At 63.6% G+C, this 64,005-nt stretch overlaps 6 protein-coding genes, 1 long non-coding RNA gene and 1 other non-coding gene across 17 annotated transcripts in view; 3 read left to right on the top strand and 5 right to left on the bottom strand.

Moving 5' to 3' along the window:
• Positions 1-5,502: 5,502 nt before the first annotated feature.
• On the top strand, positions 5,503-10,722 carry PRSS57 (serine protease 57). Its single transcript, XM_019433937.2, is given in 6 exon segments — positions 5,503-6,397; positions 6,633-6,786; positions 7,208-7,352; positions 9,048-9,311; positions 10,356-10,505; positions 10,507-10,722. Coding segments are annotated over 6 exon segments (879 nt in total). The 5' UTR covers positions 5,503-6,318; the 3' UTR covers positions 10,594-10,722.
• Positions 10,723-11,612: 890 nt separating this feature from the next.
• On the bottom strand, positions 11,613-17,581 carry FSTL3 (follistatin like 3). 4 transcript variants are annotated; one of them, XM_019433932.2, is made up of 6 exons: positions 17,374-17,580; positions 15,855-16,040; positions 13,457-13,672; positions 12,868-13,095; positions 12,725-12,776; positions 11,613-12,402 (listed from the first exon to the last, which is right to left on the bottom strand). In XM_019433932.2, the coding sequence occupies exons 1-6, from the start codon at positions 17,474-17,476 to the stop codon at positions 12,351-12,353; spliced, it is 837 nt and encodes a 278-aa protein (XP_019289477.1). In that variant the 5' UTR covers positions 17,477-17,580; the 3' UTR covers positions 11,613-12,350. The 4 variants fall into 4 exon arrangements, with proteins under 4 accessions (XP_019289477.1, XP_019289474.2, XP_019289476.2 ...); XM_019433929.2 differs by having other exon boundaries at positions 12,725-13,095; positions 17,374-17,581; XM_019433934.2 differs by lacking the exon at positions 11,613-12,402 and having other exon boundaries at positions 12,610-12,776; positions 17,374-17,579.
• Positions 17,582-19,682: 2,101 nt separating this feature from the next.
• LOC128775709 (uncharacterized) lies at positions 19,683-21,559 on the bottom strand. 2 transcript variants are annotated; one of them, XR_008420685.1, is made up of 3 exons: positions 21,230-21,559; positions 19,916-20,091; positions 19,683-19,796 (listed from the first exon to the last, which is right to left on the bottom strand). It is a non-coding gene; the product is annotated as an uncharacterized LOC128775709 (long non-coding RNA). The 2 variants fall into 2 exon arrangements; XR_008420686.1 differs by having other exon boundaries at positions 19,683-19,800; positions 19,922-20,091.
• A 4,434-nt stretch (positions 21,560-25,993) lies between these two features.
• Positions 25,994-37,496, top strand: RNF126 (ring finger protein 126). Of its 6 annotated transcripts, none has more exons than XM_053898546.1 (9): positions 25,994-26,178; positions 33,696-33,754; positions 33,889-33,970; positions 34,340-34,551; positions 35,601-35,669; positions 35,744-35,813; positions 36,352-36,445; positions 36,526-36,641; positions 36,758-37,496. In XM_053898546.1, the coding sequence occupies exons 1-9, from the start codon at positions 26,104-26,106 to the stop codon at positions 36,905-36,907; spliced, it is 927 nt and encodes a 308-aa protein (XP_053754521.1). In that variant the 5' UTR covers positions 25,994-26,103; the 3' UTR covers positions 36,908-37,496. The 6 variants fall into 6 exon arrangements, with proteins under 6 accessions (XP_053754521.1, XP_053754518.1, XP_053754522.1 ...); XM_053898543.1 differs by having other exon boundaries at positions 25,995-26,178; positions 34,307-34,551; XM_053898547.1 differs by having other exon boundaries at positions 25,996-26,178; positions 33,907-33,970.
• Positions 37,497-37,610: 114 nt separating this feature from the next.
• Positions 37,611-41,801, bottom strand: FGF22 (fibroblast growth factor 22). Its single transcript, XM_053898551.1, has 3 exons — positions 41,530-41,801; positions 39,017-39,120; positions 37,611-38,844 (listed from the first exon to the last, which is right to left on the bottom strand). Exons 1-3 carry the CDS (start codon positions 41,741-41,743, stop codon positions 38,650-38,652), a joined length of 513 nt encoding a protein of 170 aa, XP_053754526.1. The 5' UTR covers positions 41,744-41,801; the 3' UTR covers positions 37,611-38,649.
• A 3,554-nt stretch (positions 41,802-45,355) lies between these two features.
• Positions 45,356-45,440, bottom strand: TRNAR-UCG (transfer RNA arginine (anticodon UCG)). Its single transcript has one exon. It is a non-coding gene; the product is annotated as a tRNA-Arg (tRNA).
• A 2,925-nt stretch (positions 45,441-48,365) lies between these two features.
• On the top strand, positions 48,366-63,690 carry POLRMT (RNA polymerase mitochondrial). Its single transcript, XM_053898536.1, is given in 27 exon segments — positions 48,366-48,498; positions 49,033-49,131; positions 51,590-52,026; positions 52,028-52,204; positions 55,590-55,720; positions 55,844-56,036; positions 57,302-57,451; positions 57,661-57,825; positions 57,910-58,077; positions 58,753-58,977; positions 59,160-59,451; positions 59,454-59,855; positions 59,858-59,946; positions 60,218-60,301; positions 60,304-60,342; positions 60,611-60,626; positions 60,629-60,688; positions 60,691-60,731; positions 60,980-61,159; positions 61,448-61,534; positions 61,623-61,736; positions 61,832-61,884; positions 61,969-62,067; positions 62,956-63,028; positions 63,239-63,330; positions 63,415-63,485; positions 63,586-63,690. Coding segments are annotated over 27 exon segments (3,675 nt in total). The 5' UTR covers positions 48,366-48,410; the 3' UTR covers positions 63,636-63,690.
• Positions 63,691-63,769: 79 nt separating this feature from the next.
• The window catches only part of HCN2 (hyperpolarization activated cyclic nucleotide gated potassium and sodium channel 2), a 20,719-nt gene continuing 20,483 nt past the window's right edge, over positions 63,770-64,005 (bottom strand). The window contains exon 6 of the mRNA XM_053897881.1: positions 63,770-64,005. This exon is cut by the window's right edge and continues 1,449 nt beyond it. The gene's annotated coding sequence lies outside the window, so the exon portion shown is untranslated.

The following is a 64,005-nucleotide window of genomic DNA, read 5'->3' as shown; positions in this document are numbered from 1 at the left end:
AGACAGGGTCGCCCCTGCCCAGAGCCGGGTCTGGAGGGCGGAGACGTGGATGGGGACACGCAACCCGAGAGAAGGAGGAGTGGGACCCGGGGAGGGGGTGTCCTGGAGGCTGCTACGAGGAGCTGACGTCTCTGCCGCAGCCCGAAGGGCCGCGAGAGGCCGGTTGTGGGACGTCTTAAACAAGAGCCGCCAGGTGTAGGGCACGTGAGAGCTGGCGCAAAGGCAGCCAGACCTGGCCGAGGAGGGTAACAGCTGCGCGCTTCCCCAGCGCTGGGCCTGGTCCTGCGGCTGGAGGACAGTCGTACGTTTAATCAGCCCCGCCCCGCCCCCCCTTAGCCACACTGCAGACCCAGGCGGCCAGAGTGAAGGAAGGGGCCGTTCAGAGGCCACACAGAATGCAGGCTTTGTCCTGGGGGCGCTGGGGAGCCATAGCAGAGTTTAGAGCAGGTGAGGATTCAGCCTGTTTTACTTATTTCTGTGAAGGCCTTTCCTGCTGCCAGGAGGGGATTGAGGACAGCAAAGAGAGGGGGCTTGGAGGCTGGACGGATTCTGAAAGGGGAGGCAACAAGATTGCCACCAGATGGGACGTGGGATGACAAGTACTGGGGCCCCCCTGTCTTCTGGGGACCCCCTGGAAGGACACGATGACACAGACAGGGTTGGAGAGATGACAAGGGTGACATCGGGTGGGGTTCAGTGTGAGGCCCGGCCTGGGCTAGTGGTGGGGAGGCCTGGACAGGAGGATGTGGGGAGCAGGTGCCGGTGGCCCAAAGAAGCAGCTAGATGCCCCGCTGTCTCCTTGGTCCCCCGTAGTTTGTCTTGAGTCCTTCATGATGCCAGTGTCACCAGGTGGGCCCCCCAGACTGGGAGTGAGGCAGGACCTGTGCCCACCAACGTGCAGACCACGGCCCCGACTTACCAGGCTCTCACGGGAACACTAGCCCCTGACCCTGAACACGTACTGGGGTCTGGAGTGGGGGGAAGTCGGTTCTTCCCTCCACTCAGCAGGGGCTCAATGAGGGGGTGGGTGTGTGCGTGTAGAAAGAAACAACCTTGAATGAGCTCTGAACGGGGAGGGACATCGATACCTTTCCTTTCGTGGGTCTTTGCCTGTCTCTCTTTACGACGGATGTACATTCGCTTAGCATTAAACCGGTGAGATGAAATAGCAAGCCTAGGGCAAACCAAACAGTCCCGAGAAGCATGGGAGCCCTGGGGTTGAGTGCCAGCTCAGCTCCGTGTATCCTGTGTGCCCTTGGGTCCGTTTCTTAACCTCTCTGGGCCTTATTTCCCCCGTCCTAGGACCGCTGGGAGGGTTGATGGAGCGAATATACACAATGCCTTGGAGCAGCGTCCGGCACATGCCCACTCAGGGCTTGGCACTTTTTCCGTGAAGGGCCAGGTAGTAAACACTTCTCAGCATTGCAGGCCGATCTGCGTCGCAAGGACTGGAGTCTGCCATCGCAGCGGGAGAGCGGCCAGAGGCAGCACACAGATGCACCCGTGGGGCTGTGTGCCACTAAAACTTTGTGTATGTAACAGGTGCTCGGCCGGTCTGACCCTGCGCTAGGGGCTCGGCGAAAGCGGGCCGTGCGTGCGTTCACCGCTACCCCTCTGCCTCTGTGTCCGTCACGCCCCCAAACATTTCTTGAGCCCCTGATGCTGTTAGGTGCCAGGCTTGCAGAAGCCTTGTCCTCGGAGAGGGGGCGCTTTTGTCTACTACGTAAATGATGCAAGCTTTGAGGTTTGCGTTTTGTTCAGGGACCGGAGGGAAAGGAGAGCGTACGGATGGAGAGGGGCAGGTGATAAGCCATTCCCGTCCCTCGCCAGCCCTAAACTTCCCAGGGTGCCCGCCTCCCTCAGATCGAAAGCAGAGTCCTCCCTGAGGCTCTCGGGGTCCCCAACAGAGACCCCGACATCCACAGACCGCTTCCAGGGGGCCAGCCCGGAGGTGGTGCCACAGGAGACAGGGAGATGAGGCAGAGACGGTGGGTGGGCATCCCCCCCGCCGGTGGCACATGTGGCAGGCGATGGCCGGGAGGTGGGCAGGGCGGGGTGTGCCGGGGGCCAGAGCTGCGTGTTCTCCCCAAGAGGCGGCCGCATCACCCACTCCCCTCCTCTCCGCTCGGCACCCTGCAGCCCCCATCCCAGTCCGGGGGCATGGTTACTGGACCCTCGGCCCACACCTCCCCCGGCCACTTGCACCCACCGTGTCCCTGATGACACTCCTTCCCCCTGCTTGTCCTGGGCGTGTCCCCCCCCCCCCACCAGGGCTCTGCCCAGCAGCCCCTGCCCTGAGCTCCTGCCTGTCCCCCGCCCCACCCCCACCCCCGGACGTCCCCTGAGGCCCTGGGACTTCAGGACTCTCTCATGCCGGGCTCTGTGCCGGCCCCCAGAGCCCACCCATCCCCTGTCACTGAGTCAGAGACGCCCTCACCTTCCCCAGCCCTGACCCTAGCTTGGGCCTTGTGTCCTGTCACCCCCCCGCCTCCCAGCCCCGGAGCCTCCCAGGTCTCTCTGCTTCCTCTGTGGACGCCACTGTCCCCATCAGACGCCTGCTGTGGCTCCCCGGGACCCGGCACCCTAATCCCGGGTCCGGCTGAGCCCTGCCAAGCCCGGGCCTCCCTTCACCTCCCCCACCCGCATCCCAACATCCGCGTTTGCACCCTCTGTGCCCACCTCCAGGAGGACCTTCCCCACTTGTCCACTGTTACTGGGTCTCCAGGCTTCCCTGTTTTAAAGCCCTACCCCCTTCCCCGTCCTTCTCTGGCCGCTGTCTTACCACCTAGTACTTCTGGCAGACGACGTCATCTGCTCGGTCCACCGGGCACACACTGGCCTGTCTTCCCTGCTGCCGTGTCCCCGGTGCTCAGTAAACAGCCGTGGGATGAGTGGCTTCCTGCCTCCCGCCGGGCACTGTGACCACCCCCCCGCCCCGTGGGGAGGATGGCAGGCACTACTGCAGCTGGCCGGTGGGCACCCAGCCCCTCGCTGACCCTTCGCTGGGCATCTCGAGATGCCCCAGGGTCACCTGTGCCCCAGGCTTGTGGGGGGGGTGGGGAGCGGCTCTGGCCAGGCTGCTTTCCCCAGTGCCCTCCCCGGATGGAAATCTGGAGCCATGAAGGCAGACGAGGCGGGCAGAGGTGGTGGGGCTTGGGCCCTCTAGCCTCAGTTTACCCACTGGAGGCACGGGCTCGCTCAAGGATCCCCCCACCCCGCACCCCTTCTCTGCCAGGCCTTTAGGCGCGGGGCCAGGGAGAGTCCGCGCGAGGCAGGCACGTGCGTCGCAGCCCCACGCTCGCCAGGGCCGAGTCCTGAGAGGCGCTGCGGGGACGCGGGGTGTCGTTGGGCCTGGCAGCGGGCGCACCACCCGTGTCGAGAGATAAGACGCGGCTTCCTTGGAATGCTCGTTCAATTGAGGGAGAGAAGGAAAAGCGTCGTCGAGGGACGCCTGCCGGCCTGGGCCCTTCTAAGTGCTGCTGCCGTCCCGCTGACCGCCGAGGCCCCGGCACAGGCGGGCCAGCTGGGGTCCCCGGGCCCCGACGCCGCGCCCGCCGTCTTCTGGGAAGATTGTGAGCTTTTCTCCAGTTTCCCGTGGCTCCAAACCCACCCCCACCCCCTCTCCTCGCCGCGAGAACCTCTCCTACCACCCTGCTGCCGCCCAAAGGGGCTGTGCGCCTCCTGAGCCGGGCGTCCACACCCTGGCCCGGGCTGAGGGGTGAACGGATGCGCGCGCCCTCAGGGCTGGGGCCGCCGGGACCTGGGTAGACTGGGCCTGCTCGTGGGACGGCCCTGGGAGCTCCAGCTTCCGAAGGTAAGGGAGACGGGAGCATTCGAGGTCTGACGGAGCCACCGGCTCTGGCCACGTGGGCCCTGGGGCCCCTCTGCACGTCATCAGAGTCCACACGCACCCCCGGGGAGGCTGGGTTCTTGGCACCCGATCCAAGCTCGCTCAGGAGAAGAAATCCATCTGACCGTGAGTTAATCTCCTCGACGTACAAAGAGCTCCAACAAATCCGTGACGAAAGTAAGCGTTCAGTAAAGGGAGCTGTCGTCATCACCGTCATTGTCACCATCGTCATGGCTGAGCCTGCTCTGACCAGGAAGGCCACCCAAATTTTCTGCGGGAAGACCCTTCAAGGACTGAAGTCCAGAGCTGTGGTGTCGGACCATGTGCTGGGCAGCCCAGACAAGTCAGGCTCCCCTCTCTGGGCCTCAGTTTGGGAAACGGAAACACTGACCCCTGACCCGCTCCTCGGGGCTTTGGGAAGCTTGCCTGTTTGACCAGGAAGGACGGTTATTTGTTTCATAATCTTTCACCGGATGGGAAGGAAACAGGCCTGGCTGTGGGCAGAATCAGCCGTCGGCAGAGGCAACAGGGGCCGGCCTGAGGCCGCAGCCCTGACCCCCTACTTCCCTCGCTGTGTGACCTTGGCCAAGGCACTCGCCCTCTCTGCGTATCGGTTTCTCCATCGGTCACGGGGGTACAAACGATGCCGACCACCTCAGGTTGTAGGACCGAACGGGACCCCTGCAGCTTTGGGCCATGCCCCCCCCCCCTCCCCCAGCGCCTCAGGAGGAGTGTGGCCAGGGGGACTGACTGAGGTCTGGGGCAGCCCCAGAGCAGACAGGGCCCCACGTGGCCCCTCACGGAAACGACCACCGCAGGGCTCTGGGTGGCCACATGGGGTCTGATGCTGGCAGAAACAACCGTGACGCTGACCTTGTGGTTTCTTCCCGCGGTTCTCCCGGCCGTGCTGGTTCCCGCCGGCTGGTCTGACGGGTCACCACGGACATGGTGGCTTAGCGAGACATTCACTTAGTACCTGATCAGTGGGCCTCACGGGGCTCAAACCCAGACGGGCCGGGGGCCTCCTCCAGGCCAGCTGGTTCCCCCTCACCCCGCTGCTTTCGCGGCTCTGGACCTTGTCTGTGAAATGGGGTGATGACACACATGGACCAGGGGGCGCTAAGTGCGGCCCCAAAGACGTCCCTGTCCTGGTCCCGGGACCAGGCACCTGTCATATCACCAGGCGGGGGTGACCTGGGGGCTCGGGGGGCCCAGTGTCCTCACGAGGTCCTCACGAGAGGGAGGCAGAGAGCCGGGCGGACCCCGTGCTGCTCTGGAAGCTGGAAGAGGGGGGAGACGGGGCTCCCTGGGGCCCTGGGGGGAGCAGTCCTGCCCACGCCTGGGTGTCAGGACTTCTGAGCCCAGAGCTGTCAGAATTGGCGTGTGGTGACGGGTCCCAACGGCCCCGGGAGGTCACACAGACATGCCGGGCAGGTTCGAGTCTGGGCAGCATCTGGGGGTGTGGTCACAGGCTCCCGACTCGCAGGGACCCTGAGAGGTGGTACCGTAGGGGGCGCAAGATGGTGCCCCGCTGAGACCTCTTCGTGGCGTCCCGGGAGCTGGGTGAGGACACTTCCCAGCCGTGCTGCTGCGGCCGCGCACCATGGGGAGGCTGGGTGAGCGGCCGGGGCCTAAGGGAGGGGTGGGGATGGGCTGCGGGTCTGGGGGCTCCAGCTTTAGCGCCCTGTCCCCACACCCCCGAAAACAGAAACCTCAGCCCCCTCGGCGTGGGCCCACAGCCCGAGACACCGGAACCTGCCCGCCGGCCTCCAGCATCACATGGCCTCACCCTACTGCCCTGTGATGGCCAGTCGGACGGCCACCACCCCGGCTCCGCGAGGTGGCCTGGCCGGCAGAGTGGGAGGGGCACCTGGGGCGGGGGCCTCGGTCACTGCCACACTCCTATCTCCAGCTCCTGCCAGAGGCTGTATACAGTAGGCACTCGGTAAGTGCAACAAAGGCAGCAACCATCTCAGGGCTTTCCGGGGAACTCGCAGCCCTGAGGTCGGTGCCCGAGTTGCAGAGGGGGAGCAGGTGGCAAAGGGGCCAGACCCCGTCCGGCTGGGGAGGCGGCCCCACACCCCCAGGAGGCAGCTGGGGGCACGATGCCTGTCGGCCGGGTCCTGGCCTCTGCAGGAAGCTCCCTGCACGTGCTCCGTGGGCAGATGTTGGATAAACCGAGGCACGGGGCGGTAAGTGGCCTCTGGGGTCACCTCCGGGCCCTGCAGAGCCAGGTTTCGCCCCAGGCGGGCAGTTCCTAGAGCCTCGCTCATCCCCTCGCCGCCCTGCGCCCTGGCCTCCTGGACGGCTGGGACCGTCAACGGCCCGAGGCCTCCCAGAGGCGCCAGCACCGAACTGGGCGTTGCTGGTGTGGCCTGGCCGACCTCCCACCACAGGCCACAGCCAGGTTCCCCCTTTCCGGGCCGTGTCCCGCAGAGCTCTGAGGGAGCCACCAGCCGGCGACAGCCATGGGGCCCCGGGCGAACGAGCTGGGCCGCCTGCTGCTGGCAGTGTCTGTGGCCCTCACGCTGCCTACGGGGCCCCCAGGTAAGAGCCCCCGACCCCGTGCAGCTACTCAGCCCTCTGGGTCGCTGCCCCTCTCGGCCTCAGCTGGGACTGGGGGCCGGGGCGGAGGCCCAGGCCCAGGGTTTTCTGGAGTCCAGGCTCCCTCCCGGCACGCTCGAGGACCTCGTCCGGGCGCCTCGCCCCCCCCCCGACCCCCCCCCCCCCCCGCAGGTGCCGGAGCCGCTCCCATCACCCCTCTGTCCCGCCCCTCCTGCAGGTTCCCGGGGAGCCCGGATCATCGGGGGCCACGAGGTGAAGCCCCACTCCCGGCCCTACATGGTGTCTGTGGCCTTCGAGGGCCAGCACCACTGCGGAGGCTTCCTGCTCCGCTCCCGCTGGGTGGTCTCCGCGGCCCATTGCTTCAGCCACAGGTGAGCCCACCCCGGGGGCCGCCCCCGCCGCTGCCACTCGGGCCCCAGGCCCCCGGCTCCGGACGGCAAGGGGGGGGCTCGGCGAGAAGAGTGTGTGAGAGCGACGTCGTGGCCACAGCCGGGGTTGCAGCCCTGTGTCCGCTCGGGGTTTCCTGTTGAATAACCACGGCGTTGCCACGGAAGATATTGGGGGTAACGTTGTAACTGGGGGGGGGGCTGTAAGAAACGTAGGAAGTGTCGCCCCTGTTCTAAGTACCTCGCGATAATATGTATTAACGTTAATAGCGCACCTATCTAGGTGAAGGCTGTAATTGAGGTGGGGACGGAAATAAACGTAATTATGGTCGTGGGGCCGCACCCCGTTCTGCAGACGGGGACGCCGAGACCCCAGGCTCGCTCTCAGTTGCCCCTCCCCCTGCAGGGACTCCCGAATGGGCCTGGTGGTGCTGGGGGCTCACGTCCTGCACAGCTCGGAGCCCACACGACAGGTGCTGGGCATCTCCACCGTCGTCAGGCACCCGGACTACCAGCCCACCACCCACGCCAACGACATCTGTCTACTGCAGGTGAGCCTTGGGTGGGGGGGCACCGGACGCGGGTCTGGCCCGTCCCTGGCCACCCCCACGCCGACCTCTCATGTTTTAAAAACAGCTGTAAGGTCCTGTGAGCACCCGAGTCGGATTGTGTCCCGCCTCTGCCCTCTGTGCCTCCCACATTGCCCCCTCGGTGCCCCCCGGGGGCAGACTGAGCCATCAGCGTGGCCCCCGTGCCCCCTACGCCCGGGCCTTTGCACTGGCTGCGTCCCCTCCAGGGCGCCGTTCCCCCAGACACCGCATGGCTTTGTCCCTCAACCCTTCCCAGTCTTCCCTCAAACGTCCCCTCCTCTGGGGCCTCCCTTGAGAAGCCCCTGTCACCCGCCCTCCCCCGGCCCCCCCATCTCCCCATCCCGTCCCTCTGTCCCAACTTCCTTGTGTCCCCCACAGCTGAAACCATTTGCTTCTTCACCAATGTTCACTGCTTCCTCCTCCAGGCTTGGAGCGCAGGGATTTTTATCTCCTTATGGCCGTTTGTAGCGCACGGCAGGCCCCGATGTTCACGCTGAAAGGGGAAACGCGTGAGACTCTAGGACACCAGATACTCTAGTCGCTGCCCCCCAGGCCCTGTGCGGGGTTTCCGGGCAGGAAGTGGCTCCTTCCCCCCCTGCCCACACAGGGGCGTCCTTTCTGAGCGCCCCCCCCACCCCTGCCTGCCTGGGGGCCGCCCCCCCGCAGGACGCTCAGGTGCCCCAAATTCAATTCCAGGGGCCCCCAGGGCCTCCGTTTTCAAGGGAAAACACCTCAGGCCTGCTGTCCAAATGTGGTGAAAGGTCAAAACAGAGATGCTCAGCGTAACAGGAATAGGTTCCCGGGAACGAGAGGGTTGGGGGCGGGGGCTGTTCTCCAAGCAAAATGAAAAGGGGGCAGCGAGTATCCGCGGCCAAAGCTGGCATGTGGGTTTTGCTCATCTGTGAAACCCCAAAACCTGGAGCCCACAGCTCTGGTCACCCGTCCCGTTATGCAGCTGGGGAAACTGAGGCTGCGGTGCGGTCAGGATATGGCCACGGTTAGGGAGTGAGTACCAAAACCAGGGGCCTGAGTCATTCATCCCATAAACGCTGACTGAGCGCCCACCAGCTGTTTGGGGCCCTGGACACCCCAGGGCCGGTCCCCTTAGAGCTTCCGGTCCCACTCGGTGGCAGCTGGGTAAATCGGCCTTGGCAGGGGCACATGGAACCCGGAGGAGGCTCCTGTCCTATCCTGGGAGTCTAGGAAGGCTCCCTGGAGGAGGTGGCATCTAAGCTGAGACCTGAAGGCTGGATAGGGAGGGTGTTCCGGCGGGGGGCGGGGGGGGGGGAGTGGGGGTGGGGTGGTGGGGACCAGGGAATGACAGCAAATTCATTCTGGGTAGAGGGGAGGGCCGAATGGTGAGCCAGGACGTATTGTCCCAGGAACAATGGGGAGCCATGGGAGAGCTTGCGAGCAGGGGAGATGCTGGTTGGAAGGACACCGCTGGCAGCTGGGGAGGCCAGCGTCCTGGTCTGAACGGGTGAGGCCTGATGGGCAGGCCGCGTGGCAGCAAGAGGCTTTCCTGAGCCTCACGGCAGCGGCTGCCGATTCCTCCCCGTGAGTCCACAGAGAGCCAAGGCGTCATGACGGGTAAACTGAGGCAGGAACACTGATGGGTGGTTGGGGGTAAACCCAAAGTCAGCGGTCTCTCTGCAGCTCAACGGCTCTGCCATCCTGGGTCCTGCAGTGGGGCTGCTGAGGCTGCCACGGAGAGACGCCACGCCACTCAGGGCTGGGGCACGCTGCCGGGTGGCTGGCTGGGGCTCTGTATCCGATTTCGAGGACCTGCCACCCGGGCTGATGGAGGCCGAAGTGCGCGTGCTGGGCCTGGACGCCTGCAACAGCTCCTGGAAGGGCCAGCTGAGCCCTGCCATGCTCTGCACCCACAGTGGGGACCGCCGGAGGCGTGGCTTCTGCTCGGTAAGACACTGGGTCCCCACCCTACCTTCCTGCAATATGGGCAAACTGAGGCCCACAGACAGGGTTAGAGAAGGCAGAGGCTTGGGAACTAAGTCCTTAAGCTCACCTTTGACCAGATGAAGCCTCACTGAGACCCTGGAAGGACAAAGACTTTTCCGAGGTCACAGGGCTGTCAGGTACAGCCGTGCAGATCGCGCGTCGCACGAAGGGCTACAGATTTGTGTACTTACAAGCAGCGTTCAGTAGGGGGCAGTAACAGATCTCCGTCAAGGAGTTCCTCCTCCCGAGACCCTGCGTGGACTCTGGGCAGCCCTGGCCCCGGTGCCGAGGGAGAAACAGCCTGGAGGATTTTTTTGTTCCTGGCAAGAGAGTGATTCAGAACAGATTCTGGAGTCCAACCGACTGTGACGCTTCCCAGGTGTGTGGCCTTGGAAAAGTCACCTCACTTTTCTGGACCTTTCTTTACCTGTGAAACTGCCACACTAATAGTACCTACTTCCTAGGGTCAGAGGCGATTTCAGATTACAGTTAGGGTGATACAACTGGGAAGGGGAGAGGAGGGGAGGAAGCGGGAATTTTAGGGTGAGTATTCGGGAAGGCTTCTCAGAGAAGAGCACCTTTTGAGCTGAGACTGAAGGAGGCTTGAGGAGATCTGAGGGAAGGCAGGCCAGGCAGAGACACCCATCACAGGGCTGCCATATACAGCTGTGCAAGTCGTGTACTGCACAAAGTACCGCAGACTTGTATATTTATACCAGCAGTGTCCAATGGGGGCAGTAACAGGTCTCCAGGATATGGAAAAGCCCAGAGGCCAGACCAAGCTTGGTTTGCTTCAGGAACAGCCCAGAAGCCTGGTGGGGCGGGAACCTAGGGAAAGGAGTGCAGACAGATGGGTGGGGGCTAGGTGCTCAAGTCCCTTGAAGGCCGTAAGTTTAGTTTTTGCTGGAGGAGCGCTAGGAAGCCTTGGAAGGGTTTCGAGGCAGGGAGGCCAGGGAAAGAGGCCCAGAGATGGACCCCTGACCTTGCCTTTCCCTCCACCCCCAGGCGGACTCTGGGGGACCCCTGGTGTGCAGGAACCGGGCACATGGTCTGGTCTCCTTCTCTGGACTCTGGTGCGGCGACCCTAAGACCCCTGATGTGTACACGCAGCTGTCTGCCTTCGTAAGCTGGATACAGGATGTGGTTCGAAGGCCCAAACAGGCCCCAGCCCAGTCCCCTGCCCGGGGCCGCTGGGTTCCTGCGGGAGTTGCCTGAACCACAACAGCACGGGGTACACAGATGAGGTGGTAAATGATTCAGAGAGCTCCTGTCTGGAAATTCCACGGCTGGGGCAGGGCATCCGTGGGCCCCCGAACTCCAGGAAGCCTGCTGTATCCGTGGGGTGGAGGGTGGGGTAGAGAGGGCATCGGTTCCAAATGCAAAGGGCCAAAATGACCAAATAAAATGTTAACTGAACAACCAGACACAATGGTTCACCTCCAGGGCCCACCCACGATCCTTCGAGTTTCTGTCTCAGCGAGGCCAAGGGTGTGGCTCGGCCACAGCCTCTCCCTGAGACCGTGAGCTGCTTGCTCAGAGGCCTCATCTGGTCCTCTGGCTTCGGGACCCAGGCCCCTCCCTGCCCTCCTCACCACCGGCCCTTCTGGATTTACCGACCCCCACCCGACAGCCTGCACTCGGGACAGCCTCTTGGCCTTTGCCCAAGCAGTGGCCCAGCCTAGCACATCTCTCCCTCGGCCTCCAGCTAACCACACCCAGGCATCGATGGGGAAACCAATGGGGATGGGGGGTCTCCTGGTCCTCTGTGTAGAGTCTCAGGCTGGCCTGGCCCCCCGTGAAGTCTGTTATTCACTGAAGAAAGTGCTGGCATATGGCCACGTCTGGGTAAGTCCCAGCTGGTGTTATGGTCGTCGTGTTATTTTTAACGGTGTTATGGCGACCATCACACCCCCAGCCCTTCCAGGCCAGGCCTCTGTTTCTGGAGCCTAAACCCGGTGGCTTCTCCGGAGCGCCCTAAGCCGTCTTGATTGCCTCTTCTGTCTCCTGCCCTACGAAGGCTTCCTTTCGCCCCCCGGCCTCACCCTGCACCTCACCTACCTCAGCCCTCTCCCTGGCTGCCGCCCACTGCCCAGAGGTGGACACTGAGGCCCAGAGACAGAAGGCATCTCCCCCAGATGCTCCCAGAGCCCCCCACTCACCACCCTCACAGCACCCTATGCTTCCGACTGGGTGGAAGCACTAGCAAGAGGAGACTGCACAGAGGCTGAGAGAGAGGCAGACCGAGGCTCGGACGCCCCGAAGTGGCTTTTTATAGTCTTTATTTCTTTGGTGAGGCAGGACCCCAGGGTGTGGAGGTGGCCTCAAGGGCACTTTTCTGGGTGTCACAGGTAAGGCACTTCTGAGGGGCCAGGAGAGGGTGGGAACAACTGGCCCCTGCACGGCTCACTGCAAACTCGGGGAGGTGGGCTCTTGCCTGTTGGGCCCCCCCTGTCCGGTCTGAGCCTCTGCCACATGCAGCCACGGGGAGGTGACACTGAGCAAACAGAAGGCAGCGACCCTGCCCAGAGCCAGCATCTGGCAGGTGTCAAAACTCCCGGCCGGCTGGTGGTTGAGGCGGGTGCACCTGGGAACTGGGCTTAGAGGCTTGGCCAAGGCAAGTCTCATGGGACCGAGGGGTCCTGGTCTGGACTTTCCTTTCGGATGGAGCAGCAGGGACGAGGGGTGCCGCTAAGACATACAGCTCTAGGAGGCAGGGTGTGCGGTGGGCCTTGGCACGCAAACCCCACGGTGGGTGAGCAGGGGCTCTTTGTGGGCCCCACTGGGTCCCGCCCAAAGTGCATTGGGCACCACGACACATAGTGCTCTCTTCTGGCCTCTCCCACCCCAGGAGACACACTGGGCTCTTCTCAGGAGCCACCACAGGACGTCCTGGGGAAATGGAAATGGAGGCACCGAGAAGGTAGGGCCTGGAGTCCTTGAGCTGCTTGTGGACAGTGGCTGCTTCCTTGGCCTATCTGGGGCCTGGGCAGGTTCTGCGGCTCATTTATACACATCCGGGCTGTGGACCCCTTCGTTACTCCCAGTCTGCGGTCTAGAAGGAGGGGGTGCCTCTTCACTAATTGCTGGCAGGCAATCCCCAGCCCTCTCCGTGGTGACCGTAATTTAAGCTAACCCCTAGAGCAGAAGCATGGGGTCCTCCTGCCTGGAGTGGGAGCCCCACCTACCAGCCCCACTCCCAGGCCCCCTTCCCCCAATCCTTCCAAGGTATTGTCAGGGGGCTCCAGGGCTCCTCCTAAGCGGTCCCGGCCCAGGCTCTGGGGAGTGTCCATGGGACATAAATTAGACTCGGCTGTGGCAATAAATAAAACGGGGAGGCCTTGAACGCCAGGCCCAAGCCGGCCCCACGGGCTCACACGAAGTTCTCCTCCTCCGACTCCGACTCCGCATCTGACGGCTCGGGGGTGCCTGAAGAGCGGGAGGGACGAAAAGAAAAGTGGGGGGCGCGGAGAGGGGCGGGAGGTTGGGCCCCACCGCTGCTCCCCGCTCCGCGCCACACCTGCACAGCTGCCCGGGTGGCGCACGCCGATGGAGCGGCCCAGGAAGCAGGTGGCCTGGCGGAGGTGACACGAGGACATGTAGGTGACGTTGTTGTTGCCGCAGAGCTCCTGGCCGGGGCTGGAGGGCGCGGGACAGGGCGCCGCGCGACACACCACGCAGTGAGCGCTGCCGGTCTGGTCCACCACGCACGACTGCGGCCGCGGGCACATCACGTGCGCGCACGACTCTGCGAGCGGGGAGCCAGGGCGGGTCAGGGGCGGGGGCCAGCCCGCCGCAGGTTCCACCCGCAGGCCCCGCCCCCGGCCGCGCCGGAAGCCACACCCCTTCCGCGCGCCCCGCCCACTCTCGTTCCACACCCAGGCCCCGCCCCTCTGGTTGCACCCGCAAGCCCCTCCCTGAGTCACGCACCCCAATCTCGCACCCCATGTGAGCCTCCCTTTCCGAAACCCCACCCCGCTTTTCCTCATTCCGACCGACCCCGGCAGAAGACCCAATCCGGCGGCGCTGTCCCTTCGCTAGGCCCCTCCCCCAGAGCGCCGCCAGGCCCCGCCCCCACAGGCCCCGCCCCCCACCCCGCCCTCACGTACTGCGGCAGCGTCCTGGGTACATGACGCGCAGGTCCGGGTGGCCGCGGCAGCGCGCGGCGCGCAGCTCGCACTCGTCGCGGTAGGTGGCGCCGTCGGAGCCGCAGACCTGCAGGCGCGCCGGGAGCCCAGCGCAGTCGGGCGCGCACTCGCAGCGCGGGCGGCCCCCCTGCATGCGGCACGTCTTGCCGGGGCCGCACTCCACGCCCTCGCACGAATCTGCGGACACAGGGCACGCGCGCGTGGTGGTGGTGGTGGCGGTGGTGGTGGTGGAGAGGTGCGTGGCCGAGGCCGGGCGTCCTCGGAGCCCACGGCACCCCCGTCCCTGCTCTGACGCCGGAGGCCGGGCGGGAGTCCGGGAACCCCGGAGAGGACGACTGGTTCAGAGTCTGGGTGCGGGATCCGTCGGGGACGAGATCAGCCACGGTCCCGGTGGACCGGGGGTCGAGGCTGCGCCTAGGCTTGGGGTTCTGTCTGGAGTTGGGGCTCGGAACGGGCGGGAGTGGGTTGTTTCCGCTCGGTTCTGGGGGTCCAGGAACGAGCTTCCAGTACCCAGTCCCGGTGTCGCTCCGCAGCTGGGCCACCCGCTGGGGCTGGCGTCCGTTCCCTGATTTACGCGCGGTTATGGGAAGGCCGGCGCGGGGCCCGGCTGCGTCATCAGAGGGGGGCCCCACCCCGTCCAGGAGCGGGCCTGGGGAGGACCGGCCGCGTCTGTTCCCCGGGCCTGCCAGGACCAACCCAGAGGAGCCGTCGGGGAGGGTGGGGCGTTGGCACCTGGCCTGAGGCTCATTTTCTGGGGAGGGGGCTTCCCACATCCCGAGCCCAGTGAGCCCAGGGGATACCCCCCCCCCCCCCCCCCGCCAGCCCTATTTCTCAGGCAGGGAAACGGGTCTGGCCAGGGCAAGTCTCTCCCTGGGGTCTTCGCCCCCACCCAGACCTATTACTGCGCTGCTCCTCTCACAGGCCCTCCCAGGCTCCTTGCCGTCTCTCAACCACCCCTAGGAGGTGATGACACTTCATTAGCATTTTACAGAAGGGGGAAATCGAGGCCCCGTCACAGCTGTGAGTGGAGGAGAGCCAGGGGCCCCTCAGCATGAGAATTCCAGGCCAGACCCCAGATGGAACCCCCCACCTCTGTTGCTTGTGGACCTGGAGGGCAGACTTGAGCTCTTGAGTTCAGCCTCAGTTTCCCTGTGTGTAAGTGAGGCTGACTGGGGTGCCCACCTTACAGGGGGAGCATGAGCATAAAATGAGCTGGTGCACTGGTGCCCCCAACCAGGCAGAGGCAGGGCATGTGGGCCGCACCTGGGCACCTCCCACGCTGCCTGCCCACACGCACATCTGGAAACGCTCCCCCTGGGTGGCTTCACAAGCAGAACGGAAGTGGGAGAACTGAGTTCCCTTCCCCAAGGCCAGATGAGATGTGGTGCTGGTGGGGGGGGGGGGTGAGCTGGACCTTCTCATGCCCAGGCCAGGCACTTTTTGAAGTCTGTCCTCCCCCTGCCAGAACCCAGAGTAGGTTCTGGAGGGAGCCAGCCAGGGCACATGGCAGTGAGCCCAAGACCACCCAGCCAGGCCGAGCAGGGATTAATCACATCCCAGTGGCCAGCTGGGCTCTGGGCTTGGCCCTCAGCTCCAGCCTCCTCCCTGCTCCCCTGCCCTGACCCCACCCACTAGGGCCTGATCCCATACTTTCTCCATCTGGCAAACTCCTAATCACACTCCAACACCCTGGTCCTAGTGCCCACTTCCTTCAAGCCATGCCTCACACTACCGCCGGGCCCTTGCAGGTTCAGCCCCGGCCAGAGAGGCCTGGGAGGACCCCCAACCCCTTCTCCAGAGCAGAGGGTATGTCTTGGCTTATTCACTCAATCATTCTGCCTTCAAAGAGCTCCTAGTCTGAAGAAAGAGGCAGCATTTCTCAGGACACGATCCAGAAGGGACACGCTTATGAAACGTGCATCTGCGGCCCCACCACAGATCGCCGGAATCTGCGGTGATGGGAAGATCAAGTGTTTGGGAGCGCTGACTGTGGAGTCACGAACCCCGGTGGCCAGTTAGGAAAAATCCATCTTCCTAGGACTTGGGTGTGAGTCGGGTATACCAGGTGGGGTGCAGCTGGGAAAGGCCATCCAGGCAGAGGGCTCAGCATGGGCAAGGGCCTAGAGGCTAGAAACCAAGCTGGGGAGTCCTCCAAGCTTCTTCCTGAATCCTCAACAGAGGGAGGCTGAGGCCTGGAACCTCAGGCCCCCTGTCTCTCTCCGAGCCCCGGGTCCCCCCACAAACACCCTTCCTAACAGCCTCACCCTCCTCCTGCATACCCCCAAGGTGGGGAGCTCACTCGCAGCTGCCCCACCTGCTGGCGGTGACCCTGACCCGTGGCTGATGCCCAGGAGCTCACCTTTGCAGGGGAGGCAGTGGACGAGGCCCAAGAAGCCCAGAAGGCTGATCTTGTTCCCCGGGTGAGTGAAGTTGGACCAGGCGGTGTCAATGTTGCTGGTGGCACAACACTCGGCTTGGCTCACGTCAGTCTGCAGCACCAGACTGCAGGTGGCCTCTCGGCCCTGCTGGAGCCAGCAGACGCCACCTGTGGACAAGGGGGACAGCTACCACTGGCCCAGAGGGGCCCTCCTATGCCGCTCCCAACGCCCAGGCCTTCCACCCACGGGGGATGCATACAGTTGGCGCTCGGTGATTACACAGGGGGTGATCTTGCTCCGAACGTGGGAAGGAGGGGCAGAGACCTGCACAGGTGCTCCCGTCCCAGCTCTGCTCTCGATCCCTCTGGGATTCTTCCTCCTCTCTGAGCCCCACCCCACACACAACCCTCACTCTTGGTGGGAAGCTCTCCCTACCCCACCCCCGACCTTGCTCCAGGCCCCCAGGCCCCCAGGCCCAGGCCTGGCGTCCTGCCCAACCAGTCAAACACTCAGAGCTCGACATGCCAGGGTCAGTGGGCCCTGGAGCCCCCTCTCCGCCTCTGCCCTCTGTCTAGACAGGGCCCGAGGGCACGCAGAGCCCCCCTCGCCCAGCAGCCCCCCCTTGCCTGGCCCGCCTCTTACTCACTCCAACTTGGGAACATTCTCCTTGCATGAGCTCACATCTCCCTGGGGACACGGCCTTCGGGGAGGGGGCTCAGCTCTCCCCTTCATGCGGGGCTGGGGTGGGGCTGCCGGGTGGGGTCGGAAGGCAGATAGCCCTCAATCCCTTCACCCTTACATGGGGGCGGGAATGGCCCCGGCCCCCATCCCCAGGAGCTTGCTGGTTCCTTCCAGGGGGCAGCTCTGGGAACTCAGCACTCTGGCACCCGTCTTCTAAAAGGAGAAACTGAGGCCAGCGGTGGGGATATTCCTTGCCTGGCATCCCCTAACAAGTGGCAGGCACGGGACTCCAATGGCCCATCTGCCTAAGCCAAAGCTGGGGAGGATCTGACACTTCCGGTGTAGGTCTTGGGGCCTGCCCCCCCCCCCCCCACTCCCGCCTCTCTGGGGCTTCAGGACATAGATGGTTCCGGTTCGAATCCTGACTCGGCCACCGACGGGCTGTGTGACTGCGCCTCAGCTCCCCCATCCGGAAAATGGGCGTGAGAGTACACACATTAATGGGCTATCACATGAATTCAAGGAGGCGAGAGGTAGACACTAAGCGCTCAATAAATGTCAGCCGTCATCGAGACGACCACTCTTGACAATTGTGAAAGGGAGTCTCATCTGCTCTGCTGACCTCCTGGTGACCCTCCTTCAGGCCCTTTGGGGCTGGGGGAGGGGAGCCCCAAGCCCTCCCGGACTGAACCTGAGGAGGCCGCCCGATCAGCGGCTAGCACGGCCGCCGTGCCCCCAACGTCTCCCCCAAGGCCCGCATTCCGGGCAGGCCCACGTGGGTGGCCCACCCCGCCCGCCCCTTCCGGCCGCCCCACTCACCGGGCGCGGGGTCCCCCGAGCCCACGGAGCCCACGAAGCCCACGGCCCAAGCCAGGGCCCCCCAGGGCAGCGGCCACAGTGGCCCCGGCGTCCCGGGACGCATGGCGGACGCAGAGACGGCGGCGGCCCCCGCGTCGGAGGCGCGGGCGGGCGGGCGGGCGGCTGGGAGGGCGGCGGCACCGACTTCCCAGCGCGCCGCGGCCGGGCGCTCCCTATAAAGGTCCCGCTGGCTGCGGGCGGGGCCGGGCCGGGGCGGGGCGCGGGGCCGGGGCGCGCACGGTGTGTGCAGGGGCTGGGCCTGGCCACCCCGAGGGCAGCTGCGCGGGGGGGCGGGGGGGGGGGGCGGGAGTGCGACCCGGGAGCCCGAGAACTCGCCCGGGAAGGTGTCCCCGTGGCCGGGGCGAGAGGGCCAGCCTGGCCCCTGGTGTGAGTTCCGGGGCTCACCGCGCGTTTGGGGAGGTGGGGTCTTCGGCCGGAGGGCTGCGGCTGAGCTCGCCGGGGACCCACGGGGAGCCGGCCTGCGGTTCCGTGTCAGCCGCGTCCTGGCTTGCTTGCGGTCGCTCGCTCACGTGGCGCCCCCAGACTCATCCCCGCCCCGGTGCGCCCACACACTTCCGGAGACCTGAGTCCCGGCAACGCCCACTCGCACCCCGGGGGCCCCCACCTGGCCGCTGGAGCCCGTGGGCACAGCTGGGCGTGAGCAAGCGCGAGTGGGCGAGGGCCGGGCGGCAGCAGAGGCGGAGGGGCGCAGGGGCGACAGCGGGAGACCCAGAGCCACCAACGGTCCCTCCCGGCGTCGTCGTGGACAGCAGCGATCCTACCGCACGACTGCCACAGTGTGCCGGGCGCGCCCGCCCCCCAGACCCCTGCAAACGGTCCTCCCAGGCCGCATCAAAGAGAACTCACTGGCTAGGGTTTTCTCCTCTCCCCAGGTTCAGTGCTGTGTCTGCGGCCCCTGGCCACCTGGAATCCCAGACTTTCCAGTTTGTGACAGTGACCTCAGACATCAGCGTGGCCCTGGAAAGTAGTGACCACTGGGGCCTTAGTGCAGCGGACACTCTTCCTGTTTGGGAGCCCCCCCAACCCCAAATTGTCAGGGCGTCCTCCAAAGGCTCGGGGGTCCTGTACAGCCCCTCTCTGAGTTTCCAAGAAATAATTCTTGACGATCTCCTCATGGCAGGGCTTGTTCAGGGTGCTGGGTTCCCGAGTGACCAAGGAACGCCCTGTCTTGTCATCAGCAAGCCCATGGCTTGCAGGGGCCGCGGAAATGAAATCCGTACATGGACACATTAATATAGGCCTTCAAAGAGGGGAAATGCTTTCGGGAAAATAAAAACGCTTGAGAGCAGTGTGGTGTATCGTGGGGGGGTGCCTCGTCACCCCCCCCATTCCCGCATCTCCCCCCACTCCTTCCCCAGGTATGGAACCCAAAGATCCCTGCAGCCACACAGCAGACGCCTTCTGTGTCCACGAGATCTGTCAGCAGCATACACCACGCCGAGACCTCTGCCCCATCTCAGCTGCTCAGCCTGACCCATGTGCCCCCACCCGTGGCCAAGGGCCACGTTCCTGCCCAGTGGCACTGAGGGAGGACACCCAGCTTCTTGGCCTGTCCTTGGCCTCGGAGTATGTGAGGGGGTTCTCCCCCGGTTGGGGATGGGGCAGGGATGGGACCCTATGTCCTCACCAGGGTGTGCAAGAGCTGGACATTGTGGCCTTGGCCGAGGGCTGACCCTGCTGTGGCTCAGCCGCCCCAGCCTGGGTTTGTGCAAACCAAAGGGTCATTGTTGGCCTGGCGTGGGTTCGAAACTGAGACCAGTTGCCAGCAGCCTCCTGCCTCCCATCCTGGCCTATCTCTCCGACCCAGAGGCCATGTGCTGGGTGACCTTAAGCAGGACACTGGCCCTCTCTGGGGAGCCCTCCGCCCCCCCCCCCCTTTTTGGTCTCTCCTTTTCATGCCCTCCTGTCCACCCTGAACTGGTCTCAGCCTCATCCCCTGCAGCCCACTTCCTACCTTGGCTGTCTGCCATAAGGCTCCTCCCCCAGCTCAGACATCCACCATGACTCCCCGTGGCCCCAGGCTTCACTCCTCCAGACCCCACAGAAAACAGGCAATGACAATCCAAAGTGATCAGGACTGTGATGGAGGATGCTATACCCAGTGCAGACTGGGGAGGCCCAGGCAGACTTCCCAGAGGAGGAGGAGGACATTTAAATCGCATTGGACTGAACAACGGTGAGGAAGGGGGTGTGGGGACAGAAGTGATAGGATGTTTGTGCTACAGGTAAGAGAAAACCACCTCAAGGTTTGGATCAGGGAAACGGTCCGGGATTCGCAGGTGGGCCCAGTGGAAATCAGAGGATCGTCAAAAGCGGAGACCACTTCCCTCTGTGGTCACAGTGATGTACGTGACCTGCCATTGCTGTCTGTGAAGGCAGAGGAAGGGGCCTTGAGCCAGCGTATAGCCTCTAGAAGTTGGAAAATCAAGGAACAGACCCTCCCCCCTCCCCCCCCGAGACTCCGGAAGGAACACAGCTCTACCAATACCTCGATTTTGGTTCAGGGGTGGACTTCTGACCCCCAGAACTGGAAGAGAAGAATGTGTCTTGTTTCAAAGCCACCACGTTCGTGGCAGTTCCTTAGAGCAGCAACGGGCAACGAGTGCAAGCAGGTGCTACAGACTGGGTTTGGTGCCACAGTGAGAGGGTCCCCTTTGGCTGGGGACAAAACGAGAGTGATCACAAGTATGAAGGCAGGCGGCGGTATAGACGCCCCCAGGAGCAGGAGGGTGACCCTAGGGGCCTGGAACGAGAAAGGGGCCTTCTGGGGAAGGCCGCCTTGGCTAGGCCATGTGTGTGGCCATTTTCTCTCTGTGCCCATTCTTCTCACCTGTAAAATGGGCACAGATCCCAGTCCTGCAGATTCTAGGAAGGACGCCAGGGACAGTGCCCTGGTGCACAGTAGGGGCACGACATGTGTGCCCAGGTTCTTATTAACCAGCAGAGAGCTGTGTGTCCAGGGAAGACGCGTGACGAGTCTTCTCTGCCACTCACCACAATGCTGTGAGGCAGGCATCCGTTTTACAGAGCGGGTATTTGAAGCTGGAGGAAGGAAAGTGACTTTCCGGCAGTCACAAAGCCCCACAGTGTCGGGACAGTACCAAGAGCAGCAAGATCCCAGGCCCCATGTGCTGAACTGTGGGGCAGGTCCCTCCCCATATCTGGATCGGACATTGGGGGCCAGCCCCCAGGTTGTGGCTGGCATCCCGTTCTGGTTCCAGCACTGGATTTTCCTTTGAGAAATCACCTCCTGTGCTTCCAGTCCAAATGACCCCAGGAATGGACACCAACCCAGGCTCAAACAATTAGAATCATCTGACATTCAGCAAGCCGGGAGGAGTAAGCTCTGAGATTTTTTTTCTGGGATCCAGAGACACCAACTTCCTGCCTGAGCTAGATGGGTGGGAGCCTAGAGCTGCAGGTGGCTCCTACCAATGGCCAGGGAGAGGCCAATCCAGTGGGATGCTGAGCCAAGAGGGGGCAGCAGAAATTTCCTGTGCCGCTATTGGAGTCCTGGATCCAGCCGCACCTGAACTCCTCCACCCCAAAGACGAAGTCCATTTAAGCTGAGTTTCTGTCGCTCGTAGCGGACAAAACCAGCTTTCAATAAGCCCATTTACATTTTATTCAAGGGGAGCCTTTAGGACCCAGAGCAGTGGGTCTGCAGGGGCCATAGGAATCACACACACCCTAAAGTGCAGACCTTTGCCTCCAGGATATGGGTCTTAGCTTGATCCAGAACGGTCAGGGTCGCCCCCCGCCCCCCTCCCCCCCCCCCCCCCCCCCCAGCTCCCACCTTCCTCAAGCCGGAAGAAGGCTTGTGATGGACTCCACACTCAATGTCCACAGCCCTTGCACTAGGACCTGAAACCTTCAAGGCCTTGTGGGTTCTCCGATAGGGTATGTGATGTTGATAACCAAGGCAGCACCTGAAGACTCGGGCATGGTGGATGCTACGGGAGAACTCTGGTCAGAGCTGGGCTTCATGACGCCTTCATCGGATGTGCCCTCCCCTCTCAAACGCCACCGTGGCTCCCCATGGCCCCTGGACGAAGTCCAGGCTTCTCAGCCTGGGTTCCAGGCCCTTCCTGCTCAATCCATGCAATCCCCGCTGCAACTCTTCCACGCCACCCCCAAGCGCCCCCACCGCATCCCCGTCCCCGCAAAGTGACCAGATCTTGGGCGGGGAGCCGGCAGTATGATTTGTAACCAAAGGTAGGGCCCACCCTCCTCTTGCTAGCCATTGGTTTAGGCGTGACCATGTGACCCAGATCTGGCCAATGGTAGGAGAGACAACCTGCCAGGGCGGGGACTGGAAGACCCGCGCGGCCGAGTGTGTGCGCACGTGACCCGTGAGAGCTTGATGGATTCGGTTCCCGTTTGCTGCTCTAACAGATGACCGCGATTCTAGCCGCACAAACCCGACGCCTCGCGGTGCTGGGGGTCAGGGGTCTGAGGCGGGTCTCAGCGGCCAAAATCAGATGTGTCCGGGGGTCGCAGCGCTCGCCGCTGTCCGGCCGGTGGCCTCTGCGTCCTCGCCCCCAGGGCGCGTCCTCTATCCTGCAGCATTCTCGCCCCCAGGGCACGTCCTCACCACCCGGCACAGGGGCGACCTGGGCACGTCCCTTGTCCTGTCATCCACCTTGGCCCGTCGTCTGTTTGCTCAGGTGTCCAGTGTCCTGGGGTTGGGCCTGTGAACGGGAAGAGAAAGCACCAGAACTCTCTTGGCCTGATCCAAGCCTATGCCGTGTGTAAGGTCACGGCCAAAAATGTCCCATGTGGGAGAACTGACAACCACAGGATGCGGAACGAGACAAAACCATGGAGATGAGCAGCCCGCTTGGATGAGGCTGCGGATTAGCCCTGGCTCTGTGTCTTTGGTAAATGTGCCTTCGGTTCAGGCAAGCGAGTAGCTTGCTTTTGGAGATACACCTGGGTGTGTATGAATAAAATGAAAAATAGAAATAAAAAGTACAAGCCAACAAACATGAATAAAAAGGGAAGGGATGCCTGGGTGGCTCAGTCGGTTGAGTGTCTGACTGTTGATTTCTGCTCAGGTGGTGATCCCAGGGTCATGAGATGGAGCCCAGAGTCAGGCTGAGTGTGGAGCCTGCTTGGGGTTCATTGTCTCTCTCTCTCTCTCTTTCTCTCTCAAATAAAAATTTTAAAATGGGGGAGAAAAGACATAACTCAAAATACACAAATAAAAATTTTTAAAAGACAAAAACTGTGTACTCAGACGGTGGCACATTCACACCTGTAGGAATCCTGGCTGGTGGGCCAGTGGCCCTACCTGCTTGGTGCCTCAGTCTCTTGCCTGCAACACGGGAACTCGCTTTCTCCAACCCCGAAGTCCCCGAAGCCTCCTCCCTGAGGCTTGATTTGAACTAAGCAGGTGAATACATGAGGGCACACCTGCCCCCTGGCCCAGGACAGGCCACTTAATGCCACCAGCTCTCTGGTGGTTGAATGTGGCTCCAATCAGAATCTCCATGGCTTGGTCCCTCCTTGAGAACGAACCAAGACCGTTCTAACTCTCATCTGGAAAAATAAATGAGAAAGAAAAGAAGTTCAAACATGGTCACTTGCCCCAAATCAAGATCAAAACACACTACAAAGCCACAAGAAAAGGAACAGAGTGAACCTGGGAGAGGATTACGAGAGAGGGGGCCCCCTGCCCTTGTACAGGCTCCACCTCCTGAAATCTCCCCACACAGAGGACAAAGCTACTGTGTCCCTGGGTGACAGGCGAGGAACCCTAGCCAGAGCAGAAGTCACCCGCCCAAGGCAGAGACTCAAGGGTGCACAGTGTCAGGGCAACTTCCCCTCTGCCCCTGAGGCCCCCGGCTCAGCGCGGCGGAAGGAAAGGGTGCTCCCGGCAAAGGGGAAGGCACGTGAAAGGTCTAGCAACTAGAGAGAGCTGGGAGACTATAATCACAGCCGCCACTTGCGGAGGCAGCCTCCCTGGGAGGTGGGAGGCAGACCCACTTTACAGATGAAAGACTGAGTCTTGGAGGGGCTGCTGGTCCTTGTCTTGCAGTGTCTAGGGGGAAGCACAACCGTGTTGTGGGAAGTCTGAGGAGGGAGGCATGGCCCTGTCCTGGGGGGTATGTGTAGGGCCCAGGTGCCACCTACCTCCTCAATCCACTTTCAGAGCCTTTCTCGGGAAGTGCTGGGCAACCCTCAAGTTGTGTTTCACTGTGCCTGGCAATCAGCGCCCTCCCAGGTCTGTCCCAGCGGCAGCAACGGCAGCAAGGTAGCCACGGGGCCGGAAGTGGGTACCTGAGGGCCCCAGAAGTGCAGAGACACCGGGTCATTTGCAGACACGGCCTGAGTGCTTGCATTCCAGTGCCACAGTCCCAGGGTAGCCAGCAGGCAAGAGCCCATGCAGAGGGCACAGAGACCCAATGGCCTGTGCCTGAGTCCTGGCCCTGCCGCATGACCGTGTCTGAGCCCTCAGTCTCCCCAACTGTAAAATGGGGGTCTTGATTTTCCTCACATCGTGGTGCTTGCATGAAGAGTAAACTTCAGGCCCAGCACGTACTTAGCTCTTAGTTTTACAGTACACAAACCCTGCCTGGGCCTGGCACGCAGCAGGCACTCACTAATTATTCGTTTATTCAAGAATCTATGGGGCATCTACTAGATGCTGAGTACTGGCCTCACGTATTGGGAGACGCCATTGATAACTCCTGGATTTGGGGATAGCTGTAGGAGAAGGAAAGAGGGTGCCAGGCAGCGGGGTGCAGTATGGGATGGGGCTCCCTCAGGAAGGGACTGGAAACAGAAGCAAGGAAACAGAAGGGACAGTGGGAAGGGCGTGCCCAGCAGAGGGCATGGCCAGACAGGGGTCGCGAGGTGGGATGCAGCTTGGCCCACCCAGGGGGGCCAGCAAGGACCAAGGAAGTGCCGTGTGTGCCCATGTGTGCTCCCAGCCTCATCCAATCCCAAAACCCGGGAGGTGGGTTCTGCCATTTGCACAGAGGAGTTAAGTGACCTACCCAGGGTCACACAGCCAGCATGACTTGGTGGGATTTGAACACAGGCCTGATGGTTGTAAGGCCTCTTGCTCAATACCTCATAAACTTCTACAGGATGAATGAATGAATGAATGAATGAATGAATGAATGTTGGTGGTATGAAATGAGCTAGGGGCTGGGCTTGAGTGGCCTGAAATGAACTGCCCTCCCTGGATCTGGGGTTTCCTGGATTCCCAGTGATGGGACCCGCATACTCTCTAGTGGCCAGACCAGGAATGGCTTGGAATCACCCCTGAACCTTGAGGGGGACAAGACTGACTGTCAGAGAAGTCCCTGTCCCTACCCTGACATTCAAGATCCTTTGTACACAGGCTCCAATTTTTAATGCCTTGACACTCTGGTTCCTGTGCCCCCTTTTGCGGGAAGCCCAACTCCAACCTACTCCTATTCATTCCTCAAAGCCCTGGCTCAAATGCCCCCTCCCCTAGGAAACCCTGTCTGTCTCCCCAGGCAGAGCCAGTACTACTTAGGGACCCATCCTCTGGCTCAGCCTCACGGGGCTGGGGTGCCTGCATCCAGCTCTGTCTCCCTGAGCCACGGAGCCACTTTCATTGCCTGTTGCATTGCGTTCCGTGTTGTGTCCTTGTACCACCCATCACAAAGTGTGGCATGTGGCAGGTGACCCATGAACGTTCTGTTGAGTAGATGAGAGAAATAAGTTCATGACTGGGCTGGAACTAACCTCAGAAATGTTCCGGGCCTGTGCCAGGTGATAGTGCAGTTTTTGCTGATTAATTTTTTGGCGAGGGGAGTGGTTAGGTTCTCTTTGCTCTCAAAAACAAGGCCACACCCCGCAGGCCTTGCGCTGTCTTATCCCGTGGGTCACACTGAGGCACAGAGGGCAGTCCTCCTTCGACCCAGGAACGGGTCTCCCTGCATTTATTCAACGAGTGTTCATGGAATACCTGTTACCAGGCGCTATTAGGAGTCCGGCTGGGAACAAGACATAAACACCCCTTCCACTGTGGAGCCGACTCTATGGTTCATCAGGCGGGAATAAGTGCCATTGAGAAGGGCAAAGGCTTGAGAAAACGAGAAAGCAAGCCACGCAGGTGTCTGGGGTGCACCCGGCGGGGGCACAGCAAGTGCAAAGGCCCGGAGGTGACAGTGCGCCCGGTGCCCAGAACCAGTGAGGACGGCGGGGGGACAGAAAGGTGGCACTCGGGATAGAAGACCCGACGAGGGAAGTGGAAGCCTAGCCCCTTTCGGAGAAGAGGAGGGGCTCGACCCCACCCCGCGCAGGCCGCTCCCCTCGGCCTCCTCGGAGCCGGGCCTCGCCCCCAGCCACACCCCCGCTCCCTGCTCCGGGTTGCCAAGGTGACTCGGCCCCGCCCCTCCCAGCCCCGTCTTCGGGCTTCCAGGCCCGGCTCCGTCCCCTTACTCGGAGCCCTGTGAGAGAGGCGCCCGCCCTGAGTTTGTCCCTCCGCGACCACCGTCGCCCGGGCAGGCGCCTGCCGCGCGCGCCGCCCGCCTCGCTCTCGCGCGCTCCTCCACCCCACGCCGTGCGTGCCTTGCGTGCCTTGCGTGAGCGTGCGCGGGCGCGTCGGCCGGCAAGGGAGCAGCAAACGGCCGGCGGCGGGCGGCGGGCGCCGCGCGGGGGGCGGGCGGCGCGGAGGAGGCGGCAGTGGCCATGGCCGAGGCGTCGCCGCAGCCCGGACGGTACTTCTGCCACTGCTGCTCGGTCGAGATCGTGCCGCGCCTGCCGGTGAGGCGCGGGCCGGGGAGGCGGGCGGGGGCTCTCTCTCCCTTGGCCTGAAGCGAGCTGGCCCCGCCGGGGAAACTGAGGCCCGGGCGGCGTTGGCCCGGGTCTCTGCGGGGGGCCCGGAGGCGGGGCCCACCCCCGGGGAAGCAGCGGGACCGATGATCCCAGATGCGCGGCGGGGAGGCCGCTCGGTCCCCGACGGGGAAACTGAGGCCCGCAGAGGCCGCGTGACCTGCGCTCGGCGCCCCGCCCCGGAGGAGGGAGGTGGGGGAATCGGACCCCGGGAGATGTCTCCGGGGGCCGTTCCCGGGGCGCGTGGTCGGCGCTGCGGGCGCCTGGCTGCGGGCCGCCCCGCCGAGCGCTCCCGCCTGCCTTCCCGATGTCGAGACGGGACGGCTGTGTACCTGGTCCGGGCCTGACAGCCCCGGGCAGGCTTTTGTGACCTGAGCCTGCGCTTTTGTGCTTCCCCGGAGTGGGGGTTGGGGGGCGGGTTTAGGCCCGCCTGTGGCCAGGTGTTGCCTTCTCCTTTAGGCCGGCGTTTCCCAAACCGTGTGGTGCGGCAGGGGACTGCTTGTTCAACGTACAGTGTTTCAGGCGCCTCGCCCCGGAGCTTCCTAGTTAGCAGGTCTAGGATGGGGCCCGTGTTCCCCTGCTCCAGGCCCACAGGGAAAGCGGCGGTCTAGTTCGACCCTTTCCTATTTTACAGGTGGGAAAAATGAAGCCAGGGGAAGCGCAGGCCAGCTGTGGCCCTGACATCCTGACAGTTGCCCCTGGGCCAGCTCCCACGGAGCAGGAAGAGGGAGGTGTGGGATGGTGGAGGCCCTGCAGGTGGTGAGGATTTATTGAGCACTTTCTAGGTGCTCCTAGTACTTTATCTCTGGCCCGCATGCTCCCCACAGTCGCCTGGGTGGTGGGTGGTGGGTGGAAGCTGTTCTCGTCTCAAAGCCAGACTCGGTTCTGCCTTTGCCAGCAGTGGGGACCCCTGGGAGGAGGGGGCCGGGGGAAGGAGTCTATGGGCATCATCCCAGCCACAGAGGAAGGAAGTGGGCTCAAGTCAGGTTGGGAGCAGAGAGCAATGCCTGGGCCCAGAAGGCGAGAAAAGGCAGGGAGGTGCGGCTTCCAGAAGCAAGAGAGGAGGGAGAAATAAAACGAAACGTCAGCTGTGAGCACCCGCTGGGGGAGCCGACACTTGCCTCACCCTAGCCTCCCGGAAGTCCTGCTTCTGCCTTTTCAGGCTTTCTGCAGCCCCAGCTCCGTTCTCGACCGGGACCGCGGCAGGAGGCGGCTGGTGGCCTGACAGCTCACCGGCCTGAGTTAGTTGCACGCAGCCCCTTGCGGCTGGTGTGAGCCCAGGACAGGCCCTGGGACCCAGGCTTTCCCCAGAGCAGCCTGCCCGGAGCCGAGGGGGACCTGGGGCTGGGCGGTCTGCATAGCCAGCTGTTCTGGGCCTCTCTTCCTGGGGCCAGCACAGGGCCTGGGGCCTGGCCAGGTGTGCCCGCTTCCTGGCCATGTGGCCTTGGACCCGGAGCACCCTGATCTCTTGCAGCTGCCACCGGGCTGGGGAGGACCTGCCTCAGCACAAGAATCCGGTGGTGACAAGGTATCGTTGACCTCTGCCCTCAGAGTTTATAGGCTGGTCAGGGAGCCAGTGTTGAATAAGCGATTGGCAAATATTTAGTTAGGAATGCTGGCAAATTCCGTGAAATTAGCAAATGGCAGTAAGGGACTCCGGTGCCCGTTTGTGGGTTTGAAGGGTTCCATGAGGCCCGGTAGACAGGGTGACTGTTTACCAGTAAGGGGCGCACCTGCTGTTTCGGGATGGAGAGGGTTGGCCCTCAACCTGGTAGCGGTGGCAGGTCCCAGCCAGCACGGTTCACAGGAGGTAGCCCTGACTTTGGCCTGCTCTAGGGCGTTGGGGCTGGGTTTTGTGCAGTTCTTACTTTTGATTTTTGTCACCATCGTGGCACCTCCTTAGGCACTGAGATAGTGCCCGCTCTCAGGTGCTTCTCGGCAGGGTCGGGCTGAGGCCACACCCAGCTGTGCCTCTTATCGCCCGTGTGGCTCTGGGTGAGGTGCTCGACCTCCCTGGACCTCCGTTTCTTCGCCTGCAAGATGGGCTTGACGAGATAACCCGTGCCCGCTCGGTGGGAGCACACATGTAGGGGGGAGCCCAGTGCCTGGCTCCCAGGACGGGGAATGGCTGGCAGCCTAGCCGGAGCAGGGCATGTGGGAGCAGGAACCAGGCAGGCCGGCTGGCTTGAGGGCCTCCGAGGCTGGCACACAAGCCCAGACTCGAACCTGCCCAGGAAACGGCAGCTCTTGGGATGAGGTGGACGTGCGGGGTCGTGTGGCGCGACTGCAGGGCTGTGGAAACGCAGCGTCCACGGGCCGCCACCTGCTGTGCTTGGCACCCTGGGGCCCGCCAGGAGGTGCAGGTTCCCACCAGGGGGGCTGAGCGGGTGGCAGTCCGGGGTCGTATCCGCCCCTGTGCCACGGCCCCGAGCGCCTCGCCGCAGGCGGTGCCTCCGATGGCCCTCTTCAGGCCGCCTTCTCGTTGCTGGCGACTGCTTTCCTTCTCAGGGACGGCCTGAGTGTGTGACTGGGCGGGACCTGGACCTGGAGGGCGCTGAGGGGAGGAAGCCAGCCTGTGGTCAGCGCCCAGCGGCGGTGGGCGTCTGCCCTCGCTCTCTTTATGCCTCAGTCTACACGTCCTCTGTCCTTGCCCCTCGAGGGGCCTCGAGGAGTCCTGGCCCCTGATGCTTAGCAGAATAAGTGGAGTCCTTCCCACGGGGCACCCGGGGCCGGGCCTGCCTCCCCAGGCACCCTGTGGCCTCAGGCGGGTCCCTCTGGCCACCTGACAGCTCTGTGTGCCCACGTGCTAGATGCTGTGCGTCGTGCTGGGTCCTGCCCTGTGACCAGCCGTCTGTTCACCGCTGCAGAAATGCGGGTGCTCCGATGTGTGGGCTGCCCCTCGGGGGGACACAGACCCCACCCTGCACCTCCACACAGCGGGTGCTCCAGAGGGGGCTGGCATTTGCTCAGGGTCTGAAGTCAGCGGGGCAGGAAGTGAGCCGAGCCCCCAAAAGGTGGCTGGATGCTGGGCGGAGCCACATCCTAGGGCACCCCAGGCCTCTGAGTCACGTGTCACTGTGGGGAGGCTGAAGTGAGGCGGGGCTCCCAGCACAGTGGGCACACGTGTCGTGTCACACGGGGTCCCGGTCCCTAGCAGTGGTGTCAGAAGCACCCTGGCAAGACCAAGGAAGCTTGTAACATCTGCTGGGCTCCGTGTGTAAGCATCACTGGCTCCCAGGGGGCCTCACACGCGGCCGGATCCCGGCGTGGCTCTGCACCCTGGCATGCAGCGGTGTGCGTGATGCTCACGGCCGCTTGGGGGACAGGTGGGGTCGATGTGGGGTGTGGTGGCAGCAGGGTGGGCCTTCCGTGGGCCCTGGGCACCTGTCTGCCCAGTGGCAGCTGAGGAGGGCTATGTAGAGCAGCCAGGGCATTCCCGCGGGCCGTGGGCTGGTGGGGCACGGGCCGGGAGCACCGGCAGCAGGGGCCTGGGTGTCCCATCACGTCTGTGTCTGGGGCTGAGTCCATGTTCCTTCGACGCAGCGCTACACTGGGGTTCTGCCTCCCCTGGAGGGGCCTTGAGGGGCCGGGGCCCACGGAGGCCGAGGTCACTGTGCAGCAGGCGATCCCGTGGGGCCGGCCAGCCACCTCTCCGCCTCCCGCCCGAGTTTCCCTGATTTAATCATGCTCGCCTGGCCGCGGTGTGAAGGAGTGCCTGAGTGAACCGAGGGCTGCCCTGGCTGACCTGGGAGACCTGGGCAGGCTACTCCCTGGTCTGAGCCCCCGGGTCCTCCTCGTCACCGAGGAGGGGCTGAATTGCACCTCTTAGGCACGGCATAGAGACCGAGCACAGAGAGCGAGTGCTCAGTGAATTTAGCGTCTTGTCTGTCCTGTCGTTGGTGTTCTGGCCACCGCCGTTGCTGATGATGCTGGGGTGGTCCCCTTCATCCCCTCTCCTCCTCCTAGGGGGAGAGGTAACTGATTCACGGTGAGGAACCATCAGAGACAGGCGCTCACAAGTTAGGGCCAGCGAGCGCCGGCTGACCCCCACCTGGGAAGTGGGGCTGTCACCACCTGGACCTGGGCTCTGCCCTGTGGGTGGCAGACATCCATCCCGGCGTCTCCTCGCTTGGACGCAGATGGCCGTTGCTGGCTAGTCTGACTTAACAGGAACCGGTGGGGTGTGCCCGTGGAGGAGGAGAGCACTGGGGCACCCCCAGATCTGGTCCCTTCCCTGCTGCACACCAGCAAAAGCTGCAGCCCCCTCCTGAAATGCCAGGTGTCAGGTGGCCCGTGGCTCAGGCCGATCTGGACTTAGCGTGGGGCTCGCACGGGGATGGAGAGTGTGGAGGCAGGGCCCTGACCGCAGCCAGCTGTCGAGCCGTAGCCCTCCGGTCCTCAGTGGCTGCTGGATTTCAGAGCCCTAGGCTTGAGGCCATCCTCCGTTTACAGGTGGGGAGACCGAGGCTTGCGGCCAGGATGTGACGTTTGAGCAGAGACCCGACTTCCAAGAGGGGGCAAGCCAGGTAGCTATCTGGGGGAGAATGCTCCGGCAGGGGGGATGGTGTGCAGGCCCTGAGAAGAGAGGGCAGGTGGCGGTGGCCTGGATGGGGCAGGGAAGCGGGAGTGGCGGGCCAGCTTGTTCGGAGCCGACCGCAGGGGAGGAGAGTGCAGAGCAGGTAGTTGGATGAGGTTCTCGTGCGCCGCGTGGGATGGGGCTCCAAGGTGACGCTCAGAGATGGCGCCCGGCCTTGGTAGCAGAAGAGGTTGCCTGTTTCCGGCGGGTCAGACTGAGGCTGAGGCTGAGGCCGCCTGGCTCACCGGTCCTGCCCTGGCTCTTCCAGGCTTGCCCAGGGTAGCATGGAGACTGGGGGCGGGCGGCGTGCTCAGAGGAGAGGAGGCGGAGGGACAGCTTCTCACCCAGGCCCCCCCACCCCCATCCTGGCTGGAGAGGGCGGGCGTGCTTCTGATTTACGTCTCCCCCGTAGGGCAGGTGTGGTGGCGGTGGGCTCCACCAGGGCCCAGAGAGAGCCTGGACCTTGCCGCCGGCCCCGAGCCAAGGGGAGCCCTGAGCAGACGCCCGCTGTCGTCTGTGACATGGCCACGCTAAGGGCTTGATTGCCAGCGTCCTAACCGAGGCCGTCGCAGCCCCCTGCAGCCACACTGGCCCGTGTCCGTGGCCCTCTGTCCCCTTGGGGCTGCACCAGGCAGTGAGAGCCCTGGCCCGTCCACAGAGCGTCCCGCGGCCGTCTTCCACCGCAGCCAACAGTCCGAGGGTTGGTCGTTCGCGGTGGAGCCGAGCTGCCCGTTGCCCCCGTGTCCCCACTTGGGAGGGCAGGGGTCACTGTCCTCGCTGTGCCTTCTGATGGCTCTGTTGAGATACAACTCACCTGTTCACAGTGTGCATGTCAGTGTTTTCCGTACGCCCAGAGCCCCGCACCCACCACTGCTGTCTAGTTCCAGAACATTCCCTCACCCTAAAAGGAAGCCCTGTCCCCGTTAGCATTCACCCTCACTCGCCCTCCCCTCCCCCGGCCCCCACGAACCCCCTTCCGTCCGTGGATGGGCCTGTTCCGGACGTTTCACACACGCGGACTCACACCTCGTGTGGCCTCTCGTGTCAGGTTTCCTCCCTGAGTGTCGTGCGTTCACGGTTCGTCCGCGGGGCAGCGGGTGTGGGCGCTTCGCCCCTGCTCGCGGCCGAGGGATGTGCGCCTGCGCGGTGGACACGGTCATCTGTGCGCGTGCGCGGGGGACGTGGTCATTTGTGGGCGTGCGGGTGGGGGTTGCGTGGACGTGAGTGTTCGTGTCTCTCGGGTGTGGACCCGGCAGCGGGGTCGCGGGGTCGTGTGGTGACCCTGGGGTCGACCTGACGAGGAACTGACCGCGGGCCTGTCTTCCAGACAGACCGCCCCGCTTCTCGTCCCCACCGCCAGCCGGGGTTCTGGTTCCTCCACTTCCGCTGACGCTTAGCCGTAGTCGGCCGAGTGGCGCGGTCCCGGCGGCCGGCCGGGAGGTGGTGTCTCACGGGTTTCGGTTTGCGTTTGCTCGTTGCCTGACGGTGTCGAGCGGCTCTCTGCTGGTTTGTCGCCCTTTGTGTGTCTTTGGAGAACTGTTTTAATTCTTTGGTCAGTTTTTAGCCGGGTTGTTTGTGCTTTTGGCGTTGAAGCGTTAGAGCTCTGTATTCTGGATCCCAGCTCCTATGGCGGGTGCAGTTCCTTCCTGTCCTCCCCAATCGGCTCAGTGTTCCTTGACCCCACCCCCCCCTTTGCTTTTGGTGGCGGGGGGGGGGGGGGACATGGCGCGTGCTGTGGTGGCACCCACTGCCCTGGTGCAGGTGCCTGGCACTCCCGCTGGGTGTCCACGGGGAGGCCCGTGCCTGCTGAGCCACCTGTGCCTGTGGCTCACGTGGGGCCATTGGCGGCCCCCTCCTTGACAGTCTGCATCCCCTCTGTGTCTCCCACTCGGCACGCGGGGACAGTGCTTCCAAAACGTCACCTTAGGTAGAAGCACAGCTTGCGCTCACGTCTGTGTCTTCCTGTTTGGGTGGCTTTTGGACACTCGTGCGAACCCCCAACCCACTTGTTTGGTTTTGGTGTTTCCATGCCTTGCGGCCCCTGGGGCCCGTCCTCCACTCGGGACATTACACCTCCCCCATCTGACTGGTGGGCCTGGCTGGGGGGGGGGGGGGAGTGGCTGGGCTTGGAGGGGGCACGGCCAATGGGGGTGGGGTCACACTGCAGCCCGGGGTCACAGGCCCTGCGCTAGGATTGCTGGAATGTTCCAGAGATGCCGCCATGGGACGCCCGCGGGCTGGTCCCTTTGCTCAGGTGGCGCTTCCCGCCCTCAGTGGCCACCTTCCTGGGAGCTGAGCTACTGAGGCCTCGATAGTCCTGTGACCCCACAGTCCCTCCTGCAACCTTCTCAGGAGCTCGGGGCAGGTGTCTTTATATGCAAAAGGGGAGTCTCTCACGGAACGTTCTCACGTCTCACGTCTGCACAAGTCGGGAACTGCTAGGTGGACCCGCGTCAGCTGGCCTGTTTGGTACAGGCTTCTTCAGAGCCTTCAGCAGCTGGTGTGGCTGAGTGGAGGCCTTGAAGCTCGGAAAGTTTCGTCACCCTGAGGAGCGTGGGCTGATGGCCTTTGGCGCGGCAGCAGCTCGCCTGGGGGCCCAGGCCTCGCCTGCACGAGGGGCAGGTCGAGGTGGCTGCGGTCATTACCACACGGAGGCGGTGGCCTCGGATGAAGGGCGCCCGCCTCTCAGACATCTCAGAGACCCGGCAGGTCTGTGCCAAATCGGACTCTGGGCCTGAGCAGTTTCACCGATGTGCCTGGAGCCGCTCGGTGTGGCCTGAGGTGGGGGTGTCCGGTGACCCCGCAGGCACGGCTGACACGGCACGGGGGCCGGGACCCCCGAGATCGCACTCACCCGTCCTCTCCTCCGCAGGATTACACCTGCCCCAGATGCGAGTCTGGTTTTATTGAGGAGCTTCCCGAAGAGACCAGGTAACCCAGCCCAGGTGCACGCTGGCAGCGCCCAGGCCCCTTGGGGTGGGCGGGGCTGTGGGCGGGCAGAGGCTGGGCAGGCCGCGGCGGGCAGGGGTGAGAGGTGGAGAGGGCCTCCCTCTCTCCTGACTCAGGGCACCCCGTCCTCCCAGGAGTACAGAGAATGGTTCCGCCCCCTCCACAGCCCCCGCGGACCAGAGCAGGCCACCGTTTGAGGTGAGTCAGGCCCCAGATTGCCCTCCCCTCCCCGTGTGGACCGGTCCCCCCACCTGACCCTCGACCACCGGGACCTGTCCTTCCTCGTTTCTCCCACACACGCCAAGGCTCCCCTGCTGCACCCTCAACCCTCAGGGCCCCAAGCCTGGGACGGGGCCCCGTGGCACACGGAGGAAACGTGGGGTCCAGGCAAGGGGCTGGGTCAGGTGGGACCCAGGTGGCCGCTCGGGGCTCCCGCCCCGCCCCCCCACGGTCCCATGGCCCTCCTCCCCACAGAAGGTCCTCAGGGCCCTGCCCTCCCCCCGCCCCGTGGTCACATCGCCCTCCCCCTCACAGAACGCGGACCAGCACCTGTTCACACTGCCACAGGGCTACGGGCAGTTTGCTTTCGGCATCTTTGACGACAGCTTCGAGATCCCCACCTTCCCCCCTGGGGTGCAGGCCGACGAGGGCAGGGACCCTGAGAGCCGTCGGGAGAGAGAGCAGCACTCCCGGCACCGGTATGGCGCCCGGCAGCCTCGCGCCCGCCTCACTGCACGACGGGCCACCGGCCGGCACGAAGGCGTCCCCACGCTGGAAGGGTGAGGGCGCTTGGGGGCAGCCGGCGGGTGGGACGCTCCCGAGAGTCTCGCAGCCTGCCCCACCCTGACTTAGCCAGCCTGACCGTCTGCCCCTCCAGAAGGTTCTGTGGTTACAGAGGGGCGGATGCTAGCTCTGGGGCTGACCTGTGGGCGGGGCGCTTCCCCTGTGCACCCAGGCAGAGCCCACCGTGCTGAAGAGCTGCGGAGGGGGGGCCCCTGCCGTGTGGCCCGGGGGGCCTCTCGTCCACTCAGTGCCTTCCATCCTTCTTGGGGGGGGTGTCTGTCCCCCGACTCCCTCATCCCCATCTGTTCAGACACGGCCGATTCACATCGGGTCCTTGTCTCCCAGGGCGGCAGGCAAGTGGGGTGGGTTTGGCCCCCCCCCCCCCGCTCCACCGCAAAGCCCCGAGCTCCCTCCGTGTCGGCGTCGGCACCAGGAACGGCTTCTCTGTAACCTGAGGCTCGTTCAGAGGACTTGGGGTGAAAAAGGAAACATTTTTCTGAGGGCCCCGTTCCCAGAGAACATAGGGTCCTCCAGCATCTTCGTAGATGGAACCAGGCTGTGCACAGAAGCGCCTGTGTCACGGGGAGCCCCGACGCCCTCTGCTCTGTTCCGTTCCGGCCCAGGACACAGCCTGGGCTGCCCTGACCCCCCAGGTGTCTCGTGTTCGTGAGCTGCCCTGTAGCAGCCCCTCCCCCCCAAGCTCGGACACGGGCTTCACTGTGACCCCAGCCGGACGTTGCGGAGCGTCTGCAAACAGCAGGGCTGGGGATCCCCACCCCCCAGGTTGTAAAATAGGGAGCAGATGTGGTCATGCGTTGACGGGCACCGTCCAGGCCTCTGGGGAAGCTGGCCCGAAAATCTGCAAGGGAGACAACTTTTCTCGGTCTGTCTTGTGTTTGATTGCTTGCAAATCTTATTGGTTGAAAACGCAACCTTTAAAACGCCGTGAACTTCAAAGCCGGACACGTGTGTCCTCTGCTGCCTCCCCTGGGGGTGCCCAGCCTTGAAGGGCGCTGACCACAGGCCGGGCCCCGCTCTGTTCCAGGATCATCCAGCAGCTGGTCAATGGCATCATCACCCCTGCCAGCATCCCCAGCCTGGGCCTGGGCCCCTGGTGAGTAGGTGGGCGGGTCCCCTTGCGCCCTGCCCAGCCCCTCTGCCACTTGAACCCCAGACCTCTCTGCCCAGGGGTGTCCTGCACTCAAACCCGATGGACTACGCCTGGGGGGCCAACGGCCTGGATGCCATCATCACGCAGGTACAGGGTGGCCTCCCCGAGGCGGGCACCAGGGTGTCGCCATCTTCTGGGGACCAGGATGCCCCCGGTGTGGACGCCCTGCTCCCCCGAACTCCCATCCTGAGGCTGGCGGGCCCCGTGTGGACCTGCACGTTCTCCTGAGCTGTCCCTGGGGATGGGGTGTTCACCATGACCCTGGTGGCCCTTGTGCGGTAGGGACGCTGCCAACTTTGCGGCCTTTCGCTGGTGAACTGGTGGTGAACGTGGCCACAGCCAGGCCCAGCCCTTTGGTTCTAGCGGGTGAGAGGACTTAGGGTGGGACCCTCGGCGCTGGGAGGGGCCTCCCTGGCTGCAGGGTGACCCCGACAGGATGAGCAGAAGAGTGGACAGGCGTGGGGGGCAAGGGGGCTCAGCCTCGGCGGAGGGGGGGTCCGGGGCCCCAGAAAAACACAGCCTTGGTGCTTTTGCAGGTAACCCGGCCTTGCATTTCAGAGCCCCGCGGGGCGAGGGGCCGCGCCTGCCTGCCGAGCTCCCGGCACTCTGGCCTCTTGTCTTTCAGCTCCTCAATCAGTTTGAAAACACGGGCCCCCCCCCAGCAGACAAAGAGAAGATCCAGGCCCTCCCCACCGTCCCTGTCACCGAGGAACACGTAGGTAAGTGGCTCGCCCCCTCCTGGGGACACCTGGGTGGGGGGTTCCCTGGTCTCCGCCGTCACAGGCTCCCTGCCCCGCAGGCTCCGGGCTGGAGTGTCCCGTGTGCAAGGACGACTACGGGCTGGGAGAGCGCGTGCGGCAGCTGCCCTGCAGTCACCTCTTCCACGACGGCTGCATCGTTCCCTGGCTGCAGCAGGTGAGCCGGCCCCTGCCCGCCCCCAGGCCGAACCCTGGCCCCCGCCCCCGCCGCAGGCTCGGCCCCTCACCACCCCCCACCCCCCACCCCCCCCCACCCCCGCTGTCCCCACACAGCACGACAGCTGCCCCGTGTGCCGGAAGAGCCTCACCGGACAGAACACGGCCACCAACCCCCCGGGCCTGAGCGGCGTGAGCTTCTCGTCTTCGTCGTCCTCGTCGTCCTCGAGCTCGCCGAGCAACGAAAACCCAGCGGGCAACTCGTGAGCGCGCCGGCCGGCCTCCAGAGAGGGCACAGGACCTGGGCCTTGCCAGGCCCGGCGGGGCGGGGCAGGGCGGGGCAGGGGGCGGCGCGGCGGGGCTGGAGCCTGGAGGTACCCCCGCCTGCCTCCGCCCCCGCACCACCCCCGAGTCCGCCCACGCCACCGCCACCGCCACCGCCGGCCGAGCCTCGAGGACCGCAGCCCCCCGGGCCGGAGCAGGCTCAGCCCTCCCCGCGGAGTGTGTCGCGCAGGAGCCTGGGCACGCGTCGACCCCCCCACCCGTTTGTCTCTAACCTCACCCCTACACATTCGACGGCGGAAAGGTTTTTATAATTTTAAATTATTACTGCTTTGAAATAAATGGACGTTTAGCTCACGTGCGGCCTGCATGATCTGTGGAGAGAGCGGGTGGAGCCGCTAGGCCGTGGTCTCCGCGACACCTGGACGGGTCGCCAGCCCCCAACCCAGGCGCCGGGAGCTCGGGACCACAGGATGACCAGCAAAACAAGAACAAAACTGCTCCGACAGACGTTTTTTAAAGGAAAAAATACGTGTATCTTGAAAGCTATTTAAAAATACACCTACTTAGAGAAGCAGGTAGTTCGGGGTCTTCCTTCCGCGTCGGCGCCAGGGGCGGGCTGAGCTTCTCCGGCCTTGGCGGGCTCCGTGGCCGCAGACCCCGAGGACCCCGGGACCCCGGGACCCGGGGCGGGCGGCAGCTTCACAGTGTTGCAGAAGGTGAGCTGAGGTGGGGCCTGTCGGCAGCGCCACCCCGCCCCCTGCCCGCTGGGAACCTGACTGCGTGTGTGTTTGTGTGGCGGGGGGGAGGGCGGGGACCAGGGGCCTTGACTCCAGTGAGCGTCCGGGCTGCACACACCCCCACCCCAGGGACTGTCCCCTTCCCGCAACAGAATATCCCGCCTCGCTCTGCCGGCTGCAGAGCTGGGTTTGGACCTGGGCTCTGGGCTCTGGCCCCTTTCCTTCCGTTGGTGCTGGGCTGGGCAGGGAGGGCTCAGGGGTGCCCGGCGGGCAGCAGGCACAGCCTCCCCGGGACCCCGAGCTCCTGAAGGACACTGGCATGAAGCCCCCTTGGCCCACCCGCGGCCCCTCCTCATCCTCACGGCTAGCAGCTCCGGGTCTGCCTGTCTCTCTGCCTCCCTCTCGAGAGGACCTCGTGAGGACACTGCCCCCCCCCCCCCGAAAGGGGGCCTTGAAAGGTCCCCTCTGCCACGTAGGTGACACACCTGCAGGTCCCAGGACCAGAATGGGGACCTGTGACCCAGGCACATCCACGTTGCCTTCTCTCTCTTGGCCCTCAGACCTCCTCCCTGCCTCGGACACCGGTGGGTTCCCACCTCAGAGCCTCTGCCTGGGCCGGGTCCGGCCCGGAGTGCCCTTCCCAGACCTTCCGGTGAGCACACGGCCACATCCTTCAGTCTCCGTCCCGGGTGGTGAGTGGGGCCTCCGTGCCCTCCCAGCCTGTGAACGGACACCTGCAGCCTGTGCTCAGCTGAGCGTCCACCTCCCCGCAGACTCAGACAGGAGGCCCCTGGGAGTCAGGCTGCATCTGTGGGGGTCCCGCAGTGTCCCCAGCCCGGCACGCCGCGGACACACCGTTATTGCTTGTGGAACAGAGGAGTGACCAGACGTGCTTTGCCAGGGCCTGGGCTTCCCCAGCCGCCGGCCGTGCAGCTCGGGCATCTTGTGGGATCTCTGTCCAGCTGCTCCTCGTGGCCCCTGGGAACCTCAGGAGACCAGGACGGGCAGGAAGTGGGTGGACAGGTGGTGCCGCTGTGTCCGGCCACCGCGCCTCGGGGACCCCTGCCCATCCAGCGCCAGGAACATGGGCCGACCGCGGTGACGCCAGCGGAGCGAGGCGTAGGTGTTATAGCCGTTCTCCTCGATGCGCTCCTGGAACCTGCAGTGGGCGGTGTAGACCCGCTTCGGGGGGTCGGGTGTGTGAGGCAGGCCACCGGATACCTGCCTGCCCACCAGACACCCCGCCCCGCCCTGGACGCCCTGTCCCCCACCGGACACCCCGCCTGTCCCCCAGACACTGGTCCCCCCACTGGACACCCACCCGCCCCGACCACCACATACACTGTGCACTCACCGACCCGTAGAGATGGCCCCCTCGGTTCATGGCCACGTAGAAGCCGGTGTGCACAGCCTTGAGGGCCACGACGCCCACACGGATGGAGCGGATCTCAATGATGCCTGGGGGCAGGGGTCAGTCAGGGCCCATGGTCCGCCATCTACCCACCTGTGCACTCTCGTTCGTTCATTCATTCATTCATTCATTCAGGTGACATTCACCAAGCACCTACTGTGTGCTTGGCCCTGTGATGGGCATGGTGACACACGAGACCACACAGGCCCTGCAGGAGCACCCCAAAGATGTGGGGGTGACCAAGGGGCAGGAAGGACACTCGAGCCAATGTGAAGGCTCAAGACAGGATCAGCCCTGCCAAGCGGGAGGAAGTCGGCGGGGCAGGAGGGCACTGAGTTAGGTCAAGGGTGAGAAAACCAAGCCAGAGGAGGCAGGGGATGGCCTGGGCAAGCCGTGATGTCAGAACAAGTGACGGGTGTGATGGGCGTAGACCCCCCCAATCGGCCTCCAGATGGGAGGCATGGTCCAGGCGAAGGCCTGGAGGCGGGACACGGGGTGTCTACAGCATACCGTGCTCAACTCCGTGAGCACAGCACGGATGCTGCCGGAGCGCTGTACCCCACCGAGCCCACGTATCAACCCCAGGTGGGAGGTGCCTGCTGTGTCTCCTTCCTAGAGAGGGAAACTGAGCCTGGGAAGTGGCAGAGCCAGCTTTGGGCCTGACTTGCAGATGGGTGACCCTGGGTGACCCTGTCCCACTCTGAGCTGCTCAGTGAAGTAGACCTGTGGGATGAGCAGCCGTCCACAGCCTCAACACCCCCCCCCCCCCCATATACTGGGGCCTAATCTGGAGTCAAGGCCTTGCCCTCTGGTCTTCAGTCTGGACTTGGATGCCCGAGGTGATGGGGAGCTCACTCTGTTGCATGGGGCCTTTGTTCCTCCTATTTCCTCTGTCAGAAAGGAAAGTGGTCCTTGCCCTGCTGACTTCCTCCCACTTGGCAGGACCAGGGTGAGCCTTCACGCTGGCTCAAGTGTCCTTCCTGCCCCCTCGGTCACCCCCACATCTTTGGGGTGCTCCTGCAGGGCCTGTGTGGTCCTGAGTGTCACCATGCCAGCTCCTTCGCCCTATATGAAAGCCAACCCAAGCCCATCTCCATGGAGAGGCCCCAGACCTCTCAGATAAAGCTGCCACCCAGTCATCTCCTGGACGTCACTCTGTTTTCATTTTCTTTGCACCCTTTGTGGCCTCCTGTGAAATGACCACATTAGCTGTTCATTTGTTTTACTGCTTTACTCTGCTGTGGGAGCCCCATGAAGGTGGCTGTCCTGGTCACTACTGCTACGTCCCCTGTGCCCAAGGCAGCATACAATAGGTGCCCAATTAGGAACCACAGAATTAATGAAGGAGAGAAGAGCTCCAAGGACCCCCCCACCCCCACCCTGTGGAGCCATCAACCATGTCACTGCCACCGCTGTCCAGATGGGGAAGGTGCAGCTCAGACAGAAACAGCGACTGTCCCAAGTCACCTGGCAGATCCAGGCCCCACACCCATCTTGAGGCCACCCTGCCTGCCTGTGCCCACCGCTGAGCAACTGGCCCAGCCAGTCCCCCTGTCATCGCCCTTGTCCGGTGAACCTAATGAGAGCCCTGGGAGCCCGATGAAAGCAGCTGGAGGGGCAGGGGGTGATTATCTGCCCTAATGGTGGTGATTCAGGCAGTGGCCAGTGATTAGCCACCGCCCCCCACACCCCACCCCCGTTCCCTGACCTGGGCCTCAGAGCTCTCCGGAGACTGAGACAGGACCGGGGGTCACTGACTGTCTCCAGCCGTCCCAGGCTCTAGCCTCTCTTTTGCCCCATCTCCCCTCTTGCCTCATACATTCCACAAACACTGAGTGCCTACTGTTTGCTGGGCAGGACATCTTGGCAAGGTTATGGGCATTAAGGAGCCCCAGCAACACCCCTGCCCCCACCCCAGCAGTGTGTCCCAGGGCTGCTCATTTTCCCTCTCTGTGCCTCAGTTTCCTCATCTACCAAAAGGATGTCTAGGAAGAAATAGAGGGGTCCCTAACTCAGGCAGATCCTGAGTTTGGATGTGCAGTGTGGGAAGTCCAGAGTCCAGACCCCAGCTCTGCCTCCACTTCATGATGTAACTGGGCCCCCCCGGGGGCCCTTCCAGGAGCAGAGTTGCCCGTCTGTAGATGGCCCCAGTGACCCCAGCCTCAACTATTCTGCAAAGACCTTTCTGTGCTGCGGAGCCAGGCCCAGAGCCAGGAGCTTCCTCGGTGACCTTTACTTTAACTGTCCAACCCTCCCACCGTGTGGGCTGGGCCCATTTCACAGTTGAGAATACTGAGGTCCCCGACGGGAAGCGACTTGGCCAACAGCACACACACAGCCAGAGGAGCCTCTGGGACGCTCCCACGCGCGCAGGAGGGCCCGGCTCATCCTTACTCTCATGTTGCCCTTGTTGGTACTGCCGGCCTGTCTGCCTTGGACCCCCTCCCCGGACTCACTGTCAGCTCCGTGACGCCAGCGGGTGCCCTGCACGCGGCCGCTGGGGTCCACTCGCAGGAAGAAGTGGGTGGAGGAGAAGAGGCGCCTCCAGCGCACGTCGCCCTCCAGGTGTGGGTAGCTGCGCGGTCTCCGCGGGCTGTTTGGGGTCCCCGCGGCGCCGGACGCCCGCGCCAGCAGCAGCCACACCAAGCTCAGCCACAGGCGGCCGCGCATGTCCCCGCGCCCGGCTCGCCGCCCTCTCCTGTCTCCCCGCGCGTCCGCGGCCGGGCCATCGCCGGGACAGGGGCGGGGCGCCCGGAGGGGCCGGCCCATACGGGCCAATAGGGAGCCTCGGGGGCGGGAGCCGCTCCACAGGAGGGCGGGGCGGGGCCGGGGGCGGGGCCGCGATCAATGAGCCAACCAATGGAGAGGCTGGGGCTGGCCAATGGGGCGTCGTGGAGGGGCGGGGCAAACGCTGCAGGGGCGGGGCAACGAGGCGGCTGGGGCGGGACCAGGACGCGGGGCGGGGCCCACTCGGGAAAACATTCCTGCCTCCGCGCGTGTTTGTCCTGCGGGATGGGGAGGGCAGCGGTGCGTGTTCCTGAGTCACCGGGTTAGCCTGCAGGGGCTGCGGGGGCGTGGGTGTGAGAGAGGCGAGCCCGTAGAGACGCAGAGGGAGACAGCTACGGGAGAGACAAAGACGAAGATGGAGAGACAGAGACTCTGAGACACACGAGGAAAGGCGGCTAAGAGACACAGAGACAGAGAGAGATAGAGAGATCTGAGAGATACCGGGAGAAATGGAGCAGCTAGGGGTCAGAGACTGGGTGGGAAGTTCTGGCCTGCGTGTCCGTGCCAGCCAGGTCCCTGCACTGGGCATGCCCAGGTGGGATTTGTCTGCCCTCCAGACTGAACTCCCTGAGAGGCTCAGGGGCAGGGTCTTCACTGAGGGGTGGGCATGGGGAGGCACGTAGGTAGGGGAGCAAGTGAACGCCTGGGAATGCTGTGCTACAGGTGTTGGAGCAGGGGGGTGGATGGGGTGCTGGGGGCGGGAAGGTGGCTGATGGCGGATGGACACATGAGCACATCTGTGGCCGGCTGACAGGGGCATGGGTGATGACTGAGGCCAGCACCCTGTGCCCAGCGTTCAGAGCTGCATGTCCGAGGTGGGAATGGGGTGGCTCCGTTCACACCCACACCTGCTCATCATTCACAGACACACCCAGGGCCCACTGGGAGGCACCCTGTGCCCTGGATCCTGAGAATATAGCACAGTGAACCTTCACAGACTCAGAGCCAAGAGATGTCATTGACAGATGGGGAAACCGAGGCCGAGTGGGTCAGCAGCTTCCCCAAAGCCCCACACAGGACACATCCCAGGGCTCCAGTCCCTGTCCCTCTGCTGCCATAGACCCAGTCCTGCAGCCAGAGCCCCAGGTGGCACCTTTAAATAGCACCCGGGTGAAGACAAGGTGACAAGCCTGACCTGATGGCGTGTTGGAGGGGTAACCGGTCTGGCCAGAAGCTGGGATGCCTTCCTTGTGGCTCTGGGGATTCCCTGATCCCTCTTCCTGGCCCCAGGAGGGCCGTGCGTGGTGTGTGCCCCCTCCCATCTGGGAGAGGATGTCCCCCACACTCAGAGCCCTGAGGCCAGTGCCTGAGGGACCCTGCATGCTTGTATCAGGTCCCCAAGCCTCAGTGTCTCTGCAAAATGGGCCGGGAAGGGAAGGCTGGAAGGACAGAATGAGGGAATCCGCGACCTCGCTGGGCAGAGGGTGCAACACACAAACTTGAAATAACATCCTGATTCCCACCAGGCAACACTCAGTCTTCCCTTCCTGGAGTTTCCCCACCCTGCCCCCCAGGAGGACAGTCTTCGGGCTCTGCGTGACGGGGGTGGGACCCACGCCCAGGAAGCTGTCCTGCCCCAGGCGTTGTTGCAGGTTAATAACAGCTTCATTGAAATATATAGTTCAGGGGGCGCCTGGGGGGCTCGGGTCAATGATCTCTGCGGTCTGTGAGTTCGAGTCCTGTGTCGAGCTCTGTGCTGACAGCTCAGAGCCTGGAGCCTGCTTCACATTCTGTGTCTTCCTCTCTGTCTGCCCTTCCCCCACTCATGCTCTTTCTCTCTCTCTCTCTCTCTCTCTCTGTCAAAAATAAATAAACGTTAAAAAAAATTGAAATATAATTCACACACCACACAATTCCCTCATGTAAGGACACGACTCTGTTTTCAGTACACGGTTGTCAGCCATCACCTAGAATCTCTATCTAGTTCCAGAATATTCCATCAGCCTAAAAAGAAACACGGATCCATTAGTATTCACCTCAAGTCCCTCCCCCAGCAGCCCCCGCCCCCACGAGCCCCCCTCGTGTCCCTGGATGAACCTGTTCTGGACGTTTCACACACGTGGACTCACACCCCGTGTGGCCTCTCGTGTCGGGTTCCCTCCCTGAGCGTCCTGTGTTCGGGGTCCGTCCCGGGGCGGTGGGTGTGGGCGCCTCGCCCCTGCTCGCGGCCGAGGGACGTGCGCGTGCGCGGTGGACACGTGGTATGTATCATTCGTCTATTGACGGATACTTGGTTGTTTCTACCTTTAAAAAAAATTTTTTTTTTTTTGGGGCGCCTGGGTGGCGCAGTCGGTTAAGTGTCCGACTTCGGCCAGGTCACGATCTCACGGTCCGTGAGTTCGAGCCCCGCGTCAGGCTCTGGGCTGATGGCTCGGAGCCTGGAGCCTGTTTCCGATTCTGTGTCTCCCTCTCTCTCTGTCCCTCCCCCGTTCATGCTCTGTCTCTCTCTGTCCCAAAAATAAATAAACGTTGAAAAAAAAAAATTTTTTTTTAATGTTTATTTTTGAGAGAGAGAGAGAGAGAGAGTGTGAGTGGGGAAGGGGCATTAAAGAGAGAGGGAGACAGAATCCAAAGCTGACTCCAGGCTCTGAGCTGTCAGCACAGAGCCCGACGCGGGGCTTGAAGTCACAAACTGTGACATCATGACCTGAGCCGGAGTCGGACGCTTAACCAACTGAGCCATCGAGGTGCCCCTAAAAAGTGTTTAATGTGTTTATTTTTGAGAGAGAGAGAGACAGAGTGTGAGCGGGGGAGGGGCAGAGAGAGAGGGAGACGTGGAATCCTAAGCAGGCTGCAGGCTCTGAGCTGTCAGCACGGAGCCTGATGCCGGGCTCGAACTCATGAACCGTGAGATCATGACCTGAGCCGAAGTCTGGTGCTTAATGGACCGAGCCACCCAGGTGCCCCATGGGCTGTTTCTGCCTTTTGGCTGCTGTGAATTATGTTGCCGTGGACGTGGGTGTACAGGTTTGTGTGTGGCCTTGCTTTCATTTCTTTCGTGTGTATGTGTAGTGCGATTGCTGGGTCATATAATAATTCTGTGTTCAGTGTTTTGAGGAACTTCTAGACCGTTGTCCACAACGGCTGCCCCGTCTTACGCCCCAGCAGCCGTGCCTGAGGGTTCTGGTTTCTACACACCCTCCCCACGCTGGCGATTGTCCGTTGTTTTGACTACCGGCACCTTCGTGGGGGCAGAGTGATGTCTCACTGCGGTTTTCTGAAAGACTTCAAACCTACAGAAAAGTTGTAAGGACAGTGCAGTGAGCACCCTGTTCCTGTATTCTCCAATTCTATGTATTCTTTTTGCTCTCCATCAGCAGGAGGGCACGTACCCTGTAGCATATGTGCACAAGGGAATTTTTTTTTAAATTTGTTTGACATTTATTTCTTTTTGAGAAACAGAGTGAGATGAAGCGTGAGTGGGGGAGGGGCAGAGGGAGAAGGAGACACAGAACCCGAAGCAGGCTTCAGGCTCTGAGCAAGCGGTCAGCACAGAGCCCGACGCGGGGCTCGAACCCACGAACCGTGAGATCATGACCCGAGCCGAAGTCGGACGCTCAACCGACTGAGCCACCCAGGCGCCCCCAGGAATTCTATGCCCCAGGAACAGCACAGTGTGGATGAATTTCAGACATAATGTTGCGTAGAAGTAGCCTGACCCAAGGAGGTCCATTTATGTCAGTCTGCAACGCGGCCGAAGCAGCCACGGTGTGAGGCATCAGGATGTGGGTGTCACTCTTGGGGTGACTATGGGGACTGTGAGGGGGCTTCAGGGGCGGGGCATGTTTCAGAATACCCATGTGTCCGGTTGGTGGAAACTGAGCTATATTCTTGACCTGTGCACTGTTGACATTATGCCTCTGCGCGCGCACACACACACACACACACACACACACACACACACACACGTAATCTTTTTACATAAGTGGGTATTCGAGAATAAGCCACGGGGATGCTACCAGTTCACCTCTAAACATGTGGATGTATCTCCCGAAGGCAAGGTCCTCTGTCATAACCAAACTGCAATTTAATCCACCATCCATGCTCAGATGGCCCCTGTTGTCCCCACAATGTCCTTCAATAGTTTTTTTTTTTTTTTTTCCTGATCACAAACTCAGGATAGTCTCTGATCCGCTGATTAATGGTCCCCAAAGATATACATACTCTCATCCCAGGAACCTGTGAATTTTACCTCATTTGGAAAAAGAGTCTTGGCAGATACAATGAAGATTTTCAGATGAGGAAATCATCCCAGTGGGCCCTAAATACAGTCACAAGTGTCCTTATAAGAGAAACAGAAGAGGGACCTTGGACATGGACACAGAGGAGGCCACGTGACCACGGAGGCAGAGACTGGAGGGGCTCAGCCACAGGCCAAGGGACGCGTGGAGCCCCCAGAAGCTGGAGGAGGTGGGAAGGACCCTCCCCTGGAGCCTCCAGTGGGAGCACAGCCCTGCCACACCTTTATTTCAGCTCACAGATACTGACGTTGCCCGTCTGGTCTGCAGAAATGTGAGAGAATAACTTTCTGTTGTTGAAGGTACACGCAGCCCTAGGGGGCTGATACCATCTCCTCCCATCTAGAGATCCTGGCCTTTCTCCACCTTTCTCAACATGGACACAACCCAGGCTCATCTGAGTGTCTCATGGCACGAATCTGACCAAACATTTTGGGCCAGAACCCGACATAAGCAAACAGCTTCTGAAACACGGTGTTGCCCAAATTCCAACCTCTGACGCTGTGTTCCCCATTTAATTACATCTGCCTCCACCTGTCCTGTGTGTTATTCATATTTTTCTTACTTAACTTTTACAAGGAAACTTGATGTCACCATCAGGAGTGGAAAACCAGAACCACACACAGACATGATGACGATAAGCCATAAAAAGAAACACTGAGGAGACGACCATGTGACAAATTCTCAGACCGATAGGATCACAGCCAGAGAGCTGAGGTAGGAGTCAGATGTAGGCAGCACTCAGCGAGACCTCCTGTGCCTGAGTGGGAGCAGAAAGAACTTTCTCACTGCTAAGTTCCAGGACCCTGGTTCCAGGGGAATATGCTTTAGGGCATCTGATGCCCCGTTGAATATAAGAGACGACCAAGGCGTCAAGAAAGGCACACCGATTCCAAAGTCTAGGCTTCCAGCACAGGTTCCTGGCTCTGCCAGACTGAGGGGGTCCGAGGGGGGGTGTATCTAGGTCTTGGGGAGACCAGGTCATACTGATTCAGCCCCTCAGGGCCAGGAAGGCCATCCCAGGAGTGAGTCAGATCTGAGGTCGAGGCCCCTGGGGCATCTTGGAGTGGGTTGGGGCAGGTTTGAGAGGACGCTGCTGTCTGCTGAAAACATTCCCAGCCGGTGGAATCATAATGCACAGGCCCGCGTGGGCAGCTGCGTCTGGAATGTGCTTTCAAGAGGCCGCCAGGCCGAGGAGGCTGGCCCTTCTAGAGCACAGGTCCAGCTTCCACTCTGGGCTAATGGGATAACCGAGTCTGAGAGCCCAAGGGCAGGTGGCAGCTTGAGCTGAAGCCCCTAAGGCCCACTGGCCTGGCCCCTTGAGAACTCCTCCAGCTTTGTCTTAGCTTCTTCTTCCTAACCCCCTCTCTGCTCAAGTTTCTCCAGGTATCCACACCTGACTCTGCCTCAGGGCCTTTGCACTTACGGTGAACTCTGCCTGGAACACAGTTACCCCAGATATTCTTAGTTTCATCCTTCCATGCCAGCTGATGCTCCTCTCCCCCCGCCCCCCCCCCCCCCTCAGTTTCCCAAGTGCCTTCCTGGTCTGATTCTAAAGCTCTGGCTCTGACTACTCCCGAGTGAGACCACCCTGAAGATCAGGACTGGGAACTTTCAGGCTCCGGGCTCATTCCATTTTTCATCAAATCAGTTTAGTAGGTTGGTCTGCTTTTCACGCCCTGCTCTGCTCCTGTCCTTGGGACTGGAGGGAGTGGACGAGGGAGACGTCCTGGAAACGACGTCCCAGCTGCCCCTGGTCTGGGGCTGGGAGTCAGACAGACCTCTGCCTTCACTGCGGTCTCCCTAATGTTGGGGCAACTTGCTCGACCTCTCCCAGCCTCAACTTCCTCCGCAATAAACTGGGGCTAGTCATAGTTGCCGCTCCAAAGTCGAAGTTGCAGCAATGAAGATCGCAGACAGGAATCTCTAAATTGCAGAACTCTGTCTTAACTATCTGGCGACCATTCCTTTAGAAAAAAAAAGAAAGAAGAAGAACAACAACAACAACAATCCGGCTTCCCGGTCCTCCCAAAGACGGCTTAGAGTCACCCCGGGTTACCCAAGCAACGGCTCTGTCCCGCCCCTCCCTGGCAGGAGGAAGAGCCAATTAGAGGGCTCTATCGGCGCATGCGTCGGAGACTCCCGGGCCCCGCTGCTCCCTGGGAATCGTGGTTCCGGCTACCTCCTCTCGCCGCGAGGTCCCTTCACAGCCGCCGTAGGCTGTGGAACTACAACTGCCGGCAGGCGCAGGCGGCGCAGGCGCGGTGTGGGCGGTGCGAACAGCGCGGGCGGCGCGGCGGTCGGCGTGCGGAATGTCGGCGCTTCGCTGGGGCCGCGGCGCGTCCGGTCTCCGGAGGGCCCTGTGGCCTGCGGGCCCCCCCGGCCCCCTGGCCGAGGAAGGTAACGCGGGGGAGACCCGAGGGTGACGCCATGGCCGCTGCCACTGCCTCCTCTCCCTACGGCCGTGACCTTCGGCTTTTAGGTCCCCGGGATCCAGCTACCCCCCCACCTTTGCTCCTTGCCCAGTGTGGTTCTGTGGAACCCATTGACTGGACCCCGCTTTCACTCGCCCTTAGGCCACTCCCCCGATGGGGATCGGCACAGCACTTTGACGCTTGACTCTTAGGTTCTTCTGGAGTCCCCTGACCCCTTCTTCGCGACTTAGGGCCCTTGACCTTTGAACTCTCACAGCACCTTTAGTTGGAGGAACCCTTTATGTTGATCCCACGCCCAAATTTCTTTTCTGTAAGGCCCTCTTCACCTTTGACCTCTTGGGTTCTTTCCAACGTGAGGCCCGTGACCACTGACGGTTTGCAATGAATTTAGAGCTCTTTTGCCCCAGGATCCTGCGATTTCTGTCCACACGAGGCCCTCCCAGCCCCCCAGGCCGCGGGCCTCCTTCTGCCTCCCTCAGCCTCTCTCTCTTGCCCACAGGGGCCCTCAGTGGTGTCTGGGGCCGCAGAAGGAGCTTGTCCGCCAGCCCTTGTGAGCAAGACCGCCGGAAGGACTGGGGCCACGCGGAGCTGCTGGAGGGTGAGCCCAGACCCCCAAGGCTTGGAGCCTGAAGCCCCTCCTCTCTGTCCCCCCGCCCCTCCCAGCCATGGGCACTCTGCTGGGGGGGTTACCTCCCCGTTTCCTCGCAGTGACACCACGAGAAGGGCTGCATTCTGCAAAGCAGGGTAACTGAATGGTTCCCCTGCCCTCAGTGGCCTCATGGGGATGGTGACAGGAAGCTTGTGTTGTACACAGAGGGCTGTTGTTTCCCCTTCCCCAAACCCCGCAGGCGCTCCTACTCTCCTGGTGAGGCCCAACGCGGTAGCTGGAGAGGCTGGCCCAAGGCTGCACGAACTGCCCCTGCAGAGTCAGGATTCGAATCCTGAACTGACACACGTGCCCTGGCTCGGCTGTCTGGGCTCAGGCGCCCGAGGGGACCAGTCGGGGTCCTGCTGTCTTCACAGCGTGGGCCGGCCGGCCCGGTCCTGGCACCGCCACAGGGAGGTGGGGGCATGTGTGTTCCCTCACTGGAGCCCCCCAGACCATGGCCACTGATTCCTGCTTCCCCCCTGCCCCGCGTCTCCAGTGTGTCTAAAAAGGAAAAGTTTGTTTCAGGAAATTCTGAACATAGAGAAGTAGACTACTGTCGTCCTCAACAGCAACCTTCTTTCGTTTCTTACTCACTACCTAATTGTCTTGAAGCCCGAGTATCCTATGTTCAATGGAGGAAGGTTCTGGAAGTCTGAATCACATTACATCACTCTCCAGCCTAAAAACCCGCCAACTCTGTCCTCTAGCATAGGATAAGCTAATAAACCACCCCCCCCCCCCCCCGCCCCACAGTCACACGTCCATGTGGCCTTTGCCTGCCTTGTCATCCAAAGGCACTGTTGCCACCGCGGGGAGAAAAGCTGTGCGCACAGCCACGTCGTGTCGGCCTCACCTCCTCGACGGACACGGGCACCCCACATGCACACCCCACGTGTTGGCTCCTACGAGGGCCAAGGCCGCCCTGCCTCTTCAGTTTACTCCAGCAAGTCTTTGTTGGACCGAGGCCGGCGGGTGAGGCTGGACTGCGTGGGTGCCGTTGGTCCTCAGCACTATTGGCACAGTTGCCTAAGAACTAAACTCCATCCGTAACCCCCAAATCCCAGCCCCTTGTGGACACGTGCAGAGCAGCAAGTACTGGAGCTGCCCGATGTCCCCGTCCCCAGCTGGGGTTGAAGCAGGTGACACACTGGCCTCTTGTTTTAGCACATACTGTACACAAGTGTCCTTCTCAAGGTACGTTTAGTGCCACGTTTCTGCATTTTGGGGGCTGTTTGTTGGTGATTTTGCTGTTTAAAGTCCCCAAGCATAGTGCCAAGGTGTTTTCCACCGTCCTGAGTTCGAGAAGGCTGTGATGTGCCTTTTGGAGAAAATACACATTTTCGTTGTTATTTTTTTAATGTCTACTTAATTGATTTGAGAGAGAGAGAGGGAGACACGGAATCCCAGCTAGGCTCCACACCAACAGTGTAGAACCCAGCACAGGGCTCGAACTCACAAACTGTGAGCTCACGAGCTGAGCCGACATCAAGCGTCAGACGCTTAACCGACTGAGCCAGCCAGGCGCCCAAAAATAGGTGTTTGCTTGCAGTTGCGGTGCTGTTGGCTGTGGGCTCGACGTTAGTGAATTAACAACGTATGTGAAATAAGGCATCTTAAGCAGAGGGACACGGAAGAAGGTTACGTGTTGATCTGTCGGGGACTCCCGTGATCTGTGAAGCCGTTGTGACGCAGGGCTAGCCGTGGCACCTGACTCTGCAGGAAACTCCGGTCATACCGATCATAGCGATCAGGAGTAGAGTGTGCAGGGGCCCTGAGGCCATTGTGGCCGCAGCCTGGGGGAGAGTGGGGGGAGGCGAGGGCAGGGCCCCTGGGGCACCTGGATGGATTTTGAGGCCGCGCCACACCGCTGAGGGTGTGCTGACAGGCTGGGTGTGGAGGCTTAAGGGTTTTTTGGCCGAGGGCCTGCAAGGACCACGCCGCCAGTGACAGTGACAGCCAGTGACGATGACACGGAGGGGCAGGTTTTGGGAAGTTGAGTCAGGCTGTCGCAGAGGTGCTGAATGAGTGGGTAGGGTGTATGCGCCTGAAAATTGGGGGACATACGTAGTACTGAGACCTCGAGGGGTGCCTGGGGGGCTCAGTCGGTTAAGCATCCAACTTGGGCTAAGGTCATCATCTTGTGGTTCACGGGTTCGAGTCCACATCGGGCTCCGTGCCGACAGCTCGGAGCCTGGAGCCTGCTTCCGATTCTGTGTCTCCCTCTCTCTCTCTACCCCTCCCCCGTTCACGCTCTGTCTCTCTCAAAAATAAATAATCGTTTAAAAAAAAAAAAAAGAACCAAGGCCCCGAGAGTTGGCGAGGCCAGCCACCCCCCAGAACCGCAGGTCTGAAGAGGCTGGTGCTCGCACGGGGGTCCCCCTGACATCCTCGCCCTTCGCCCCCACAGTGCTCGAGGCCCGGGTGCGGCAGCTGCAGGCCGCGCGTGTGTCGGAGGTGACCGTGACCGTGAGGAGGCCCCGCCCGGCTCGACTCCCAGATGCGGGCGGCTTCCAGCCACGCAGGAAGGCCCAGAAAGGGGGCGAGGGCACCGCCCCGGGGCTCGGCGGCCACTGGGCGCAGAAGCTGGACCAGGAGAAGTGGGCGATGCAGAGGCGCAAGCAGCGGCTGCAGGCGAAGCTGCAGGTGCGGGCCCAGCAGCTGGCCTGTGAGCACCGGCTGCGGACGGTGCCCCAGCTGCTGAGCGCCCCGCTGGCCGAGCGCCTGCTGCGCTGGGAGCAGGAGACCCCCCGGAGCCCCTGGGAGGAGCAGCTGGCGCGGCTGCTGCGGGAGGCGCCGCGGAGGCTGAGCTGCGAGGCGGAGCGGGCCCACGAGGCGGGCGGCGCCCCCCGCGCGGCTGGAGACCCAGCAGCAGAGGCTCCTGGCCTTCCTGGAGTGCTGCCTGCTCTCGGGCCACCTGCCCCTCGCCCACCACGTGCTGGTCACCTGCCACAGCAAGTGGCGGCAGCGGCGGGTGCTCACGCTGGCCGCGTACAACACCGTCATGCTCGGCTGGGCTCGCAAGGTGAGCGGCGGCCCCGGGGGAGGGGTGTCTGCGGGGTCCGCCGGGCCCCACCCGGGAGCGCCTGGTCCGAACCCGGGGCTCTGGGCCCCGGAGGCCGAGTCCTGTGCTCGTGGCCGTCCCGACGATTCTCGTAGCTTGTCAACCATAAGTCCCACGTGGCCCTCAACGGAGATTTCCCAGAACAGCCGAAAGAGAGGGAGGGAGTCCTGCTGAACGTTTTAGTCCCTTTCCTTCCGGACGCCTCGACCGGGGCCTCTGTGCCCGCCTGGTGTGAGGGGCGCTTTGGCCTCCGGGGGAGTTTCCAGGTCCTTCTCGGGAGAGCGACTTCGCTGCTTTAGGTGGGGCTTCCTCAGGTGGGGGGTTAGCTTAGCGCGTCTCGATGCGGGCGTTCGTCCGTGGCCGTGGGGTTCCCTGCGGGGTCCGCTCTGGCCATGCCCCGTGTCTCTCCAAGTGTTTCTGATTTCCCCGCGGCGGCGGCGGCGGCGGCGGCGGCCCGGGCTGCCTGTTCAAGAGCGTTCTTCACGTGGCCTCGCGGGGGCGCAGCTCCGAGCCCCCTCCCTGTGCTCAGGCCCGAGGCGGAGGCCGTTGCGTGGGGACCGAGGCGCCGGCTGCGAGCGTGGGCTTGTGGCCGAGACCGCCGGGCCTCACTCGAGGACAGGACGGCAGGCCCAGGGGCCGCCATCGCTTTTACGTCTGCGTCGGCCCGTGGCGTGGAGATGCCCAGTCCCCACAGGCGGCAGTCACGTTTGTCTTCGTCACCGGGACGCACTAGCTTCAGGGAGTTAGTGAAGGCAAGGAGCTCGTGTTCTTCCACCCAAGGTCACAGGGCCCTGTTACAGCGGGACGTTTCTGCCATCGGCGCCGGCACGAGCTTCCTGCATTTGCGGCGATGACCAAAACCTGGGCGGCTTAAAGTGACACAGTTATTTTTTTCCAGTCCCAGGTCAAAGCGGGTGGGGCCGCTGCCTTCCTGCCTCTTCCAGCTCCCGGAGCCCCTGTGGTCCTGGGCCTGTGGCCGCGTCCCCAGGCGTCTCCAGGTGTCCCGCGTCTGCCCTGTCCTCACACTCCTCACGCGGCTTCATCTGAACTCATTCCGTTAGCAGAGATCCCTCAGGGGCCCGTGTTACGAGGTCCCGAGTAGGTGGGGGTTCGGGGGCATTGCTAACCCCGTCCCAGGCCCGTCCTGCGTCGTGCGTGGACTGCACAGGCATCCTGGGCTCCGGAAGTCATGGTGTCTGGGCGGCCTGCGCATGCGGGATGGGGCTTGGCTGTTACCCAGAGCCCAGCCCGAGTCCTGTGGCTGCCGCTTGCTCACCGTGTGGCCCACGCCTCCCACTTCTCTCTGAGCTTCGGTGTCCCCACGTGTAAGGCAGAGGGGCCTGATTTAGAGCCTCGGCCACCGTGTCTGCGCGCGCGCGTGTGTCTCTGTAAAGCGTAAAGGTGAGACGGCACGTGGGGTTTAGACACGCTTCCTGTAGACCGGCGCTGTCCGGCGGGGGTCCCTTCCCCGTTGGCACGTTCACCTGCTCCGGCTGCGTGTGAGCCCCGAGCGTTTGCAGAGCTGAAGGTTTAAACGTGGTGGCTACGTGTGGCTGCTGACGGCCAGTAGGGCGGCCTGGGCGAGGTCCTTGAGACAAGCGCCTGAAAACCCGGTTGCCGGCACCGTGGTCCCTGGTGTGGCGGCACGCCTTGGATGAAGGCAGCAGGACCAGGGGGCGGGGGCGGGGGGCGCTAGGAGCCTTGTTTTCTCCAGCGGGTCTGCAGCGGCACAGACCTCCAGTGGTCCGGGAAGCAGCTGCAAGAGAACGTAGCACGTACAGCAGAACCTGGACCGCGAGGAAGCTGTTCCGCAAGACAGGCAGACGTCCCTGATACGTTCTCCCTTGGTGAGCGAGCGAGGCCTTGCAGTTCACCTAGAACGTGACGCCGAGTGTCATGTGGTCGCAGCTGAGCCAGTGGTTCTCTGCGGGGGTGGGTGATCATCGCCCACGCTGGGACGCTCAGTCTCGTTGGCAGAACTCAGTGAGTTTTCGGAACGTTGGCGCTCGTGTATTTTTGTCCCCTCGACGCACCTGCGGACGGCCCTTTGCTTTTCCATCCAAGAGCGAGCTCGGGAACGCTTTGCTTCATTCTAGGTCGGGCCGCCTGCAGATAGGGACCTTGTCCTCTGCTGCCTCGCTGCCAGTTACGTTAAGTATAGCATGTGACGAAAGTTTATTAATCGTGTGCTGTAGTCAGCATCAGCGGCAGCGTATACAGTGACCCCCATGCAGAAAAAGGTTGGAGAGAAAGGCGGCAAGAAGGAGATGATGCTGGTGGAAGTCGAAGGAAATCATTGGAGACTGTGAACGAGGTATGCGAGGGGCTGAAACTGCAAGATTTTGTAAGAAGTCTACGTCTGTACCTTGCCTGCAGAGGAGGAGGAAAAGGCGGAGGAATCCCTCACTTCAGATGAGATTAGGGAGATGTGTGAAGTGTGGGAAACTGCAAAATTGTGTAGCGAAGCACCACCCGAATAAGGCTGTAGCAGCGTGAGCAACAGATCTGTTTAACGACAACGCGATGTCCCGTTTTTGCGAAACCCTCGAGAGGAGGCAAAGCAAGCGTCACCGGATAGGTTCCCTATTAAAGCCTCAGGAAAAGAAGAAGATTGCGTTGAGCCGATAGATAGCAGTGATTCCCTTAGTGATAGTGACAGTTGTCCTGCACAGTCGCCCTCCTCTCTCTCGTCTCCCTCACTCCAGCCACGGAGGTTCTCAAAGGTAAGTGCAGGTTAATGTGTATTTCTTTATACCGTGAATTATATTATTTTCTATCATCTTACAGTATCGTAATCGTTTTTACATGAATATGTTTGGATCGTGCGTTGCCATTATTTCTCGTGGGGAAATGGCTTTGACATACAAGTACTTTGGATTACAAACGTGTTTCTGGAACGACTTACGCTCGCAAACAAGGTTTCCTGTACTTGGAAATGAACGGAGGCCTGAACGCGGCGTGCCTCCAGCCGGGGGGTGTCGGAGAGAGGTTGACGGCCACGGCGCCTGTGTGAGAGAGGCCGCACTCCAACCAGGGACAGGACTAGCACTTGTGGAAATGGGGAAGAGGTGGGCTAACCCCGGAGCAGGCGGGTGGAAGACAGCACACGGACGCAGAGAACACTGAAGAGCCTCTTGTAGCGGCTGGAATAGTGCACGTTCACGTCCACAGTATCAGCACCTCTCCCCGTCGGGAACCCAGCCCCCGCCTGGTCCCGCCGTGGTGTCACCGAGCGCCGGCGCTGCACTTGGCCGGCAAGCCTTTTCCTAATTCGCTGGCTGGAGAGCAAGGTCTCAAGGGACGGGCTGGCCACCCCAGGACCCTCACCCCAACTTGGTCTCCCCAGGGCTCCTTCAAAGAGCTGGTTTACGTGTTCTTCATGGTGAAAGATGCCGGCCTCACCCCAGACCTCTTGTCCTACGCAGCTGCGCTCCAGTGCATGGGACGGCTGGACCAGGACGCCAGGACCGTCCAAAGGTGGGTGGGCATCAGGCCCTTGCCGGGGCCCGGGCCACCCAGAAGGCCCCCATGGCCGCCTGGCGCTGAGACCTGCAGGGTGCTGGGGGCTGCCCGTCCCTTAGGCACCATGCGCCCCCACAGGTGTCTGGACCAGATGGCCCAGGATGGGCTGCGGCTGCAGGACCTCTTCTCCAGCGTGCCACTGTGCCAGGAGGAGCAGGCCGCGCTCCTGCAGGCAGTGCACAAGGCCCAGCCCACCTTCAGCCCTCCTCTGCAGCCCCAGCCCGAGCCCCAGGTCAACACCTCACCCCTGCTCAGGGAGATCTACGCCAAGGTGAGAGGGCCCTGACACCCACCGGCGGGGGGGGGGGCATGTCCTGTTGGGGATGAGCCGGGACCACCCTGTCCTTGTGGAGTCTCCTCGGCCCCTCCTTTAATTTCTCTCGGAGCCACCCGCGTCCCAGGGATGCCCTCCCTGCTCTTCAGAGGCCAGACGAACCAGACTTGGCAAGTGCCAGTCCCCACCGGGGCCCTGACCCTAAAGATTAAAGCTGGAAGGTGCCACAGCCTCGCCGTTGGGTTCCCACCCAGAGGCTCAGCGGCGGGCAGAGCACAGGCGTCATACCAGAGCTGGGTGTAGACAGCCCGAGCTTTGGCTGGCCTCAAGCAGCAGGTGGGCAGTGTGGCCGGGGCTCTGTCCGCTGTGCAGTCATTAGAAGACCTGCCTTGTGTGGGCCTGTGTGTGATTCTCGGTGTGCTGGGTTTTGCGGTTTTCAGTGTCTCTTTTTGGATGGGTCACGCATTTGCACAGTTTCCAGTTTAAACACGAGCTCACTGCCCAGAGACCTGAGCTGTGTCTCCCCGGGTAGTTCCCACCCCCACCCAGTGAGGCCGGGCAAATGCTGGGTGGCTGTCACGTGCTCTTTGGCACCTTGCTTCCTTCCATCCTCGGAGGGATGATTTTCCGGGGACTCGGAGAAGCAGATGTGGCTCTGCGGGTGGGGGTCCTGGACGTGCAGGCCGGACCGCTGCTCTCGTCGGCCTTGTGTGTAGGAGAGTCCAGCCTGTGGGGGCCTGACCTCCTGCCTGCCCCCCCCCACACACACGGGGAGGGCCCCGTGTCATACTGTCCCCCCCCACAGGAGGGCCCCGTGTCATACTGTCCCCCCCACAGGAGGGCCCCGTGTCATACTGTCCCCCCCACAGGAGGGCCCCGTGTCATACTGTCCCCCCCACAGGAGGGCCCCGTGTCATACTGTCCCCCCCACAGGAGGGCCCCGTGTCATACTGTCCCCCCCCACAGGAGGGCCCCGTGTCATACTGTCCCCCCCCACAGGAGGGCCCCGTGTCATACTGTCCCCCCCCACAGGAGGGCCCCGTGTCATACTGTCCCCACCCCACAGGAGGGCCCTGTGTCATACTGTTCCCCCCACAGGAGGGCCCCGTGTCATACTGTCCCCACCCCACAGGAGGGCCCCGTGTCATACTGTCCCCCCCACAGGAGGGCCCCGTGTCATACTGTCCCCCCCACAGGAGGGCCCCGTGTCATACTGTCCCCACCCCACAGGAGGGCCCCGTGTCATACTGTCCCCCCCACAGGAGGGCCCCGTGTCTTACCCCAAGCTGCACCTGCCTCTGTGGAAGCTGCAGACCCTCTTCCAGCAGCAGCTGCGTGTGGAGATGGCCACCACTGTCACTGTGGAGTCGGTGGAGAAGGCGCAGCGGCTCACCAAGGAGGTCCTGCACGCGGTGAGCAGCTCGGCTGAATCGCAGCCCCCTGGGGTCGGTGCGGACGGTGGGGCCGGGGCAGCAGCCCGTGGGTCGCCCACCGCCGCGAGGAGAGTGCGAGGTGGGCCACGTGGCTCGGGAGGACCCCCCCCTCCGGGGTCTCCCACTCCCCCCCCCCACCCCCCCCCCGCCCCGAGATGGTGACTCCTGTGTCCGCCCCGCCCCCGCAGCGGAGGACGCTGAAGCAGCTGCGCGCCGCGTGGGTGGAGGCGCTGTGCGCGGGGCTGCGGGACGTGAAGGCCAGTGAGGCCCGCGCCGCCCGCTCCGGCCGCCCCACGCTCTTCCCGTACCTGTGTCTGCTCACCGAGCGGGAGCTCGCCAGGCTGCTGCTGCAGGTGGGGCGTCGGCGGGCTTGGGGGCGGGGCGGGGGGTGGTGGCGGCGCTGGCTGGCCCTGCTCACCTCCCGGTGCCGCCCCCAGACCCTGCAGGTGCTGCCGCCGCAGGGAGAGTCCCTCCTCTCCCTGGCGCAGCAGCTGGGCCTGCGCGTCTTCAATCGGCACGCGGTGCAGAAGAAGCAGCTCAGCCAGGTGCAGGCGCTGCAGCAACGCTACTACCAGTACCTGCACCTGCTGGCCTCGGACACCCAGGTGAGGCCCGTGGGGGGGGGGGGGGGGGGGCTCGGACACCCAGGTGAGGCCCGTGGTGGGGGGGGGCTCGGACACCCAGGTGAGGCCCGTGGGGGGGGTGGGGGGGCCTCGGACACCCAGGTGAGGCCCGTGGTGGGGGGGGGCTCGGACACCCAGGTGAGGCCCGTGGGGGGGTGGGGGGGCCTCGGACACCCAGGTGATGCCCTTGGGGGTGGGGCTCGGACACCCAGGTGAGGCCCGTGGGGGGGGGGGGGCTCGGACACCCAGGTGAGGCCCTTTGGTGGGGGGGGGGCTCGGACACCCAGGTGAGGCCCGTCGGGGGGGGGCTCGGACACCCAGGTGAGGCCCGTCGGGGGGGGGGGCTCGGACACCCAGGTGAGGCCCGTGGGGGGGGGGGGGGCCTTGGACACCCAGGTGAGGCCCGTCGGGGGTGGGGGGGGCTCGGACACCCAGGTGAGGCCCATCGGGGTGGGGGGCTCGGACACCCAGGTGAGGCCCGTGGTGGGGGGGCCTCGGACACCCAGGTGATGCCCTTGGGGGCGGGGGCTCGGACACCCAGGTGAGGCCCATGGTGGGGGGGGGCTTGGACACCCAGGTGAGGCCCGTGGGGGGGGGGGGGGGGGGCGCAGGGCTGGGCTCAGACCCCCAGCCCCTGACCCACTCCCCCGCCCCCAGGTGGCGGTGCCCTGCCTGCCACGGCAGTACTGGGAGACGCTGGGGGCGCCCGAGGCCCCCCATGAGCAGCCCTGGCCCTTGCCTGTGCTGGTGCAGTTGGGCAAGCGTCTGGCGGAGATGCTGGTGGAGGTGGTGCGAATGCCCGGCAGCCTGGCCGCCCCCCAGGGCTCCTGCTCGCTCATCCCGGTGCTCTACCACGTGTACTCCTTCCGCAGCTTCCGCCAGGTGGGCCCTGCGCGAGGGTGGGGGCTCCGGGTGCCGTGGGACCCCGGGGCCGTGGCCGGGTCCTGTGGAAATCCTGCTGGGGTCCGACACCCGGGTCCCGGGGCTGGAGGGGGCCCTCTGCCCGCCGAGCGTCCTTCGGGGCGATCGACGCCTCTGCCGGTCTTTGCCCGCCTCGCCCCCAGATCGGGATCCTGAAGCCACACCCGGCCTTCATGCAGCTGCTGGCGACCGCGGCGGAGCACACGCTGACCTTCGAGGCGGCCGAGGTGCCCATGCTGTGCCCGCCACTGCCCTGGACGTCACCGCACACGGGCGCCTTCCTGCTGAGTCCCACTAAGCTCGTGCGCTCTGTGGAGGGCACCACGCAGCACCAGCGCCTGCTGGACAGCTGCCCGCCCGCCGAGCTGCACGGCGCCCTGGACGCCCTCACCCAGCTGGGCAACTGCGCCTGGCGCGTCAACGGCCGCGTGCTGGACCTGTGCTGGAGCTCTTCGCCGCCAAGGGCTGCCCCCGCCTGGGCGTGCCGGCCCCGCCCTCCGAGGCGCCCCGGCCGCCCGAGGGCCGCCTGCCGCCCGACGCCTCGCCTGCCCAGAAGGCCGAGCTGCGGCGGGAGCTGGCCCGCTGCCTCAAAGTGGCCCGGGAGATGCACAGCCTGCGGTCGGACGCGCTGTACCGCCTCTCGCTGGCGCAGCACCTGCGTCACTGCGTCTTCTGGCTGCCCCACAACATGGACTTCCGCGGCCGCACCTACCCCTGCCCGCCCCACTTCAACCACCTGGGCAGCGACCTGGCGCGCGCCCTGCTGGAGTTCGCCCAGGGCCGCCCGCTTGGCCCCCGCGGCCTCGACTGGCTCAAGATCCACCTGGTCAACCTGACCGGCTCAAGAAGCGGGAGCCGCTGCAGGCGCGCCTGGTTTTCGCCGACGAGGTGATGGAGGACGTTCTGGACTCTGCCGACCGGCCCATGACGGTAGGGGCGGGGTCTTCCCCCCCCCCCACCTCCCCCACCTGTTCCCTGCACCCGCTACCCCCGCCCCTCCCTTGGCATGCTCCTGGCGGCGTCCTTCCTTCGGGGTCGGCGGCTCTGCGGCCCTTCCCTCCAGGGTTAGCTCTTCTTCCAGACCTTTCCCCGTCCCACTCCTGCTCGCTCGGAGGCTGTTCCCGGGTGTCCCTCCCTGCCCTCCCCCCCCCCACCGCTGTTCCGGGGGGCTCTGTCCCGGCCTCATGCTGCCCTCCCTCAGGGCCGCAAGTGGTGGATGGAGGTGGAGGAGCCCTGGCAGGCCCTGGCCTGCTGCATGGAGATCGCTCGGAGCCGTGCGCGCTCCCGACCCCCGCTGCCTACATTTCTCACTTCCCGGTCCACCAGGTGAGCTGGCGGGGACCGCATCTCGGGGTGTGCCTGGCCCAGGGGGGCGCGGCTGGAGGTGTGCGAGGGTCCGTGGAAGTGTGGGCGCCTAGCGCACACCCCGCTCTGCGTTTGGCTGGCGTCCCCCTCGTGGAGGCCGGCCCCCGTGGGAGTGGCTGGCCCTGCGGGGCGACCTCCTACGGCGGTGGTACGGGCGGCACACTGGGGCGCCCCGGAGCGCCGGCTCGATCCCCGGGGTTGCCCCGCCCCCCGCCCCTGTCGGCCCCAGGACGGCTCCTGTAACGGCTGCAGCACTATGCCGCCCTCGGCCGCGACAGCATCGGGGCCGCCTCCGTCAACCTGCTGCCCTCGACGTGCCGCAGGACGTGTACAGCGGAGTGGCCGCGCAGGTGGGCGCCGCGGTCCCCGCCTGCTCATGCCCAGGGCCCGCGTGGGGTCTCCGTCCTGGGGACGCCTGGATCTGCAGGTCGCGTGGCCCCCAGTCACCTGTGACGGGAGCAGGCGGTCAGGGTGGGCTTCCCCAGGGGGGGTGTCGGAAGAGGGAACCGTGGGGTCCTCGGGAAGAGAAGGGGCTGCCGGGCAGGGTGGGAGGCAGAAGGTCCACGCGCCCGCCCGCTGACCCCGAACGCCTGCGCAGGTGGAGGTGTTCCGCAGGCAGGACGCCAAGCGGGGCGTGCGGGTCGCCCAGGTGCTCGAGGGGTTCATCAGCCGCAAGGTGGTGAAGCAGACGGTGATGACTGTGGTGTACGGGGTCACCCGCTACGGGGGCCGCCTGCAGATCGAGAGGCGCCTGCGGGAGCTCAGCGACTTCCCCCAGGTGCGCAGCCTGGCGGGCGCTTGGCCCCACGGCAGTGTCGAGGTTTCCCCCGGCCCCGGCCCGGCCGCTGCCCTGAACGGCCAGCTGCTGGACGGCAGGCAGTCCTGGGGGTGGGGCTTGCCCCCCCCCCCCCAGCCTCAGGGGCTCCCGTGTCTCTCTCCGAAAGAAAGATGGGGCCGGGCTTCTGGGTTCCCAGAGGGTGCCGTGAGGTCCGTTTTCCTGGGGGGAGGTGGGTGGGTGATCGCCCACCCTGTGCCCCCGCCGACCGCTGCCCCGCACCCCCTCCAGGAGTTCGTGTGGGAGGCGTCTCACTACCTGGTGCGCCAGGTGTTCAACAGTCTCCAGGAGATGTTCTCGGGCACGCGGGCCATCCAGGTGTGTCCTCGCCCCCTCCCCGGGCCCACCGGGCTGTCCCTGACGGGGGGGGGGGGGCCCTGCCTGAGCCCGTGCCCTGTGTCCACAGCACTGGCTGACTGAGAGCGCCCGGCTCATTGCCCACTCGGGCTCGGCTGTGGAGTGGGTCACGCCCCTGGGCATCCCCATCATCCAGCCCTACCACCGGGACTCCAAGGTCATGGTAGGTGCGGCCCCGCCCCACCACCCCCGCTCCGTGTCCGTGTCCCTGTCCCTGTCCGGGCGGGGCTCCTGACCCTCCCCGCCCCGCTCCTGCAGATCAGCGGCGGGATCCAGAGCCTCACCTTCAGCCACAGTGGGGATACCAGCCAGTGAGTGCCGGTGGGGGCGCTGGGCTGGGGGCTGCCCCCAGGTCAGACCAGGCCAGAGGCGGCTGAGTCCTCCCCCCTCCCCAGGAGGCCCAACACGCTGAAGCAGAAGAATGGCTTCCCCCCCAACTTCATCCACTCTCTGGACTCTTCACACATGATGCTCACAGCCCTGCACTGCTACAGGTGGGCCCCCCGTCTGCAGCTTGCCTCGTGGGCCGGGCGTGCTCAGACTGTGTCTGTTGGCGATCCGTGTGCACACCCTCTTCTGGGTGTCGGGGACACGGCGGGGACCCACAGAGTGGGGAAGGCAGGTGGTGAGGCCGGGTCAGACAGGGTCAGGGGACAGGACCGAGGCCTACAGGAGGCGAGGACCCTAGTCACACGGGTTGCCGGACCCGGTGCCCAGAAAAGGACTACATGTAAGCATACGCAAAGGCCCCTTGGCAGCGAGGTGTGTGTGAGGGGGAAGCAGCTGGCTGGGCCGGTGGGGAAGGTGTCACTGCTCCGAGTGAGAAGTGCCTGTGGTTCCGTCCAAGGGAGTGCCGGCAGCACACGGTTCTGAGGGATTTGTGGCCCTCGTAGGGGGAAGCGTCTGGGTTTCTGTTCTGAGCTCTGCAGAGGCCCCCAAGCATGGCCATAGGGCAGGTGTGTGGATAGTTGGGTTAGAAAGGAGCCAGCGTTCAGAGACAGGTTGCCATCTGTGCCTGCCTCTTGCGGGTGGCACAGGACCCCTGGGACGCAGCCCTGTAGTGACGGGTGGGGGGACAGTATCAGCTGCGGCAACGGGGGGGGGGGGGGCAGTGACACGGGACAGAGTTTTCTTACTAAGAGAGAGAACTGTTTCTCGGTGTTAATAAGACTGGTAAACAGTCCGTGGCTGGGGGGGGGGGGTCAGGAGGTGTGAAGAGGGTGTGAGGCGGGACCATGAACAGGTGAGCTGACCGGTGGGGAGCCGGGTCCCACCGGGGGGGGGGGGGGGGGGGGGGCCTGAGGGAGGGTGGGAAGGAGCAGAGGCGGGAGTGGCCCTGGAGGGGCAGCCCGCCTCACGGGAGACCCCGACTGCCACCGCAGGAAAGGCCTGACCTTCGTCTCCGTGCACGACTGCTTCTGGACCCACGCGGCTGACGTGGAGGTCATGAACCAGGTGCCGCCCGCCCTGCGCCCACACCCGGCCCCCCTCAGAGGGCAGCGGGTCCCCCTGACCCCACGCCCTTGCCTCGTGGCACCGGGCACCCGCAGCCTCGGTCCAGCCGTCAGTCCCCGGGTTGGGGGCGGGACCCGGGAAGCTCCGCCCGCCCCCGCCCCCGCCCCTCGGGCCCCTGTTCTCCCTCCCGACGACGCCCCCTGCCCCCAGGTATGCCGGGAGCAGTTTGTCCGCCTGCACAGCCAGCCCATCCTGCACAACCTGTCCAGGTTCCTGATGAAGCGATTCTGCTCTGGCGCCAGGTTTAGTGCCCCCTCCCCCAGTGCGGCCGGGACCACCCCGCATTGCCCCACCGGGCCTCACGCCCACCCTGCCCTCGGCCTCAGGTCCCCACAGCACCTCAAGAGCACGCGGACTGGCAAGCTCCAGGACACGCTGAGGTCGGTGCCTAAGACAGGTAGGGCCCGACACCCTGCGCGTTTCCTGAGGGCGGGGGGCGCGGGAGGGGTCGCCCAGGGCCCCGCCGCGAGGTCTCCGCCGGGCCCTCTGCTCCACAGGGGCCTTCGACCTGAAGCAGGTGAAGCACTCCACTTACTTCTTCAGCTGACGCTGCCCCCGCCGCCCGCCCTGTACCATAGTGTAAATAAAGCTGTTGCCACCCATGGGGTCGAGCGTCTCCCGCCGGTCTCGGGGCACCCGAGCAGCTGCGCCCCGGCACCAAGCAGTCAGAGGCCGGCAGGCTGGACGCCAATGCTGTCGTTTATTGCGCGGAATGGGGGTGTGGGGGTCAGGGGCGTGGAGCGCGGCGGGGGCGCTGCTGCCTCGGCCCGTCGGTACATTCATCGCGGCGGCCCGGCCTCACCTCCGACCCCCGCGCCCGGGCGCAGCCAGGACTGCCCGCCCCTGGGCGCCGGAGGGGGCGGGGTGTGCCCGCTCCGGGGGGAGGTCACCGCGGGCGGCGCGCGGACGGGGTCGGG

This window comes from Panthera pardus, unplaced genomic scaffold (genome assembly GCF_024362965.1).
Source record: "Panthera pardus isolate Hobbes unplaced genomic scaffold, ASM2436296v1 HiC_scaffold_8, whole genome shotgun sequence".
Lineage (NCBI taxonomy): Eukaryota > Metazoa > Chordata > Mammalia > Carnivora > Felidae > Panthera > Panthera pardus.
The sequence above is the reverse complement of the archived record's forward strand: the minus strand, read 5'-3'. Positions and strand labels throughout refer to the sequence as shown.

Excerpts from the sequence above, each read along its gene's own strand:
- FSTL3 (XM_019433931.2), bottom strand. The coding sequence starts at position 17,476 with ATGCGTCCCGGGACGCCGGGGCCACTGTGGCCGCTGCCCTGGGGGGCC. Across the intron at positions 16,041-17,373 it reads CTCGGGGGACCCCGCGCCCG|GTGGCGTCTGCTGGCTCCAG; the intron begins GTGAGTGGGGCG and ends CCTTGTCCACAG. Across the intron at positions 13,096-13,456 it reads GTACCCAGGACGCTGCCGCA|AGTCGTGCGCGCACGTGATG; the intron begins GTACGTGAGGGC and ends CCCCGCTCGCAG.
- RNF126 (XM_053898543.1), top strand. The coding sequence starts at position 26,104 with ATGGCCGAGGCGTCGCCGCAGCCCGGACGGTACTTCTGCCACTGCTGC. Across the intron at positions 33,971-34,306 it reads AGAGCAGGCCACCGTTTGAG|AACGCGGACCAGCACCTGTT; the intron begins GTGAGTCAGGCC and ends TCCCCCTCACAG. Across the intron at positions 36,446-36,525 it reads TGTCACCGAGGAACACGTAG|GCTCCGGGCTGGAGTGTCCC; the intron begins GTAAGTGGCTCG and ends CCTGCCCCGCAG.
- FGF22 (XM_053898551.1), bottom strand. The coding sequence starts at position 41,743 with ATGCGCGGCCGCCTGTGGCTGAGCTTGGTGTGGCTGCTGCTGGCGCGG. Across the intron at positions 39,121-41,529 it reads CTGGCGTCACGGAGCTGACA|GCATCATTGAGATCCGCTCC; the intron begins GTGAGTCCGGGG and ends CCCTGCCCCCAG. Across the intron at positions 38,845-39,016 it reads GGGGCCATCTCTACGGGTCG|CGGGTCTACACCGCCCACTG; the intron begins GTGAGTGCACAG and ends GACCCCCCGAAG.